This window comes from Rosa rugosa, chromosome 5 (genome assembly GCF_958449725.1).
Source record: "Rosa rugosa chromosome 5, drRosRugo1.1, whole genome shotgun sequence".
In the NCBI taxonomy this organism is placed as follows: Eukaryota; Viridiplantae; Streptophyta; class Magnoliopsida; order Rosales; family Rosaceae; genus Rosa; species Rosa rugosa.
The window spans coordinates 18,849,645-18,921,387 of NC_084824.1; the positions used below are offsets into that span (position 1 = coordinate 18,849,645).

General features: G+C 38.1%; 5 protein-coding genes across 11 annotated transcripts; 2 read left to right on the forward strand and 3 right to left on the reverse strand.

Annotated features, from left to right (window-relative positions):
• Window positions 1-10,219: 10,219 nt before the first annotated feature.
• LOC133707753 (uncharacterized) lies at window positions 10,220-13,535 on the reverse strand. The gene is made up of 9 exons (XM_062133239.1): window positions 13,125-13,535; window positions 12,924-13,027; window positions 12,661-12,833; window positions 12,412-12,505; window positions 12,112-12,223; window positions 11,931-12,019; window positions 11,539-11,624; window positions 11,194-11,258; window positions 10,220-10,737 (listed from the first exon to the last, which is right to left on the reverse strand). The coding sequence occupies exons 1-9, from the start codon at window positions 13,330-13,332 to the stop codon at window positions 10,631-10,633; spliced, it is 1,038 nt and encodes a 345-aa protein (XP_061989223.1). The 5' UTR covers window positions 13,333-13,535; the 3' UTR covers window positions 10,220-10,630.
• A 4,543-nt stretch (window positions 13,536-18,078) lies between these two features.
• Window positions 18,079-22,346, forward strand: LOC133707750 (probable serine/threonine-protein kinase At1g54610). Its single transcript, XM_062133233.1, is given in 8 exon segments — window positions 18,079-18,644; window positions 18,959-19,243; window positions 19,363-19,680; window positions 19,880-20,107; window positions 20,269-20,369; window positions 20,806-20,923; window positions 21,749-22,024; window positions 22,026-22,346. Coding segments are annotated over 8 exon segments (1,719 nt in total). The 5' UTR covers window positions 18,079-18,293; the 3' UTR covers window positions 22,068-22,346.
• A 7,984-nt stretch (window positions 22,347-30,330) lies between these two features.
• LOC133707751 (inactive beta-amylase 9) lies at window positions 30,331-32,943 on the forward strand. The gene is made up of 3 exons (XM_062133235.1): window positions 30,331-30,709; window positions 31,348-31,830; window positions 31,934-32,943. The coding sequence occupies exons 1-3, from the start codon at window positions 30,482-30,484 to the stop codon at window positions 32,816-32,818; spliced, it is 1,596 nt and encodes a 531-aa protein (XP_061989219.1). The 5' UTR covers window positions 30,331-30,481; the 3' UTR covers window positions 32,819-32,943.
• A 1,653-nt stretch (window positions 32,944-34,596) lies between these two features.
• LOC133707752 (tubby-like F-box protein 3) lies at window positions 34,597-37,668 on the reverse strand. Of its 3 annotated transcripts, none has more exons than XM_062133237.1 (6): window positions 37,173-37,668; window positions 36,549-36,636; window positions 36,172-36,301; window positions 35,912-36,091; window positions 35,229-35,732; window positions 34,597-34,943 (listed from the first exon to the last, which is right to left on the reverse strand). In XM_062133237.1, exons 1-5 carry the CDS (start codon window positions 37,476-37,478, stop codon window positions 35,249-35,251), a joined length of 1,188 nt encoding a protein of 395 aa, XP_061989221.1. In that variant the 5' UTR covers window positions 37,479-37,668; the 3' UTR covers window positions 34,597-34,943; window positions 35,229-35,248. The 3 variants fall into 3 exon arrangements, with proteins under 3 accessions (XP_061989221.1, XP_061989222.1, XP_061989220.1); XM_062133238.1 differs by having other exon boundaries at window positions 34,597-34,949; window positions 35,229-35,717; window positions 37,173-37,667; XM_062133236.1 differs by having other exon boundaries at window positions 34,597-34,949; window positions 37,173-37,667.
• A 23,340-nt stretch (window positions 37,669-61,008) lies between these two features.
• On the reverse strand, window positions 61,009-67,348 carry LOC133712480 (uncharacterized). 5 transcript variants are annotated; one of them, XM_062138590.1, is made up of 12 exons: window positions 67,045-67,348; window positions 66,628-66,775; window positions 66,382-66,468; window positions 66,042-66,088; window positions 65,672-65,729; window positions 64,752-64,865; window positions 64,367-64,471; window positions 63,185-63,296; window positions 62,736-62,824; window positions 61,729-61,850; window positions 61,422-61,635; window positions 61,009-61,282 (listed from the first exon to the last, which is right to left on the reverse strand). In XM_062138590.1, the coding sequence occupies exons 2-12, from the start codon at window positions 66,707-66,709 to the stop codon at window positions 61,230-61,232; spliced, it is 1,083 nt and encodes a 360-aa protein (XP_061994574.1). In that variant the 5' UTR covers window positions 66,710-66,775; window positions 67,045-67,348; the 3' UTR covers window positions 61,009-61,229. The 5 variants fall into 5 exon arrangements, with proteins under 5 accessions (XP_061994574.1, XP_061994573.1, XP_061994572.1 ...); XM_062138589.1 differs by having other exon boundaries at window positions 64,352-64,471; window positions 66,628-66,784; window positions 67,045-67,346; XM_062138588.1 differs by having other exon boundaries at window positions 64,352-64,471; window positions 66,628-66,844; window positions 67,045-67,346.
• Between the last annotated feature and the right edge of the window lie 4,395 nt (window positions 67,349-71,743).

The following is a 71,743-nucleotide window of genomic DNA, read 5'->3' on the forward strand; positions in this document are numbered from 1 at the left end:
CTTGGATCCAAGATCAAAATATTCACTCCATCTCTGAGTTTCTTAAGTAAGTACATGAATACATTCCTATATTCTTTTGCCTTTAAGATTTATCAAAGTGCATAACCGATGATAAAATGGAAAAGAATCTGTTTTGCTGCAGTCATATATTTTCGTGTTTGATAAAAGTTAATCTTGTCAAAACTAATTATATTTTCAGTTTCTTCATGAAAAATCCTTTAGTTTAGGCTTTTGAATCACTAAAAAAGGTTAAGAAATGAAGAAGTTATGGCTAATCAAAGTTTTCAACTTTTAAACTCGCTGGAAATCTCATACCGCCATCACAACTTCAAAAATTCATATCTCCCTCATTTCTTATCCATTTTCTACAAACTTTATATCAATTTGAAGCTTAGGACCTCTACTTTTATTCTGGAGAGTTTGAGAAGTAATGGTAAAATACACAGTACGTAAAGACTTAAACATCAAAGGTCAGTTTCAAAAATATCGGTTTCAGCACTGTTATGGTTCTTTTACCATTTCTGAACTATATCACTCTGATCTGGACTACATGACTTATTCCATTGAATTCCTTATGAAAAATCCTATGACTTGGTGTCCTCACTTGACTATTTCGGACATGAATTGAACAAGTTATAAAAACAGAAAGTTGACAGTACTTGGTACTATTATTTTGATTGACGAATGGACACTTCGGACTAAGATTTCTAATACTATGAAAAGAGGACTACTAACTCTTTGACTACTAACTAATATTCTTTTACTACTTCTAATTTACAGTACTTTTATTTTATTGCACATTTACTTTCAAGTTTAATTTGCAGTACCTTTATTGCACAATTACTTTCAAGTTTAATTATAGATATATATATATAATTATGTATATATATTAATTTGTCCACACAATTTCAGTTATATTTACTTATGTAAGCTTGTTTATATGCTTGTACTTTATTATTACATATTTTACTTGATTTCAGTTATGTATAAGCTTATTTTTAATTATGTTGTTTGCTAGTGAATTTACTTATTTGTGTTATATAATTATGCTACATATGTTTTCATATGAGGTTATTCCTAAATATATGTATGTCTCTATATGTGTGTGTACATATACATATATTATGATCTATAATTTATAAAGATTGTATTTTGTGAATTTGATTATGTCTGAGAAGTACAATTGTGAAGCCGGGTGTTATCTACAACCCCGTGCTTAAGTGAATTACTGGTAAATGTGTTTTGGTGTTATGAGACGTTAAGCATGGGCCCTAGTCCCTTCAGATAGTGCACTATTATACTCTTAGGAAGGTTGCTTACTTTGAGTATACATACTTGGGTATAGTACGTTGGACCCTAGTATGCTGCGGCTTACCCATGCTTTAGTATAGTACGTTGGACCCTAGCATGTGGATTTATGAATTGTTACCAGTCAATCTGGCTTACCCGTGCTTTGGTATTATGGACCCTAGCACGTGGATTTATGAGTTGATACCAGTTAATCCGAAAATTCACTAAAATGAAAAGTGTACTTATATTGTTGATCAAATATCTATCTGTGATATATTGTTAATATGTTATGGTGTTAAGTGAAAAGAGAATCGAGCATGCATTGTTTTGAGGTTATTTGCACCTATTATTGCTACAGTATTTGTTGATTCGATAAAGAGATGTGACTATGTGATTTATTACCAGTTTTATAATCGTTTATATATATGTGTCTGTTGTGTGTATACAAATACATATTTAAGATTTGGTGTGAACATATAAATGGTTCTCGGTACATTTTTACTTGGTTGTTCAGTTTTGATTTCTTATAAGACACATTAGTATAAGAATGTAAGTTGTACTTACTGGGTCTGTGTTACTCATGATGCTACACCTTCATGTTTTCAGGTAACGAGTAGATGCATGGGGAAAAAGGGGATGAACCTCCTAAATAAAAGAAAGTTTTTCCTACTACTATTTCAAGAGAATGAGTACTGTAATATATTTTGCTAAACTTTGGTATTGTACAAATAATGATGTCGTTTTCTAATAAAAGTACTATTCAGATATATCTATATATAGTCTATTACTTGCTTTCAATTTATTCAAAAAGGAAGTTTCTTTTTGTTAGCTCACGTCACAAATTCATGAGCCATATTTCAGTACAATATTGGCCTTGAGTTTGGGGGTGTGACAACCAATACGTCTATTTCTACGTGAACCAATTTTTGGTATAGGTTTTGCCATATTTTATCATCTCATAAATATAAGTCAGAGATATATGGATATATCCATTTCATGTCAAAACAGATCCTGGTTTTTTTTACTGATTTTTTGTACATCTGTACATCAGGTCCTTTAGATTTTTGGAGTCCTTTTTTGTTTAAAAAGATTATCCTTGTCTTTGTTTATGTCTCGGGTTGGAACAAATTACTATAATTCGTCCCCGCCTACGGATCAATCGACATTTTTCACAAATTTTACGAACGGAGGCCCTTATTTTCATATTTGTCACTCCTTTTCTTAATTCGGAATCTACTTAATTGGAAGAAAATAAGTTTCTTAAAATTTTTAACTTCGAATTGTATCCCTACGAAAGAATGTTGAAATCAAAAAACCACCTAATTATTTGAGTCTTTACTTTTGAATATACAAATTATATGCCCTTTAGTTGAATCATAAGAACTTACCACAATTTTTAATATATGGTTAATACTTGTATCCGCATTGGATACGTGCGTAGGTCAATACCATGCCTTCAACCAACACTTCAACATACAAAAGGACCTTATTTCCAAAAAACAATCCTCTCCCTCTCATCAGAGTTAAATCCAGAGGTTCCTATTCCTCGAAGATCACAACTCGCGGAAACTAAACTTATTCCAATACGAACCTACAAGACAACTTTAAGGTTCTAAGTACAACCCCTTTGAATATCCATCACCTAAGAAGTATAGTATGCTTGGCTAATACACGTATAACACTTAAAACACAGTATAAGTCAAATACAAGTCCATATTAACCAAGTCAATACTACAGGGAAAATATTCACGTTCCTAAAACGACCTAGCGGCCTAAACAACTCCCAACACTCATGCATACCCAATGACTTAGCCAATACCGAAGAGCACACGATGGGGATCCGCTGCAGACGGGCCATCACTCGGAAAGTATTGACACATCACCAAATATGCACCTTACGCTCTGATACCAAACTGTCACGCCCCGAATTTTGAATAATCAATTCAAGTCCGAAACATGAATAATAACAATTACAAATAACGTCCTGAATTTTTTTCTCACAAACAACCACGCTTCACACCTCTCAATATTACAATAAACCAAATCCTCAAATTATTTATTACAGCACACTCTCACCAAATCAAATTGTAAGGCTCAAATGAGTTTAACTCACCTCACTATTACAATTGCTGTAAATCTATGACAAATACTCTAACCCGTACGATTACCGCCATGATTCTCCTGGCCTGCAGGATTACCCGCTACACAATTTGAATAGTGTACCGGGATTGCAACAACACCAAACCCGGTAAGCTTTTGACAGCTCGTATGAGTAAACAAGAATGAACTGTTGATTTATTAAAATACATTTCCTTTAACTCAAGTACAGAAATGTAGAAACATCACAATCACAACGATCACCACAAAACCACTTCACTTTCTCACTCTCATATACATATATATATATATAGACACTTATGAGTTACTCTCAATTTCCCTCATAAGGTCACTCAACATTTGGCAGACAGACTAAAGCTCTAACTGATCGTAACCACCGGCCCGTCGCGAGAGCGTGGTTCACGATTTAATACTATTAGTAACCACCGGCCCGGTACGAGAGCGTGATTCACTAATAGATGCCATGGTCACCCTGTGACCTATTGATCTCCACAGATCAATATATCTCAACAACTCAACAATTTACTGTTTCTCAAACAATAAAACTCAACACCTCACTATATGGTTTCCTCAACAAAAATCCATCAATACATATATATTTTTTTTTTATAAACAAAATCATTTTCACATAATTACGACCAAAATATAAAGTAATTAAATTTATTCGGTTCGTAATATAAACCACGTGAGGTTTACTCACCTCGATATTCCCGCTGCGTCTTCAATTCAACACAATACACACCGAAATCGTTCACCCAAGGGAGACCGTCAATCACCTAATCACACATGACCTTATCTTAGCCAATAGCTCAAAAACATATTCAAACGACAATCCAACGGTCGGATCGAAATTAAATGATGATCCAACGGTCGGATCCTCACGGATCGCCTTTAGGATCACCCTCCAAAAATCATCACGAAGATCCAACGGTCAGATCTTCCTGAATCGTCCTTACTAACATCTTCACAAATTTATACGAAAATCTGACGGACGGATTCTCACGAATCGCCTCCCTAATCACTGTTTTGCATTTATACGAATATCCAACGGTCGGATCTTCGCCCATGACCACACAAAGCCACTGGGACAGTCATAAGATCATCATATCAAAACTACAAGTCCATCTGACGGTCCTAACTTCACATATCACAAATCTAACGATCGAAATCGATCGAAACTTAAAAATTCATAACTTAATCATACGATATCCAAAAATTGCGTATAATATATCGAAATGATCGTATTGAAATATAGAATCTAAAAATGCATAGAAACTATATTTTTGACCCCCGGAGGCGGCCGGAAAGGGCCGCCGGAGTTAGTGGCAGAGCCGCCGCCGACCACCGCCAATGGTGTCGGGGCCGGGCTGCCCTTCTTCATCTCAACAAACTTAACAATTTTCATAACTAGCATGAAGTCTGAAAGTGAAAGGAGGTGGCCGGAAATTACCTAAACAGTTGGGTTTGGCCGGAAATTTTCCAGAAACCCGCGAAGAATTGCAGAAACCGATGTGCTATGATTTCGACGTGAAAACTTCATCCTCCGGCCTCGATCCCTTCTGAAGAGTTGTTAAAAACATCAAGGTGAACTCACTGGTTCAAGAATCAATCAAAACGATGCACTACAGCTCGAGATATCACGATCGAAAGGTTTTGGTTTTCGATCGAAAACCGGTCGAGCTCCGACGAACGTGAAACCGGTCACTCCAGGTGCGATCCTTCTGGTATGATGATCAGCATGTTGAGGCGAGTTCATAGAGCTAAGGATCGGAAGTTTTGGTGGCCGGAGCTAGGAGAAAACCGACGTTGACTACAATCGAACTCAAATCGGTTCAAGCTCCCCGCCGCCGCTACAGACCGCGCCGCCGTGGAAGGCTGCCACATACGGGTGCGCAAGGACCAGGCGAAGCCAAGAGAAGAAGTTTGGTGAAGATTGGTGGCCGGTGGAGGAAGATATGGCCGGTGGAAGTTTGGAGGCGATTTCCGGCTTCGGGAGGAAATCTGCAGCCGGTTTCCATTTTTGGAAATTCTGAAAATATTTTCGGAAATTTCCGAAAATGGAAGCTTTATACTAAATTGGAAACTTTTCAAAAAAACATAACTAATTCATACGAACTCCGATTTTTGCGTTCCGCATATGCACGTGATTGTATCGACGAGCTCTACAACTTTCGTGAAGGAAGTTTTCCCAATTTCTGTACGTATAAAAAGTCGATTTTCGCGTGCCCCTAATTAACGTACGTTTTCGAAATAAAATCGTTCGAACTAAATCTACACTTCTCCAAGCTTCGTACATTCTCCCATGACCACGAAATCATTCTAAAATGTTCTCGGAAAATAACTTGAATTTTTCGGGTATTACATTAGGACTGTAATTTCTGAGATGTAATTGTGTTTTTCTTGTTTTGGGCATCCATATATCCAAAAAAAGAAAATCTGCTGATTGATTATTCTTTGTACTGAGTCTTGCCAAACCATATCCTGTATGCATAAGTAACTTCGACTTCAAGCTATATGGCTTTTGCATGAAAATGTAAGTGGCTTTGTCTCCAGTAGTTGGGGGCATCTTGACTAAAGGTGCTGAGTTTACTACTGATATGAAACTTATAAAAGGGAAGTGTTTGCAAGCATTTTTAAGAGGAGTCTTGCAAGATTTTGGGGAATCGAGAAGTCTCTCTGCAAGCGTTAGTCTTTTCTTAAATAATTTGGAGATTGAATTGACTGCTCAATATAACATTGCCCTGCAACAGGAAAAGCTTTTATGGTTGCAGAGAAGAATGCCACAGAAATAGTGAAATACAAAGGTTCTTTCACCTTTCAGGTCCCAACCACTGCAAGGAGAATGAGGAATAAGCTTGAAGGCCTTAATGATGAGAATCAGATTTGATGTACTGATAAGAATTATGAAGAACGTTGTTGTCTCTGACCTTTAGCAGCTGATCTCTGGAGGTGTGGGAACTAGCCTATGCGACACTCTCCCTAATCAATAGAGCTTTCTGGAAGAAGTATATTTGGAAATACTTATTGCAAGCATGCATGGCTTCAGTCAAGTACAAAGTTATTCTTAATGGTGAGATGGGCTGAGACTTTTGTTCCTGGTTTTGGTATTCGTCAAGGGGCACCCTCTCTATAGTAATCTGCTTCTCTCAAAGGCATGGAAACTTGTTCGTATTTCTGAAGAGGGGCCTTCTGTGTCACACTTGTTCTTTACAGATGTTCTATTGAGCAAGCTTCTATCATGAGGTCTGCTGTCAGTTTATATTGTCAAGCGCTGAAGGATAATTTCAGTTGTACTTAGCCTCATCCATGTTTTTGGTGAGCAGAATTTTTATAGCATATTCTCTTGCCGGTATAGGATCTAGATTCTACTATATCTGTATGTACTCATTCTCTTCAGGATGTTCATATTCAAGTTCTAAAAACCCAACTGACCATACAGCTGGGAGAGTTTAGTTTCATTCCATCTTAGTATGGTCAGTTGCGTTTCTGGGATTTTAGCCCTCATCTGCATGTACCAAATGAAAGCGAGTTTAGTGATTGATTTTCTTCTATCTTACTCTTCCTTATTTTCTGGTGTTGATACTTGGAAATGGCACTTTTTCAGGCAATTCTCATGATACCTACTTTGGGTAGTCTTCCATGGCAAGATTCCTACTGATGTCGCAGAAGAAGGCTTACAACTGATCCTATATGCCCTCACTGCAAACTTCATATTGAGTGTCCCTTGATCACTTTTTCAGAAGGTGCATGTGCTACTTGCCTACTTGTTTAAAAATATGGAAATCTATGGGGTGTGACTTCACCTTACTCTCAATCTGTCTTAACTTCAAAGACTGGTTAAAGTCCAAGGAACTCTACTGGCTAAATCTTTGCACCCCATGGTTTCTTATTTTCGCTGTCACTCCTTGGTTTATTTGGGAATGGCATTGCAAGGAGGTGTTTTGTTCTCACTTTAACCTTCCCTAGTTTGCATTTGGCATTGGTGGTTTAATGAAAATTCTGCCGCCTTCTTTAAACTGCAATACATAACTCTCTTCTGTTTATATTGGCATTGCATCCTGCTGCGGTTGGTGTTTTTGAGCCCACTATCGAAGGCAGCCTCTGTAATGGTACTATGACTATCTGTGCCGGGGCTGTAATTATAGATTCTACTGGGAACTGATTCAAATGATTTACAGCAATTAGTGGGATAATATTGGTTTTGGATCCTGAGCTATGGGGACCCTTCTAGAATTGGAGTGTTATTCAAATAGATTAGTTGAGTTGATTCTTTTGAGGTTTGTGATAGGCCTCCCTCTTATTGTTTTCTGAATTCTTGCAAGCTTCCGACGGATATATTTTGAAGTTGTAGCATGGACCATGTGTTTTGTGAGCACAATTGCTTAACATACTGATTCTCTTGCTGGCCATATGTATAGAAGCAAGTTTTAGAGATTATGGCTCTCATATTTAAGTTTTAGAAATTATGGCTGCTTATGCTAGTGTAGTCGGTCGGTTTTCTGGACTTTTTATCCTCATCAGTACTAAAAGAAAGCGAGTTCATGGATTGGTATATCCAATTCGAATAGTCCACCATCTCTGGTCTCTGGTGTTCAAGTGGGAACTATTAAGCATGTGGGTTAGTTGGTACTTATTATATTGGTCTAGAAGCAATTTTTCATTCATACTCTCTCTTAATGTTATGTCCTTTATGCAAGGTGTCATTATCATGTAGGAACAATGAAAGACTTATGAGACTAAAGATATGTTGTTCGCTTTTCCTAATAACAAATTGAGCATCCAGACTTGTCATGCTTTTGAAATCCAAGTTTTGCCTGTCAACTAAGAAAATTTCAATACAATTATTAGTTGAAGCAAGTTTTTGAAGACCGAGAAAGTTCAAACTTGAGGGGCAAACTTCTTGGTTCCCACAGGATCAACTGAGATTTAAGATATACTAATCCCATGGAAAGGGCACCCTCAACAGATCTTCTGTCTTTTCCAGCAATTTCCAGAATACATCTCAGATTCATGAAGAACCATTGAAACCACTTATTATGGAGTCATATTATTACTTGTATGTTTTCGGTTTACGATTGGTTCTCCTAGTTTGCCAATCCATTTGTTCACTAAGAAAACCAAAATTTACTGAGATCGGTGGGTTCTCCTAGTTTGCCAATCCATTTGTTCACTAAGAAAACCAAAATTTACTGAGATCGGTGAAGGGTTGGAATGTTGGATAGTAAGGAAAGAAACTTCAGAATGCACTTGAAAACAATTTCTTATAGTCAAAGTATAAGAGTCTCTTATTACATAATTAAGAAAAAAACATCATAACTCCGAGACCTTGTAAATTGAACATATTACATGATTTACATCAAATTCAAACAAGAGTAAAGTATGAAATAATAGGGCAACTACGGTGTTGATGTTTAAAGAAAACTGCCTGGATCAATAGCAGCGATATATAGCAACAACTCCTCCACGTCGCGGCTGAGGGGAAAATACAGTCATAACAACAAGAGCTATGACAATCACCACGAGCACAGCCGTGAGGTTGAGACCGCCTTCACCATCGTCTCCCGAACAGCACAACTTCCCCATAATTAGTATGTCACCAACACAAGCTTGAAGTTGTATATGAAAGTATGAAGTCAAATTGCAGAAGCTGCAAGCTTTGTGCAAGTATGAGATCCAAGCTGGATTCAGAATTGCCTAGTTATATACACTGCAATTACAAAGTCAACTTGACTTCAATTCCAATACTTAATATGTATTAGAGTACGTACACTGACTTGCCTCTGATAGGTATAGGTTCATACCCCTGGTCACTGCTAAAGTAATATAACAACTTGACTATAACAAGTTGACTAGTGCAGACAACTGTCTTTCCTCAACTTTCCCTGTTTTTACCACATAAGAAGACCTAAAGACCATAGTAATTAGGGCATGGAGTCGAATGCTATTTTAGCTTTGGCTTTTTCACCAAGCATCTCCAACCAAACCAATGGGAACTCTTAGTCATTTTGACTTATGAGTCAAAAGTTGATGTTGAGCGCTATAAAATGAAGAACGAAAGCCATTTTGGCTTCAGGCTTCAGGCTTCAGGCTTCAGATGGAAGACATGTGGGCCCCCGCTGCACATGGGCGGTGAGAGGTTGACAAAAAGCAACTTGCATGAAATCAACGGTGGAGATTGAAGCTTGATTGATTCTATTTAAAATGAAAGGCTGAGATTAACTGATTCTAAAAATAAAAATATTTACTGAATATCTAATCTGACGGTTCAAAAAATTCTATGCATTAAAATCAACGGTTAATAATAAAGTAATTGTATTTTAAACCATAAAAAAAAACTTTTTTGAAAAAATCAGAAATTTTTCTAAAAATCAGAAAATTGTTGCTTTATATTAATATAAAATAATTATGTATGATATATAAATTATTAATATTGTAGTTAATTAATTAATTCTCTAAAATGATTAATTTATTAAATGACTTTGACTTTTGACTAAAGATGGTTGGAGATACAAAATATGAATGAATAGCGATGACACTAGGAGAGTCAAATTTTGCAAATGGTTATGGCTTTTGACTCCATTGTTGGAGATGCTCTAAATCAACATTTCTTATAATAAAAACAATCTCTGCTCGTTCATTGTAGTTTTGTCTCGAACTAGTATGTAAGAATGCAGAAGAGACGAAGTGTTTCATCTCCAACTGGATGTAAAATAGCGGAGAAGAGAAGGACCGGTGCTAGGATTTACTGTCTAAACCGACAGCTTTTTCTTGAGCAAAAAATTCATTTTACTGGGAAAAGATTCCCAAAATCTCCGACAAATCACAATCCACTATTATTCTATTAATCATTCTAGAAGATGAAACATAATTTCTGCAGAAGCAGGTGGATACATCTTATGTAACAGCAAAGTAAACACAGAGAGAAAAAAATAGAATCTATATAAGCTGGGGGAGATAGAGAATTTGGGACCAATGATATATAAGCTGCCTGTACAAAGATACATGAAGTTAAATCACTTGAATGTTCAAACCAGCCAATAAGTTTCCATGGAGGCTGGTTGAATAGGTTCAGAATTGTTAGTTCTCTACAGATGTCCAGACCATTGCAGCAAGTATCTCCACAATATGCAAACAAACTTTACATGCTCAGCTCCATCGCAAATATTCCTTGGGCTATCTTAACCAATATTTCCCGCACAATGCAGATAGAGGTAACATTAGTTCAGAGACTCTCAAGGAATTGAGAGAAACTGGGGTATTTTGGTTCCCACCCTATTTCTGCACGAGTTTTTGAGTTGTTTAATCGCTTACCCAATGGATCAGTAGTTCCTGCATAAACAACATCACAATGTATGAGTTTCAAACTATTGCATAGTCTGAAGTCTGAACTCAGAAACAATAAGTACTAAAGAACTTCAAACTTTTGTAGTCTTGACAAAAAGTAGTGGCACTGATCATAAAGCTAAGTTTCGCATATATAAACAAACAATGTGGGTGGGTGGAGAAAAATTGAGGGAAGATAAGAAAATGGAGCTCTAAATTTTCCCCTTTATGGAAGGAAATGGAAAGAAGAGACTTTGGACCCTTATTTTGTCTTCTAAAACACTTTTATTCTATCTCCATTTTGATGACCGTATTAAAATTTGTTCTCTCTCCATGTTAAGTGAAAGTCTAAAATGCTTTCTTTTCGTCCATATCTTTTCTCTTCTGTCCCTCTCAAACTAAGATTGCTTAACAAGCGGGAAAGAATTGAATATCTATATGGGATACTACTAAGAAGCTTACCTGTAAAGCTCTCAAACACTTTGGTAAATTTCCCACTTTTATTAACCAAGTCCATCACTTCTTTCCTGCAGAAACATTGAAAAGGCCACAGATGCTTGCTTTACATTATCGAACAGATAAGTGTAAATAAGAATCACAATGTCAATATTTAGCGAAACATATACACACAGGCACACAACCGAAATGCAGAACAAAATAAAAAGGAAATCCTCTGAAAAGCTTTAAAATCATATCCCTACACATATACACACAGGCACAGAAGCATATGCTTATCCTGTTCACAGTATGCTGAAGTCAACATGACCAACAGTTTTGAAAGGCATCGAACAGTGTAAAGATTAGAACCTGGACAATGGATGATTGTCACAACCCAAGAGAATCCGGTTACGTAATTGCTTCTCTAAGATTGCAACAGATAGGGAAGCTGCATCCTGTCCAAAGAGATTTAGGTTCTTGATCAGCCACATTAATAACACAGATACAGACACTGAAACAATAAATATATTACTGACAATGTAGAGATATAAAGCCATCTAGATCAATGATATGAAACTCAGAGAATAGTAATTCTGAATATTAAGAGAAAGAAAAGCCAAAACTGAACAGATTAATATTCAAGCCTGGAAGATATACTAGAAATGTATTATAAAACAAACATGAGAAAAAATAATACATAGTAGTGGAACTACATTGAATAATTTATCAGTAGCCAAAGTACAACAGGATGATGTTAACACCTCGTAATGTATGAGATTCAGAACGTGATCTGGATTTGCGTCTACAGTCCCCTTCGATAACCAATAAACATGGGCACCTCTATCTGCTTTGTAAACATAGTTAAGGTCACTTTGAAATAGAACAAGTAACTTTCCAGTAATGTATAAATATTCTTTCAGAATTCCACTTCCATAAAGGATATGTAAAGCCCTGCCAATCTAAGAACAACACCACCAAACTCCAGCACTACTTTTTCTGCATTAAGAAGGACGTCGGTCCTGGGGCTCCTTCCTATTGGCACTACTGGAGTGTCCTGCAAAGAAAGAATATGGACATTATGATAAACAAAACAATTCTTAACCGAAGGCAGATAACCATTTTCCATATCACTAGAGCAACTTGGCGACATTACTTTAAAAGATAAAACCCAAAGGACGTGTGCACAAGGAAGGCTCTCTAAGTCATTATAAAGAGTTGGTACCAGCAGAAAAATGTGTCTACCTCATCACATGGACTGTTGTCATTGCAATCATACGGTGCAGAGCTTGATGTAAACAAGAAAGAACCTTCACCATTCCAGTTCAATGCAGCCACTCTACTTATTCAAAAAACCAAAAAAAACCATTACCACCATCACAAGTTAACTACCATACACAGTCCGAATGATTAACTAACAAACAACATTACCAACCATCACCTCCAAGCATACATTTCAATTCAATTAACACGAAAAACAATTCAGAGACTCACCGAACATCACCGGGATAATCGGAGGTTCTAGATGGTGGAGCACAGAAAATGACATTAGGAAACTTATGGTCCGTTTTGGTCCCCTTCAAGCATGGATTGATACCCACCTTGATCAACTCCTCATGGTGATCAACGGTGACTGTTTGCCCATATATTTCACAACCCGGATGCTCCTGTAAAAACTCAATTGCTTAACCACTACAAAATTGAACTACTTAGTCACTTAACAATAATCAAAATGTAGACAAAGATAAGTAGAATACCTCCCGCCATTTCTCTGCAACTAATCGCCCAAGTACTCCCGGCCCAACAATCAACAGGTCATCGGCTCCCACAATCCCGGAAAAGCCTGAACCTTTCTTTTCATCTACCCTTTCACCAACCAACCCATCAAACATTGCGCAATAAAAATGTAAACTTTGTTAACAAAATTAACCAAGGAGCAATAAAGAGAGGAACTTTACCAATGGTGGGCGATGATGATGAAGAAGAAGAAGAAGCAGAGACTTGGATTGGGGTGGTGGCCATGGAGGGAGAGAAGGTGGTTCTGGATTGGGAATATTTGAGGGAGGAGAAAGGGGAAGAGGGATTTGGGAAATGCCCAGAAAGTCCTTGAGTTCTAGTGATGGGAGCGGTGAGACCAATGAAGCTAGCAATAGCAATGGTGGCCATTCTCCTCGAGCTGTGTTGATATGACTTTGATGGTAAAACTTGAGGATTTGGTAAACGAGACGGGTTGTCGGACTGGTTATGGGGGGTTTCTCACAGCCCAATGAGGATGGTTTACGTGGGCAGAGTGTGGATGATCATGGCCCTTGTTTGGGGAGACTTTGAATCTGACGGTTGAGAAGGCCTCTGTTCGTGTCATCTGGGTTGGGGGAATGGATTAGTTGGCCTCATCTGTTCGGAAACGAATACGATGACGTTGGGACTTGGGGGTCGGTGCTTCTTGTTCATTCATGGTGTTTGCCTATTTTGGGTTTGGTTATTTAGTTTGTTCATTTATACCTCAGGACGAGGCTAGTCCTAAGATTTGAAAGTATAAGATGAGTGGCAAAAATGGTGTGAAAATTTGTTGATGCCTCTCTAGTAATTATGGATATTTAGCTGATAGAAACAATCCAAAAGACCATGGAAAAATTCATTGACGAGATGAACGTACATATAAAATGGAGCGGTGGAAATTAATGGCTTCCAAAATTTTGTGGGTGAGACAGTTAGTTCTTTCTCTAGTTTTGACTACAATCAGTGAGAGAGTTGTGATACAATGCTTTGAGAATAGTCTCGTTGGAAACTTTAAATGAACATAAACAATATCAAGACATATTACTACCGGACATTTCAGCAACCAATAATGTTCATAGGCTCAGTAACTAACTAAAAAAATTATGTTCAACCACCTTTGTGATAGTGGAAAGAATTATTATTATTATTATTATTATTATTATTATTATTTAGAAGAAACGAGAACATTTCATTAATCCAGCCAACAAAGTTACAAAGGAACCTCCGCGTGTGTGGCCCCGATAAAAATGAGTACCTAAATGTATCCATGTGCTGACAAACACAGCACGCTCAAACGATAGGGAAGAAAGTAGGAAAATACTTAAAATATGCCTCAGTTGGACCCATCCTAAACTATGGAAATCCCTTTAGGCTTTGGCTATGGTTTGTGGTTCTGATGTCCTCTACTTCCGGAGAGTTCTTAATGGTATGTCTGATAGGGGCCAGTTGTGGGCGGGTAGGCTGACCATGAAGATTGGGGTGCTGGGTTTGTCCTTTGGATGTCGCATCAGGAAGAAGTCGCTAATGCGGTGGACTAGCTGGGTTCGGTCGGTTAGCAGTGTGAGGTCGAACACGTTGGTGGCTTGGTGTGCGGTGGTGGTGATCAGCGTGGGGGTGGCACCTCAGCTGAATTGTTTTATTTTGATGATGCGCTTTTTGGTTACGTCGAAAGAAGTAGAGAGATGACGGTGGTTGGTCTTATGGTGACAACTTTCTACGAGGATGCCAATACTATGGTTTAACTTAGGCTGTGTTTGTTTCCCAGAATCTGGGTATTGGGAAAGGAAAGTGTTTCCTTTCCTGTGTTTGGGACATCCCAGGAAGGGAAACTGGTTCCCAAATGAAAGGAAAAAGAGGAGGAAATTGGTTCCTCCCCTCCCCCCTCAGGAACCACTTTCCCAATGGAAAGGAAAATGATTCATTTCCTTTCCACAAACCAAACACAGCCTTAGGGTTTTAGCTAGTTAAGCCTCTTGGGATTCCAATTAGGAGGCGGACCCCGAGTATGGATGGTGATGGTGGACATGGCTGTTTTGGGTCCAAAAGACTTTTAAGGTTTTACTCTTTATTTTATTTTTATTTTTATTTTGATCATTCTGTCTTCTTTCTTTGAGAGAATGGCTAGCAAAGAAAGCAGAAGCTTCGTTGTCAATTTTTTTAGTCATCTTTGGCGCATTTAGGTTTGTTTGTATGGGTTTAGTCCAAAAAGATGGGTGTGATGTGTAGTGTACCTTATTTATGGGTGTGCTTGGTATTGTACTCTAAATAATGACTTTTTTTATATTATCTCTTAGGAGCGGGTAATTATTATATTGTTTGCTGAATTATATAATGGATGACTTGTTCAACTAAAAAAAAGTAGTCTAGATGGTGTGACTTTACTTAGCCATAACACCTCAAATTCTCAAAACCAACCCTAAATATGCATGTATTCAATCTGTCGTAACCAGTAATGTTTACATGTACAGTAACTGCGTAAGAAAATTTTGCTAAGTCATATTTAGATCTAGCTCTAATGGTGAAAATAATTATTTTTATCGTTAAATCTAAATCTAAAGATGATTGAATATAATTTCTTTATCCAATTACTTTTTTTTTTATCAAAAAATGTCAGCCCATTATATTGATTCAGCAAGCAGTACAAAAACGAAACACCCCTATGGGGTCGACAGAAAGAATCGTTCCTCAGAGCACCCTAAGACTCCTATTCTAAACAAGAACAAGAACCCAGTATACCCCCAGTACACCCACCTTTTAGGAAGTTCACGCGCGATTATTTCAAACAAAAACCTAGAAATTCCGAAGCAGGAATAAAAAACCCTCAGAGCTACTGGTTTCTGCGACCAAGATCAAAAATTAAATAAAATTAGGAGTAGAGGATGACGTATCATCATCCACTCCATCTTCATTCATCAGAGCAGCCCAACTTGAGAATCCCCAGTCAAACATAGTCCAGCAAGAGACCCATACAGCACATAGGAAGTCCACCGTCCAAAAGCAAGCCCAAAGACTCCAACCATGAGCAGAAGTCCACTCCAGGCCCAACAGTCTTACAGCCCAGAAACAAACCCTAGCATAGGTGAATAGCCGGAATAGGACTCAGTACCTACCATAAACAACTTTATATCCTTTGAAATGGAATTTGTTATACTGATCGATAAGGCTACATATCTCTCTCTCTCTCACAATATGCGGGCGACAAATTGATTAGGAATTAAATCCATAATACTGCCTTGTAGCATATACTTGTTCTTTTGTTGCTTAATAACAAATGATGGACATAATAATGACTCATGCAGCACCCACATTCCCATGCAAAAGGGTATCAAGTGTCTGTCAAAGAAGTGAATGTGCAACAGTCCAAACTATAGAAGGTATTGATGTTGATTATAAATACCGATAAGGAAAAATTATTATGTCTATAATTATTTAGTTTAGTAGTATAAGTCGTTTTTTATAAGCAATCAGTTCATTCAGTTGTTATAGTACATAAATAATATAAGTAAATAAAAACTTTACAGTAGTCTATGAGTCTTTTTTTTTTTTGGACAAAAGACATCATTTCAAGCATAAATATTTAATCAACCATTAATATGTTCCTATACAATTTTTCATATTGTAAATTACTAAAATTAGCACCAAAGTTCAAGTAACTATCCATTAAATATAAAAGTGGTCCAAAATCCAAATTGTTGAATCCCAATTGGGTCCTAAAATCAAAGACATAAAATGCACGAGGACAAACTTCACAGATTTACTAGAATCAAGAAGACTAGCGAGCCTTTTGGACCCTTCTTCATCGGCTCCCTCTCCCAAACAATTTAGCACCGGCCGGGTACTCATAATTCTAGTGATTAAATCATCAAAGGCATGCATACTACCACATTATAGTTGTTACTGATACTGTAATTAGTGCTGTCAATTCTGACACGACCTGATAACACGACTCGAAACTCGCACGAAATAAAGCGGGTTGAACCCGCACAATTAAAAAGCGGGTGGGCCGTGGGTCAACTTGCTATGACCCATTTAATAAATGGGTCGGTCACGGGTCAACCCGCCAACACGAAGTGAGCCCGTATAACCCGATTATGCTATATTTCTTCTTAAAATTTTGGATGTTGGGAGTATTTGATCATAGAATTAGACAATTTGAATTAACATTACTGGATTTAATTATTTATGAATATATATAATTATTTATATTTTTCGTTTCCTAGTGAATTTAATCATTTTATACATTTTTTTAATTAAATGGGTCGCATTGTTAACCCTTAAATGAGTCATTTTGTCTAACATGACACGACATATTTGTTAAATGGATTAAGCGGGTTGGAAACGGGTAACCCGTTTAATAAATAAGTTGGGTTTGGGTTTAAATTTTTGACACGATTATTAAATGGGTTGAGTTTGAGTTTGTATCTTGCGACACGATAAATACATTGACCCGACACGAACCCAACCCGACACGACCCATTGACAACCCTAACTGTAATCTTGCTGATGTATGAGCATCTCCCAACGCCTCCGAATGTAATGGTATTTGCTACGATTATGTCCCGCAAGTGTCAATTCAATTCAATTTAATTTCTTTACTTTTTAAACACTATTATTTTAGTTTTAATTTAGCCTGCAATTCAATTTCGTTGGTAAAATTTATTGGTTTTCAATTTCAAAGAGAGCACTCTTACCTCGTAAAACTGTTTGACCAATGCAAAAAAGAACAACATCCATTTATATGTTCTCACGAAGAAGAAAATAGTTGACACAAATGGAAAGACATGGTTTCTCCCCCCACCACATCCAATCCGAACACCACCGCTGCTTCACATGACATTCTCCGACGTGGCCGCCGCCCATTCGCCAAAACCCAACTCCAGTCCCTGCCAAACACACAGCCAAGCCCAATCATCCAGTAGTCACAGTCACAGTCACAGTCAGAGACACACACAGAGAAGAAAGAGAAAAAGAGTCAAAATTTACAGAAAGAAAAAGAAACACCCCCAAAATTTTCTATCATTCTCTTTGAAACTCAGAAGAAAAAGGGAAGGAAAAAAAAAAAAAAACACCCATTATTTTTAACTGTAGTGATAGTAGCAGCAGTAGTAGCAAAAGCTCAAGTCTTTTTTTTTTTTTTTTTGGAGTGATGCCCACAAATTGTGGCTTCAGAAATCATTGCTGTTGTTCACTTTTGTCTCCAAAAAGCCAAGCCCCTCTTCTTCCTCTTCATCAAAAGCCCCATTCTTTGAGCTTCATTCTTACTTACTAGGGTTTTGGTTTTCTTCTCCTCCTCCTGCTCTGCTACGCTGACAATGCAGCCACAAATGGAGAAGACTCGTCGATGACTGATGGGCTGCGTTTTCGGCAAAGACGCTTCGGCGGCGGCGGCGGCGGCGGAGAAGGAGGTCGGGGAGGGTAGGGTTTCGAAGAAGGCGGCGGCCGCGGCGGAGGTGAGCGGCAGCAGCGGCGGAGAGGTGAGTGAGGAGGTGAGGAATGGGGAGGAGGGGGAGAGGAGGACGAGGCCGAAAGGCGAACGGCGGCGATCTTCGAGGCCGAATCCGAGGAACAGTAATCCGCCGAAGCATTTGCAGGGGGAGCAGGTCGCCGCCGGGTGGCCGTCGTGGCTCTCCGCCGTCGCCGGCGAGGCTATTAATGGCTGGACGCCGCGCCGCGCCGACACGTTCGAGAAGCTCGATAAGGTGATTGTGATGATGATGATGCTTTTGCTATGCTTTGTTTTTGTGTAGAAATGTAATGCTTTTCGTGATTTTTTCTTCTTGACTTGGTTGAGAGAATGTGAGGGAGGCATAAATGGAATGTGTGAGGTTAGAATAGGGATGCAAAAGTTGGAGTCTTTTTCTGTGTTTAAGCTTTGGTTTTCTAACTATAGCAATGTAGTCAAATTGGGTAAGATTCAGATATGAAAATGCATTGCTTCGACTTTTGAGTAGAGATTCTTCAGTTATTTCTTTTATCAAGTTTAGTTCTGATTGTGCTTGTGAATCCTGATCAGATTGGGCAAGGTACATACAGTAATGTGTACAAAGCTAGGGATACTTTGACGGGGAAGATTGTTGCGCTAAAGAAGGTTCGGTTTGATAATTTGGAGCCTGAGAGTGTAAAGTTCATGGCCAGAGAGATTCTCATCCTACGACGTTTGGATCATCCGAATGTTATAAAGTTGGAAGGTTTAGTCACGTCAAGGATGTCATGTAGTTTGTACCTTGTATTTGAATATATGGAGCATGATTTGGCAGGACTTGCTGCAAGCCCTGCAATCAAGTTCACAGAGCCTCAGGTACGGCAAACCTCACTTTTCTTGGTTTTGTTGTGTTCATATGACATAGTTATCTAAAAAATTTACCTTTCGCCAGAAAAGTGAGCCAGTTTTCATTATTTGTTATGGAAATATGGCAGGTTAAATGCTATATGCACCAGTTATTATCCGGGCTTGAACACTGTCACAACCGCAATGTGCTTCATCGTGACATTAAAGGGTCCAATCTTCTCATTGACAATGGTGGAATCTTAAAGATTGCTGATTTTGGATTGGCTTCGTTCTTTGATCCTAATCACAAGCAACCAATGACTAGTAGAGTAGTTACTCTATGGTATCGACCCCCAGAGCTTCTCCTTGGTGCCACTGATTATGGTGTAGGTGTGGACCTCTGGAGTGCTGGCTGCATTTTAGCTGAGTTGTTGGCTGGGAAGCCAATCATGCCTGGTCGCACAGAAGTGAGTTCTTAACACTTCTGCTTATTCACTCAGTTTCCTTTTCTGCAGTGTGTTCAATTTGTCACTCGCAAATTCTTTGGTCAGGCAATGCTAAATGCTTCTAGATTTATGGATCTATAATTCTTGGTGTTTCTGAGTAGGTTTATGTTTACAGAATAGATATTTCCAGTCCTGTTAATCAGTGTCTTGCTTGAAATAGGTGGAGCAGTTACACAAGATATTCAAGTTATGCGGCTCCCCTTCGGAAGAATATTGGAAAAAGTCAAAGTTGCCACATGCAACCATTTTTAAACCTCAGCAATCATACAAAAGATGCATTGCAGAAACCTTTAAAGACTTTCCACCATCATCATTGCCACTGATTGACACCCTCCTTTCAATTGATCCAGCTCAACGTCAGACTGCCACTGCTGCATTGAGGAATGAAGTGAGATTTTATTTCCACTATATTGTTCCTGTTATGACAGTTTCTGATGTTAATATAATACTTTATCATACAAACTCTTCTTTCTACTTTATTTTTATTTTTTATATTTTTCCAATTTGTGTATTTTGAATAATGTTATGTAATGGCAATGTCTTTTGCAGTTTTTCACAACCAAACCTTATGCTTGTGATCCTTCTAGCCTCCCAAAATATCCACCCAGCAAAGAAATGGATGCTAAACTACGGGATGAAGAAGCTAGAAGGTTGATGACTGCCTTTAATCACTTGATTGTTCATTTGATTAAAGTTAGATTCACACGTCACACCTTCCATGAATATGAACCATTACTGTTTATTTAGCTTCCATTGCATAAGCTTAATATGTAGAGAATCATCTGCACTAAAATTGCAGTAAATGCAGTGCCTTCAATTTCCGCATATGACTAAATATTGTTGTTTTAAAGTCGTCCCTTTGGACTCTTGGTTTGCATATTTTATATGGGTAAAGTTTTGAGATTTATCATCTCAGTGATGTTATTGTTTTAACCTTTTTTTTGCTATCAGGTAGTTAATCTTTTATAAGTTTTCACTTTTCAGTCATTTCCATTTCCTCTTGTTTTGATTGACCTCCCTCCAAATAAATAGAATGAAATAGATTGAGAGCTGAAATCCAACCTAAAATGAGTTTCTTAATTGCAGATTGAGAGCTGCTGGCAAATCTAATGCAGATGGTGTAAGGAGATCTCGGCCACGTGATCGAGCTGTTAGGGGAATTCCTGTTCCGGAAGCCAATGCTGAGCTTCAAGCCAATCTTGATGTATGTCATTTGAGCTGCAGCCTTAATCAACTGATTGTTTTATTAGGTTTAAGAGTTCACATAAATGGTAGCCATGTTAGTCTTTATAATCGAATTAAGTTCATGAGCAGTAATTCTTTTCAGCAGTAGCTCATCTGTTTTATCAACAAGTGAAAAATGTCAATCTTAAAATGGCTGGAAGGAACTATTTCCCTTGCCATTATTATTGACTAGGTAAAATTAGGAGTTCAGCCAAAGAGTACATGGATATCCATGTACAGCACTGCTGTATTCATATCCACTTGTGGTGCTAACCTACATGGGGAGATAAGCTTTTATTTGCCTCCCCTCACGGGAAAACACTATGCACAGACACAAAGGCTCTGTTTGGGGTTGCGTTTGGATCAAGACTTAGAAGTGCTTTTCGAGTTGCAGAAGCACTATGAAAAAATCTGCTTTTAACAAAACTGCTTCCAGTGGAAATGTTATGCAACAACAGAGCTTCTAGTGAAGCAATCCAAAATGGAGCCAAAATACTTCCAAATGCGCACAAACACACATGCACACATCTCTTAGCTGTATCATCTCATTGATGGTTTTGGGTTGCAAATAAGATTAGGCTTCTGATCTCAGTAAGGGATGGCATGCAGGGTTTATTGACTTGCATAAATCATAGAACACTTTTGGTTGAGTCACAGAATGCAGGGCTAACATTGACTTCGTTCTTATGCCATATATGAGCCTTGCAATGCATGCTTTCTACTTTCATACTTGAAAACTAAAATCATTAGTTATTAACCAGCTCTTGGTGGATTTTCTTAATCTGAGTGTTTTCTTTTATTACAGAGGCGGCGTCTAATAACACATGCAAATGCAAAGAGCAAGAGCGAGAAGTTTCCTCCTCCACACCAAGATGGAACACTTGGCTATACTTTAGGTTCTTCAAATCACATTGATCCTGTTTTTGATCCCCCTGATGTTCCATTCAGTTCCACAAACTTCTCATATTCAAAAGAATCCATTCAAACTTGGTCTGGCCCCTTAATAGACCCTGCCGGAGTAGGGGCTCCAAGGAGAAAGAAACACTCATCAGGACAAATTCATTCACAGTCAAAGACCTCAAAAAGAGACTCAAGGAGATAAGGATTCTGCTCGGATCACGTAGAGAAATGGCATTCAGAACAACTTTCAGTGATGTCGTGAAACAATCTATGAGGCTGCAAATGCTGCCAATTGATTCCGAACCGGGAAAGCTATTCAAATTGCATGGAGAGGTGATACATCTTTATATATCTTGTATTCAGTTTTCTTGTTTCTTTTCTAATATTTTTGTATAAGAGGCTTCTTTATATTGTATATTTTGTTTTTCATATTTATCTCTCTGCCTTTAAACACACTATATTTAGTTCATTGTAATACTAATAAATTGTTTTGGGAACTCCAATCTTGGTTTCAGTTCATTCTCCAATTTTGTTATGCCGCAAGATCCGAGCTACATATTCCAGACTTGGCAAAGAACTATTAAATTCGTCTGTCAGAGATTCTGGTTTTGGTTCTTATATTAGATAAAGTGTTTCCTAGTTCTTAAGGTGAAACATACAGTGACTGATCCATCCATCCCTTTACAGTGTTCTACAGCATATTCCTTATGTTTACCTAATTGCATTCCTTATGTTCAGCTAACTGCAGTTCTACAGCATATTCCTTGTGTTCACCTAACTGCATATTCCTTGAGTTCAGCTAACTGCAGTTCTACAGCATATTCCTTGAGTTCACCTAACTGCAGTGGCATTGAAAGTGAATGTAGTTGAGACTTGAGAGAGGACATGTTTTTCTCAAGGGGCATTTATGTTGAACAAAGCAATAACAAGATGTCAAGCATTTTGACAAAGAAAATATTAAAGGTATGAATGGCATGATTGTCTAAGATTCTAAGAATATGACCATTTTGGACAGCACATTTTTCGTTCTTTTTTATCTTAAAAAAAGTTGCATATGCCCTTCTATTTCCCTTTTACCTTTTTACCTTGACCATTTCCATGAGTAGTTGGTCTGCTCCTCTTAGGTGGTCTGGAGACATCCATTTCAACCATCACTACCTTAATTGCATAAATACCCAGCTGTGTCTGCAAAATGATTACTCTCCCTCATTTAATTTTTCCAAAATGATTTTTATTAGTCCATAGAATGCCTATGCTTAGCCGGAGGCTGAAAGTTTTGTAGTGCTCAAGATTATTGGAACATCGAAGTTAGGAGCCATTAGAATAGTTAAAGTAGTATGCTCCGCTCGTTAATCACTTGGTTATAACGGTTTCCGACTTCAGAGTTTAATCCAGGTTGTTTGACAGTAAAAAACAGCATAACTATGTCACCTGGTCATTGGCTTTCCTTACTATACTTATTTATAATGATTCTTAGGGAAAAGACTTATATCTCAACGACTATGGCAGGACTAAATCCCCCCGCCTTCGTAATGCATGTTAACTACTGCCCTGATCTGATCCATATTACAAGAGAACAATGGAAATGCAAAAGGCAAAACTGACGATATGACAAATGTTGGGACACAATTATTTTCAATAGTAGGAACTGTATTCTTGTCTCATCTCCAAAAAGTCTTGCAACACCCGCCCTTTGAAAGTTTGAAGAGAAGGAAATATGAATTATGAATCAAGAAGCTAAACCAATGGAGATGATTTTACCCAAAAAAAAAAAAACCAATGGAGATGATTCCTCGACATAATGCACCCACCCGCTCTAGAAGGAAAAAGACGGTGACAATGGGGCCATAATATAATATAATTCATGCAGATCATAATTCAAAGCATGAAAGCATCCCCCTCCTCCCTCCCTAATGCGAATCCTCTTGTTTGATGCTGTTTCAGATCCCCCTTAGTTTCTTTGTTTCTTTTTCTTCTGTTGTTTGTTGTTGCCTTTTTGGCTGTGCAATGGAAGTCCTTATTACCAAAAAAAAAAAAAAAAACATGAAAGCATCCTAACATGTGCCCATAACAATTATAATGGATGAGGTTTCATTTTGGAAATTGATTGCCTTGAATGTTGGTGGGCGTAGTTTTCTGAATGAGATGTCCAACTTAAAATCATGCCAACCAAGCATTATTTCTTCACCAAGCTTATTTCGTTCTCTCTTTTTTTTCCTGAATTGTGGCCATGATTCTAAGCAGTAAGTATTCAGGGTATACATGTATGCTGATTGCTAATTTACGGCGGTATTGTAGACTGTAGTAGAAAGTATTTACCTCATGCTTAGGGTTAGAGTTCAAATTTCTACTACAATACTTTATAGTTGAGGAGGATAACTAAAAGCCGAATGAAGTTTACCGAACATTGAATATGGTCTGGTTCACATCCTCGTCATATTAATTAGTTCTGTTTTCCTTGTAGAATAAGATCTTAGTTATTCACGTTTTCAGTTAATAATTAACCTGAAATGTTGTATGAACGTAATCAAAACCAATAATGTGATTTAGGGTTCTATTTTTCTTCTAGCATTAGAGCAAGAATTTAGTCATTCACGTTTTCAGTTAATAGCTAAACGTAATCATAACTAAGATAAATACTAATAAGACATGATTTCGGATCAGCATGAAATGTATGGACGTAATCAAAAGTTCAAAACCAAAGTGAGTTCTAGAATTAGAGCAAGAATTTAGTCATTCACGTTTTCAGTTAATAGCTAAACAAGACATGATTTCGGATCAGCATGAAATGTATGGACGTAATCAAAACCAAAGTGAATCACATTAGTTCTATTTTCCTTCTAGAATTAAATTAGTCATTCACGTTTTCAGTTAATAGCTAAACATTTTCATAACTTGGATTAATACTAATGAGACATGATTTCGGATCAGCATGAAATGTATGGACGTAATCAAAACCAAAGTGAAGCACATTAGTTCTATTTTCCTCCTAAAATTAGAGCAAGAATTTAGTCATTCACGTTTTCAGTTAATAGCTAAACATAATCATAACTTGGATAAATACTAATGAGACATGATTTCGGATCAGTATGAAAGTGTCAAATCTTTCTTCCCTGAAAGAATTACTTGATTGTGTAAGCTTAAGCTTAAGGTTTTGGGAAGTTTGAGTTGAACAAGACTCAAGCAAGTGGTTCAATCAGATTTCCAAGTTGGCATCTATAGAGATGCTTGCCGACCTCCCCCCCTCCGATAATTGCTTCCTATTCTATTTGTACACGTAAAGAAAAAAGAAATTTGAGAAAAACCAATACATTTATTGGCACCTTTTGATTTCCATTATTTTAGAGCTAATACTATTTTGAAGTCTTTTCTATAAAACCTAATATCTGTAAGAGTGTTTGGATGAGGGAAAAAATGATGGAATTTATTTGAAATGGAGGATTTTATAATTCCTAAAAGTCAATTCCCCCGTTTGGCATTATCATATTGGAAAATTTAAATTTCTCTGCCGAAGAAAACGAAGGAATTCATTATTTAAATTCCCCACTTCAATTTCCACCAAAATAGGTGTCATTTACAAATTCCTTTGCATTATTCAATTTTGATTTCCAAAACAAGGCTTTTTCTATTTTATTTTTTATTTGTTTTAAACTTTCTTAATTTATTACGCATTTCAAATCTTAAATAGATACAACCAAACAATAGAAATTGCAATTAATGGAATTTTAGATTGATGAAGTTATAGATTTCGTCATTTATAAATTCTTACTAATTTCATAATTTTCTCATCCAAACACACCCTAAAGAAGTTCTCAGAAACAGCTCTTGAATTATTGTCTATAAGATATTGATATCTCAAGTTTCCAAACGATCAAAATACACATCATTATGGCAGCTTCAGCATTTCGATCGGTTTGTAAACTATTCAAACACTACTTCAACTATGTAATTTGCTAGATACTTTACCAAAGTTTGTGTAATATTGATCGGGGCCATAGCTATTGACCTTATCCCGTCAGTGCTGGAAGCCTGGAACCACCCTCAATCAAGGCTATCAAGGTTCATATGCCCGCCACTTCAGAGTGAACTTAGCTATATACTTAATGTTTCTATTGGTGTCTCCGGGACTTGTCCAACATAATGCTATACCCGCTAGCAGGTACCAAGATAACTCCGTGATCCTGTCAAAGGAAATACACAACGTTAAGGGCAGAGGCGGAACCAAATGGTGGGCTATCTAGGCTACAGCCTAGACAAGAATTTGGCCCAAAAACCCCCCAAGTATATGTATATTTCCTTTCAGCCCATACCCAAAGGAAAAAAAAAAAAAAAACTATCTGGATACTGGAGCTACTCGACTTGAACGCCCACAAACCCCCAAACCCTTTGTGATAAACCACACTCCCCAAATTTCCAAAATTTCAAACCGCCGGCCATCTTCATAGATCATCATCATCATCGTCCTCCTCACCTCTCTCTCTCACCATTTTCAATTTCTGTTTTTTTTTTTCAATTAATTTTGAAATTCCATCAGAACCAGCCAACGTGGAATTTCAATCTAGGAGAGTGGAGGTGCCGAGGTGGTGGGTTTCCGTTTTTGATTCTTTGGGTTTTTGTGGGGGGGTGTAATGCGATGAACGCCCAAAAGTTCCAAATCTTCGACTCTATTCCTGCCTAGCTAGAGTGGAGGTGCAATTAGAGTTGCTTTTGTTTGTTTAATTGTTTCATTGTTTGTTTGTTAGATTCTGGGCAGTGACGGATTTTGATTACAGGACTTGATCTTTTGTGTTCTGGGTCTTCGTTGTTCTTGCTGCTTTATACATTCCCATATCCGGGTTTCAACTTTCAAGGTTAGCACAACTTTTGGAATTATTCTGTTTAGGTTCATATCTTTCATGATATATCGCATTGGCTTGAAGCTGTGAGTATATACCCATGCACTTCTATACATTCAATTTTGTACAGAAAGCTGTGAGCTGTCGTCATTGTACCCAAAAAAAAAAAATCTATAGAGAAATTAGTCTAATTTAACTGATTGTTTAATTAGCCTAAACAGGTTTTGGTTAAGGGTATAACCGTACCGGACGGTTTATGCCTCTCTGATACTTAAGTAATTAAGATTATGTGTATAATTTGACAGAGTAATAGTATAGAGAAAGAAGTTATTACCCACATGAAGGTAGTTGAGTGTGGCTTATATACTCGAACATGGGAAAGAGCTAGATTTCCCATTTCTTCGACGTGGGACGCAGGTCCACAGGTTGCAGGCTAATATAGGCTTCTGGTGTGTACTTTGACTAGCCCTACTGGGCGGAGTAGAGACCTGTATCACCCGAGGTGCCAACCATGATGAGCACCGTCCTGCTGGGTGTCCTTCCCGACCCATGGTCTGGCCTCTTAGGTGATCTTGCGGGGTCCTGGTAATAATATAAAACTTTGTGGCAGTGAAGTATTTACTGGTATGTACACTTAATACCCTAGTTGAGATCAACGAACTCTTAACAAGACAGGTTCAGTAAACCTATGAACTCTTACCTGCTTATTATTGAAAGATGCAAAAGATATAATTAACCCCATAAATAAAGTAGTCGTTAATTGTTTAGGTAGTTTTATAGTTTGCTTTTTCCTTCTTAATTACGAAAACAAAGGCTTCGTCACAACTTTTTTAAATCTTGAAACAACTAGCTAGATCGATCAACATGAAGCAATAATATTACTCAGCCAAAAAGAGGTCGGTTGCCTAAATATGCCATGCTCACCCTTGATTGGTGAGCGCCGTATGGATATCTAGACAAATGGCCGACATAAATTACTCAGCCAAAAAGACGATGATGATTCCAGATTCCTATTCCTCTCGAAATTTTCCTATCTACAAATCAGGTTTGAGCACTGTGGGTCATGTGGACCAGCAGTGGCCCATCGATCGAGCTATCCAATTCCAAAGGCAGAGAAAAAACACTGATTTTTCGGATCGGAAAATACAACCAAAAACTGAGGCCTCAAACAGTTTCTCCTAACCTGGACATGACTCAGCACACAGACATCGCTTTCGGATTATTTACCACGTCAGAGTTCAGACCCATCCAAAGCTCCATTCTTGTATCCAATCATTGTGTTTCTGAGTCAAAACAATATTGTGGTATGTGGTCTGTGGAAGTTGAGAAATTCTTGCATCGGGGCTGCCGCACCACTTGGCGGTGCGGCCCTCCAATCAGAAGAAAGAAATTTTTTCCCTTTTTTTTCTGAAACTGCCCTTGATTTTAATGTGAAATACCTAAAATACCCCTCTACTTGGACACTAATTGAGCCGCCGCACTGCCACGTGGTACGGGTGACGTACATAAGTCTCTCTCGTGGAAGTTGGCATGAGGTGGCTTCTTATAATTCCACACTGACTCCACGTCCTCCAATCTCCAATCTCCAATCTCAAATCTCCATGTCCACAAATATATAAAAGATGTCACTGTTAAACAGCCGCCACAATTATTAAATTCCTAATTAGTAAGGTATTGGAGTCGGATTAGGCAAAAAACCTGAGTGCTTAGTTTTGATTTTATCACTTTATGGATAAATAGTCTCCGTTATCCAATGTTGACTAGTATCCAACTCCAAATCACATATCCCAAAGTCAAGTTTAATCACCTCAAAAATTATTTGGTATACAAATGATATAATAATTACGAAATTACAACCAACGGAATTACGATCTTAAATTCATTTAACCAACATTCAACAATGCATTTGAAGATATTTGAATTGGGAAGTTATGTTTATCTTTAAACAAGTTTCTTCAAAAGTATAAGCAAATTGTACTATAGTATGAAACTTCTAATCCTCATTTGGGTGCTTCAAATTGATATTTTTCTGCTGTTTCTATAAAGTTTAAACTAGAGGCATTGTTTGTGCACTTCGCCATAAAGATTTGTAATGCCTGTTTGTAAATAGGCGGGGTGTCAATTTCAATTATGTTTTCAATGTGACTAATATAACACTCAATAAATGTGACCTACATGAGATCGAGTATAATTACTCTCATTACTTGTAAAGCAAATCGAGTTAATCACAAAATTATCCAAATAGTGAGGGATGCTGTTAGGCAACATTATAAATTGAGTTTTTCTATTGGAACCTCTAAATTTACTCACTTGACCTCTATGCTTTTTACACCTCCTATCAAATTTTTAAATACTAAATTTATTCACTAAACCTCACTAAAGTTCCTCAAATAACCTCACTCATAAACAAATTATTATCTTTAAAATAAAAAATTTAGTCATTTGAATGATTTAATTACTCTATAAATCTTAACTACATATACAAACCTTAATCAAACAACATGCATAAATCGCTTTTCCAATAAAATAAAATAAATCAAACACAAGGTATTGATTTTCAAAATTAATTTCTAATCAATAAGGAAATAACATGAACTATTTTGTGGTTTTTTTTAATTTTTTTTTCTATTTTACCTGTTAAAGACAATGAAGAAATCATTTTTTCTTAATGTTTATTTATTTTCTCTACTTTTTGTACCTCATGATTAATTATTAAAAAAAAAAAATATATATATATATATATATATATATATATATTTATAACTGCTACTCTTTTTTTTTTTTTTTTGCAAATATAATGGATAGACTTAGATTCAGGTCATAAATTATAATAGGATTTATTTTGTTTTCCCTCACCAATATGTGTTCAACATATATATCAATATATCATACATTTTTATGTCACATTATCTTAATCATATTTTTAATTCTTATTAAATATATATGAATGCTTTAATGAGTATGTAGTGAATTGGAAAATGAAAATAGATAAGGGAAATAATAAAGAATACAATCTAATATTATTGAATTGGAAAGTCTACATAAAATAAATATAGTATTTTTTTTGTATAATTATTGTCCTTAATAGTCATTTTATAGTAGGTTATATATGTCATTTAATAATTCATAATAGAGTGAGGTCAAGTGAGCAGATTTTGAGGTCCAAATCTTATAAATTCTAACATGAAATAACACCATTCATACAACGGATATAACAAAAAAAAAAAACCACCGCCCAACTGTTTATTCTAATACGAATGGTAAGATTTTGACTCGAGACCTCACAATAAGAATCTTTTCTGAGTGAATTATTGTAATTATAGATAAGAGGCAGGTCTAAATCTAAATGACACAACACAAAATCTAGTTATAAACACCACCATGATATCAGACCCCAATCAAACCACATGGCTGTCCTCCTATTAACAATCAATCAAGTCAGCAAAGATACCTTTTTTTGTTGAGAATGAGTCATCAAAAATACCAAAATTAAATTTGGATTATGAATTTCCAAATCACAAAACCCACTGTTTGGTCATTTAGGAAAATCAAAATTGTCAGTCGACACGTGGCGGGTTCTTTTTGGCCATTCGCGCGTAAAAGCGCGTCTGCGGCCCTCAATCGTTTTCTATATAAACCCTTCCTCTCCTCCCCCATTTTATCTCAACTCTTCAAAACTCATCTTCTCCTCTACTCACAAAGCTCTCAAATTTTCGTTGAAAAAAACAAGAATCAAATTCTGGGTTTGGGTTTTCTTGCTTAATTGGGTTTTGGGTTGTGTAAAGTTTCGAGCTTTTTCGGAAATGGAGGTTTCTGTGGTTCGAAGCTCTCAGGTGAAGATCGGAAGGGCTGAATTGGGGCGCAGGGAATTGGGGTTTTGTAAATTGAGTGGTAATTTGAGGACCCAGATAAGCTTTGGTCAAAAGTACACGAGCTGGAAAAATGGCCGGCTTCAGTTTACTCTCAGGGCCGTTCAGTCTGAATCGGTTCGACCCGTTAAAGCTTCGGGTCCATCCAAAAGATCCAAATCGGTAAGGACTTCTTCTTTTGTTCTAGTTATATTTAGAGATAGTAGTAGCAACTTGCAAGTAGAAAACTGAAGGAAATGAAAAGCATGCGACTTGTGACCGTTTAGTTTATGTTTGAATTTGTTTTCTGTGAGATTTTGATGAATCTGATTGTCATAAAAATATAACCCAATTGATACATGAAAGAATTATAAGGGGTTTTGAAAAACAAGAAGATTTTGATGTTTGGTAAGTTGTTAATTCTTGAGTTGAGTGCCAGAAGCTTTTTTAGAATCTGTGTTTTTTTTTTTAGGGGCCAATTTCATGCTTTGAGTTTGTAAACACCTTATCTATAAAAATAAAACCCAATTGATACATGAAAGAATTAAAAGGGGTTTTGAAAAACAAGAAGATTTTGATGTTTGGTAAGTTGTTAATTCTTGAGTTGAGTGCCAGAAGCTATTTTAGAATCTGTATTTTTTTTTTTAGGGGCCAATTTCATGCTTTGAGTTTGTAAACACCTTATCTATAGAATTCATCCTCTGTATTTTGTTAAATATGTACAGCTGCAAAGTACTTGGTTAAATTTAGCCAGTTTGTTTCTAGGCTTAGTTACTTGTCTTGACTGAGACTGACTCGGTTTTCTTGCTTGGTCGTTTCAGAATGACGGGTTAAGACTATTTGTTGGGTTGCCCCTGGATGCAGTTTCAGACTGCAATTCAGTGAAGCATGCCCGAGCAATTGCGGTTGGACTAATGGCTCTGAAGCTATTGGGAGTGACAGGCGTGGAGCTTCCTGTCTGGTGGGGAATTGTTGAGAAAGAAGCCATGGGGAAGTATGAGTGGTCAGCCTACCATTCTCTAGCAGAGATGGTTCAGAAAGCCGGTCTTGAGCTTCATGTGTCACTCTGCTTCCACGCTTCTAAACAACCGAAGATCTCACTCCCCGATTGGGTGTCTTGCTTAGGGGAGTCCCAACCTGGTATGTTTTTCAAAGACAGGTCAGGGCAGCAATACAAGGAGTGTTTATCACTGGCTGTTGATGAGCTTCCTGTTCTTAATGGAAAGACTCCGATTCAAGTTTACCATGATTTCTGCGAAAGTTTTAAAGCTTCGTTCTCGCCTTTCCTTGGTTCCACAATCACGGTAAGCAGTCCTGAGTTTTTGAATTCTAAAAATGAAACAATAGTCATCTTAGGTTTAGCATGCGTACTGAACGTTCAGTAATTCCTGTTTTGCTAAATTTCAGGGCGTCTCAGTGAGCCTAGGACCAGATGGTGAGCTTCGGTATCCTTCTCATCACCAGTCAGTCAAACGTAGCAAAATTCCCGGGGTTGGCGAATTCCAATGTTTTGATGAAAACATGCTCAATGTTCTTAAACAACATGCTGAGGCAACCGGAAATCCTTTATGGGGTCTTGGCGGTCCCCATGATGCTCCGAGCTATGACCAGTCACCGGACTCAAACACTTTCTTCAAGGACCATGGGGGATCATGGGAGTCACCATATGGTGATTTCTTCCTGTCCTGGTACTCAAACCAGCTAATCTCTCATGGAGATCGGATCCTTTCCCTTGCTTCTTCAACTTTTGGTGACACAGAAGTCACAGCATATGGCAAAGTCCCTCTAATGCACTCTTGGTACAAAACAAGGTCTCACCCATCTGAGTTGACATCTGGGTTTTATAATACATCCTCTCGAGATGGTTATGAAGCAGTTGCAGATATGTTTGCAAGAAACTCCTGCAAAATGATATTGCCGGGACTGGACTTATCAGACGTACATCAACCACACGAATCCCGTTCTAGTCCCGAGTCATTACTATCACAAATTAGAACAGCGTGCAGAAAGCACGGAGTTGAAATTTCTGGTCAAAACTCATCAATTTCAGGAGCTCCAGGAGGCTTTCAACAGATAAAGAAGAACTTGTTAGGAGAGAATGAAATAAACTTGTTCACTTATCAGAGAATGGGAGCTTATTTCTTCTCACCTGAGCATTTTCCTTCATTTTCTGGATTCGTCCGAAGCCTTAATCAAGTGGAATTGCAGTCGGATGATCTAGCTTCTGACGAAGAAGCTACTGAATCTATTCATGTCAACTCAGAACAGGGAATCCACATGCAAGCCGCTTAGTATGAATTATAATTGTACTCGTGTAAATATAAACTTGTGTTCTATTCTTGTATCTGAAAAGTGTGGCAAAATTGTATAAGCCTTGGCTTTGGTCATTCGAGAATCGAGAAACAAATTTGCCCCCATTTTCTCAAGTGATTGATCAATATTCTTAACCAGCAATCTTGTGATCATACGCTGAACCAAGAGACTGGTCATATGAGATATTTAAGCTTACCCTTTCTCAAGTGCTTGAAGCCTTGCACTACTTTGTATGCTTTATTCAGAAAGAGTTTTTCTTCTCTGGATATTATTTCAAGTACATAAACAACTGTCAAAAAGAAGGAACTAAATCTGACCCTGGGGTTATCAAAACTCGTAAAGTAGTAGCATACCGGTCAAAGAGCATGCAAAATGTGCCCTTGGGTTAGCTGAAAGTGCGTGAGGAAGGCCAGGAAACTAGTTTAACACCTTCAAATGAAACCCAAGATTAAGTTTTGAAGAAAAATCATGTGGGGAAGCAACCTAGTTAAAAGCCAAGTACTCGTCCAGAAAGCTTGTAATATATTATATGCCTTTGGGTTTTGCATATATAATGTACTGTGTACATCAGCATCTCATAACCCAGCACTCCAAACAAGTTCATGGAGGCGAGCTGCGCATCATATGACAAAATGTGAAGCAAGGAGGAAGGCGGGTTTCAACAGTCTTGTTGCTTTGTCTGCTGGACCAAGTCCACCCAATTAATATGGCGGAAATATACTGTGAACCATTGGTGCTACTGCTCAGTCCACCGAAGAGTGGCGTTTTGATAGATCGATGTAATCAGATGATTTGAGTTGGATACCATTACAAAAGACTGCCGTGAATGGCTAATGCTTCTGCTGCGGTAGAAGAGTTGGCATGCAGAACTTTGCAGAACCAGCTAGGAGATGGCAAGAAGAGTCACGAGCCAAAGCAGCAATAAGGTTACCACATCCAAGGGAGGAGGTACACCAAGCTGTGTCAGTATTAATCTTGATCGAGCCTACCAGAGGAGGAATCAAATCGGAAGGGAGGAAGTTCAGCGTTTAAGACACTGAACAGTGCAGGATTTAGACTGAAGATGGAAATAAAATCCTTGAGCAGCAAGGAATGCTTTGGAAGCTACCAGAGAGGGATTAGGCTCTGGATGGTCGAACACCCGAAGACAACGTTTTTCCAGAAGTGTCAAAAACATAAATTTCACTTGACAAAGCATCCATCGGGATCAGTCCCAGACTCGGTTACAACCTTTCAAATATCCAAACAAGCCAACTACTCGAGAGGATAGAGTGAACTAAGCAGAACCAGTCCGGAGCAAGTAAAGAAGATATGCTCGGGATGTTGAGAGCAGAGAGGGCAGATATCACATCAGGTCTTCGCACCATGAGAAATACCTGAACAATTCAAGGTTCAGTGGAGTGGGGGGTTGGTACTACAAGTGGAAGCTTTGCTATATAGCAGCAAGCTCCTTGGCTTTTTTTCTTCGCTATTTGGTTTCTTGTTAGCATTTGCTTTTCCTTGGTTAACTGAAGTTGAAGAGCAGAATTTCTCTGTTGTTGTGCTTTGATGTAGCTCCTGGTATTTGTAACGGTAAACTGGCGTCTTTGGAAGATTGACTAAAAGACAGTAATGCATCATCTAGCTCTTATATATATCGATGTGCTATTTACCAAAAGGAAAAGAAGAAAAATACAAGCCAGAGAATAGGACTATAGAAATATTTTGGAAAATTTCATCAACTGTAGTTAGGGCGAAGTCAGATTGAGCCATCATCCTCATTGAGAAAATGAACAAGTAGGAATTCATTTGATGATTAGACAACCTATAATAGTCTGACTAAAACCAACTGAAATTCGATATGGCATCAAATAGCAAAACAATAGCATGCTTTTATAGGAACACTTGCTATATACATTAACAAATGAAATATACATATGGGGATGACAGAGAACCAAAGCTCTCCAACATTCGGTTCCAGTGGTCTTTCCATGACTTGAACAAAGTCATGATCCCAGAAGGTTTGAAGCCTCTGACCATGCCCTCTGCATAGGAAGTCCAGTAGCAATCACCTTCGGAAAACAGTCTCATTGACTTCAATCTCCTAAATGATTTTCAAACCTTGCTGCTCCTAGACCAGTAGGAAAATATAGGATTCATCATAATCATGTAAAGAGATATTGACGTGTACACCACCATCACCAAGTAAATTTACTACAGAACTTATACATCAAAGCAGAAATATCAACCTACAGATTCTTAACTGTTCATGACATTTAGCAATAATAGTGCTCATTTATGTCAACGCAACAATTTCTTCTGTTCACTACTTCTGATTACTTTTTTTTTTTTTTTGGTCTGATTACTTAGATTCAGGAATAATTAACTTCCAAAGGACTAAATATCATACCTGTTGAGATGTATTATTCTTTATTCACAAGCGATCTTGGTGTCAAAGCTGCTGAGGCAGATTGAAAATGCCTGGAATGCTGATATTGGGTACCTGTAATCCATGGTAAACAAATCCTTGCCCACTTTCCCAAATTGGAGGACAATCTTCTCGTGCTCTGGCCCAGCTGGTCCATTTTCAGGAGAAGCCACCAACTGAAAGTTTTTCACTGAAGCAACTGTTACTCGTCCATGAAAGTTCAAACACCAACACTGGAGTTGTTCATGCCACCTTGGAGCTTTGTTTCTCAACACGATCACCCCATCTTTTGGTTTGGCCGAAGGCCCTAGGAAACTTTCCATGCGAGTTGATTTCGAACGGAAAAATGGAAGGGACGGAAAGAACTCGGCAGTACTACTTGAAAACTCTGCCTGTGTGGGTGCTACACCTCCAGGTTGAATCGCAGAGGCAGGAATGCCATCCATGGTGCATTGCATTCTCCTTGGACCCCTGCTTGTACGAACTCTGAATTTTTTAATTTCTTCAGTTAAATTGTAAAAGCAAATGCACCCCATCTACTATACCGAAAAGAATATTTGTTGTGACGATTGTGAAAAAGCAACCGTCCATGCAGATAGAATTAAAAATATTACTCTTATAAGTTCATTTCTGAAGGTAACTTTTCGTGCAAAGAGAAGTGTTACCTGGAACCCAACATATTTAGCTCATATGAAATGTGAGCCACTGGATAGTTGCCAGCAGGGACCCTAGGTGAAACTTGTTTCAAATTCACTAGCCTAGTGGATCGACTTTTTGTAAACTTGGCTCCCACATCAGTTGGCTGCCCATCAAAGATGGTGAACTTGGTTCCTAAAAAATTTGACCTTGAGGAAGAAAAAGGGAAAATGAGTTAAACTGGAGCTCATAGGGCAAAAAAAAAAAAAAAGCATATACAATGGTATACCTCAGTTTTCCAATATAGTTGCTGCTGCCCTTTGACATTTCATCACCATTTAGTGAGATAATATAGTCTGTGCAGGTGGGGCGTTTATACTTGCGAGCAGCAAGTAGGAACTTTCCCTCATCAGTTAATGCTGCCATGGACACAAGACAGATAATAAGTTAAAATCATTACAGCTCAAAAGAAAGCAAGAGAGTAGGACCACTATATACAGAAAGTGACAGCATTATCTTGATAGCACAATCAATACCTAAATGACCTAACAAAATAAACCTCCACTGGAGAAGGAAAGGCCAGATCTTTGAAAAACAACCAAAAAGCTACCTATTATTCACAATGCACTACAATGATGCTTTTGTTTTCGATTAGCAAATGCTCACCATGGGTCAAACCGAGGTAAAGATAATATGTCTGGGTTGAGCGGTTCCTTTTTATAAAGCACCGTAGCAGTTCATCCCTTGGACCAGGCTGCAACCACCAACATCAAAATTCATAAACAACTCAAAAACTTGAAAATAACCAGAGATTTTCCAGTCAGAGATTATCACTCAAAAACGTAGTTTCGAGCTCAGAACAAGATTCCGAATTCCCTTCTCTGTACTATTAATCCAATTCACACTACTACCCATATGGAACCTGATAACTTGGCTAAGAAACACTATCTTGAATTCTTGATCATAGAAGGCGAAAACCAAATGGGAATTATCAAAGATAAAAGCTGTCTATTGAAATGGGCAAGCAAGTTCCTTAGTAAAGATTACAAATTTACACTAAAAGCATCCCAACCAAGCAAGAACCACTACAACCCCATCATTTTGTGTAAATTGCAATGCAGTGAGATCAAAACACACACTTGTACTACTTCCAAACAGATTCACAAGGCACCCAAATACAACGAAATCAATACCAAATCGAATTTATAATGACCTCAATCAACTATTAAAAAAAATTAAAAATTAAAAAACTTTTTGGCGATTGAAACCAAACAAAGAGAAAACCAGGACCTGCTTAACGGAGATGGGAAAGGTGAGCTTTCCGGAGAGCTCAGGCGATTTAACGATCTCTTTCGTCAGCAGCCTCCAGCTCCGGCAAACTCCGGCGCAGGCGACGACGCTCTTCCGCGGCGGCCAGGCGGCCTCAGAAGCCTCAATTCTCATCAAAACCTCCCTGAGAAGCTCCTGAGGCATCTGTGCCCAGCAGCTCTGCTTCACCGAGTCGCCCACCTCCGGCGCCGCCACCGCCGACCGGTCCTGAACCACCCGCTGCGACCGGGAAAACCTCATGTCCTGGATTAAGCTCCGTATTGACATCTCTCTCTCTCTCTCTCTCTCTCTCTTCAATTCAATCAAAAATAAAAAAAAAGTTTGAAAATTTAAGAAGAAGTTTATCCGTTTGGGATTTTTGGGGTTTTGGGAAATTTAAGAAGATGAAGAAGAAGAAGAAGGAAGGATCGAGTGAGGAAGTAGTAGAAAGAATATATTGTCTCTTTCTCATTGCAATTTTGTTTTGGTTCTTATAGCCTCTTTTCTTTCCCTTCACAACAAACAAAAGCATGTTACTTTATTTACTGTTTTGGTAAAGTGGTGGGTGAAAAGTGAAAACAGTGCTAAATACATGAAAAAGAAATATTATTATAAAAGACAATTTGCTTTAAAGCAGCCAGAATCAAATCTGCAGAATTAAAAAACGTGATTTTATTTTGATTTTTTTTCTTTATCTGAATACAATAATGTTCATCGGATCAGTTAGTGACTAATAATTATTTTTAAATTGAGATATTTTATTTTTCACCGTTAAATTTACGTTTAATGGTGATTGAACATAATTTTCATGTTCAATTACTGATTAGGTGAATGCCATTGGACCTGAATAAGCTGATTTAGTCGACTTTTTCATCTTTTTTCATTGAACATATTACCATACAAGTGGCTTAGGGTGATAATTGAAGCAAATGGCCATGTATATTCTATAATGTGAGATTTATTTTTTTTAGCTTAAAAAAATGGACCATTTGACATGAAAATATGGTATAGAACTCCTTGTATTGGAGTTTAGTGGTAGGTATGGGTTTCACAATCTAATAACAATTCCTGAATATCGAATATGGTTGGTTAATGCATGGGATTGATCTTTTTTTTTTTTTTTTTGGGTTACAGACGGGGTCTAAAAGACCCAAACAAAAGCAAAGGAACAACTAAGTGTGAGAGCACATGCCAGATCTTCTGGCTCTAGACACAGCAGCAATATCCTCTAAGTATGCCTGAGCAGCATGGATAGGGGGGCTTTCAAAAGTGATGATGCCCAGATCATGATTGATGCTATTCTTTGCTAATGCATCAGCAAGCATGTTGCATTCCCGGAACACATGGGTGAGCTGAGCATTGTTCATATTAGACATAAGCAACTTACATCCATTGAGTAAGGATCCCAGAGGATGGAGGGAGAGATCAGGCATTTGCATGAACTGGACCAATATGGCAGAATCAGATTCAACCACCAAGCTAAGTTAATAGAATGATGTTCAGTAGCCAATTTGAGACCATAATAGAGGCCCCAGGCTTTAGCCTCCAGAATTTCACCAGAACCAAGATTAATCTGAAAGCCAGTAATCCATAAACCAAGGTGATTCCTAATGACCCCACCAGCACCAATCTTACCAGAAGGAGAAACTCTGGTACCATCAATATTCAGCTTGTAGAAATTCTCCAAAGGCTTTAACCAACAGAGCATAGAGTAGCTATACATATCTGTAACTTTGGCCTTAATTTGGACCTGAATAAGCTGATTTAGTCGACTTTTTCATCTTTTTTCATTGAACATGTTACCATACAAGTGGCTTAGGGTGATAATTGAAGCAAATGGCCATGTATATTCTATAATGTGAGATTTATTTTTTTTAGCTTAAAAAAATGGACCATTTGACATGAAAATATGGTATAGAACTCCTTGTATTGGAGTTTAGTGGTAGGTATGGGTTTCACAATCTAATAACAATTCCTGAATATCGAATATGGTTGGTTAATGCATGGGATTGATCTTTTTTTTTTTTTTTTTTTTTTTCTTGTTACAGACGGGGGTCTAAAAGACCCAAACAAAAGCAAAGGAACAACTAAGTGTGAGAGCACATGCCAGATCTTCTGGCTCTAGACACAGCAGCAATATCCACTAAGTATGCCTGAGCAGCATGGATAGGGGGGCTTTCAAAAGTGATGATGCCCAGATCATGATTGATGCTATTCTTTGCTAATGCATCAGCAAGCATGTTGCATTCCCGGAACACATGGGTGAGCTGAGCATTGTTCATATTAGACATAAGCAACTTACATCCATTGAGTAAGGATCCCAGAGGATGGAGGGAGAGATCAGGCATTTGCATGAACTAGACCAATATGGCAGAATCAGATTTAACCGCCACGTTAATAAAATGATGTTCAGTAGCCAATTTGAGACCATAATAGAGGCCCCAGGCTTCAGCCTCCAGAATTTCACCAGAACCAAGATTAATCTGAAAGCCAGTAATCCATAAACCAAGGTGATTCCTAATGACCCCACCAGCACCAATCTTACCAGAAGGAGAAACTCTGGTACCATCAATATTCAGCTTGTAGAAATTCTCCAAAGGCTTTAACCAACAGAGCATAGAGTAGCTATACATATCTGTAACTTTGGCCTTAATTTGGACCTGAATAAGCTGATTTAGTCGACTTTTTCATCTTTTTTCATTGAACATGTTACCATACAAGTGGCTTAGGGTGATAATTGAAGCAAATGGCCATGTATATTCTATAATGTGAGATTTATTTTTTTAGCTTAAAAAAATGGACCATTTGACATGAAAATATGGTATAGAACTCCTTGTATTGGAGTTTAGTGGTAGGTATGGGTTTCACAATCTAATAACAATTCCTGAATATCGAATATGGTTGGTTAATGCATGGGATTGATCTTCTTTTTTTTTTTTGGGTTACAGACGGGTCTAAAAGACCCAAACAAAAGCAAAGGAACAACTAAGTGTGAGAGCACATGCCAGATCTTCTGGCTCTAGACACAGCAGCAATATCCTCTAAGTATGCCTGAGCAGCATGGATAGGGGGGCTTTCAAAAGTGATGATGCCCAGATCATGATTGATGCTATTCTTTGCTAATGCATCAGCAAGCATGTTGTATTCCCGGAACACATGGGTGAGTTGAGCATTGTTCATATTAGACATAAGCAACTTACATCCATTGAGTAAGGATCCCAGAGGATGGAGGGAGAGATCAGGCATTTGCATGAACTGGACCAATATGGCAGAATCAGATTTAACCGCCACGTTAATAGAATGATGTTCAGTAGCCAATTTGAGACCATAATAGAGGCCCCAGGCTTCAACCTCCAGAATTTCACCAGAACCAAGATTAATCTGAAAGCCAGTAATCCATAAACCAAGGTGATTCCTAATGACCCCACCAGCACCAATCTTACCAGAAGGAGAAACTCTGGTACCATCAATATTCAGCTTGTAGAAATTCTCCAAAGGCTTTAACCAACAGAGCATAGAGTAGCTATACATATCTGTAACTTTGGCCTTAATTTGGACCTGAATAAGCTGATTTAGTCGACTTTTTCATCTTTTTTCATTGAACATGTTACCATACAAGTGGCTTAGGGTGATAATTGAAGCAAATGGCCATGTATATTCTATAATGTGAGATTTATTTTTTTAGCTTAAAAAAATGGACCATTTGACATGAAAATATGGTATAGAACTCCTTGTATTGGAGTTTAGTGGTAGGTATGGGTTTCACAATCTAATAACAATTCCTGAATATCGAATATGGTTGGTTAATGCATGGGATTGATCTTCTTTTTTTTTTTTTGGGTTACAGACGGGTCTAAAAGACCCAAACAAAAGCAAAGGAACAACTAAGTGTGAGAGCACATGCCAGATCTTCTGGCTCTAGACACAGCAGCAATATCCTCTAAGTATGCCTGAGCAGCATGGATAGGGGGGGCTTTCAAAAGTGATGATGCCCAGATCATGATTGATGCTATTCTTTGCTAATGCATCAGCAAGCATGTTGCATTCCCGGAACACATGGGTGAGTTGAGCATTGTTCATATTAGACATAAGCAACTTACATCCATTGAGTAAGGATCCCAGAGGATGGAGGGAGAGATCAGGCATTTGCATGAACTAGACCAATATGGCAGAATCAGATTCAACCCCCAAGTTAATAGAATGATGTTCAGCAGCCAATTTGAGACCATAATAGAGGCCCCAGGCTTCAGCCTCCAGAATTTCACCAGAACCAAGATTAATCTGAAAGCCAGTAATCCATAAACCAAGGTGATTCCTAATGACCCCACCAGCACCAATCTTACCAGAAGGAGAAACTCTGGTACCATCAATATTCAGCTTGTAGAAATTCTCCAAAGGCTTTAACCAACAGAGCATAGAGTAGCTATACATATCTGTAACTTTGGCCTTAATTTGGACCTGAATAAGCTGATTTAGTCGACTTTTTCATCTTTTTTCATTGAACATGTTACCATACAAGTGGCTTAGGGTGATAATTGAAGCAAATGGCCATGTATATTCTATAATGTGAGATTTATTTTTTTTAGCTTAAAAAAATGGACCATTTGACATGAAAATATGGTATAGAACTCCTTGTATTGGAGTTTAGTGGTAGGTATGGGTTTCACAATCTAATAACAATTCCTGAATATTGAATATGGTTGGTTAATGCATGGGATTGATCTTTTAATTAGCATGTTTATATTAGTTCGCAATCTTTTAATGGAAAGCTAATCCAACACGAATCTCAGTTCATGGTATATTATTTTTGTCTTAATTAAAAAAATCTATAGATGAGATCATTCGTATAGACATTTAATAGTAAGTAAATTGTTATTACGAATAATGCTCTCGACTTTGTTCTCTCTGTTTCTCTCAAGCTACTGCTAGTAAATTCCTTAAGTTTTGGCTAGTAGCAATTTCTTCTTTAATTCTCCGGGCAAGTACTTGAGGTAGTGACCTACTTTGGTGGGTGCACTACATAACACATCGTCTGGGATAAGAAAAGAGATGAAGTCCTTATATGAGCAGAGACCTATATCCTCATAGTAAGACGTGTTTTGGAGGGAAGTGTTAGCATTTCATAAATGGTTCAACTTGACATCTATCCACAGACTTGGAGATATTTAATCCTACTAAGAAGAGCTTGTGGATGAAGTAATGCTCGTACAATTCGGGCTTGTATTTGGATATTTCATTTGAAAATGCCAAGTACCATGAATGGCAAAAAAGATTGCAAGGTTGATCGATTTCTCATCTCATAAGATTTTAGACTAAAAGAAATCAACCCTTCAAAAAGAATAGGAATTACTCGTTTGATGCAAAACAACAAACACAATTTCTGGCTAAAATAATGCCCCAAGTTTGAGAACCAAAACCAATACAAGAGAGAGTACCTAAGCAATAGGACAACTATTCACCAAGTGACAGTACGTAAAGCATGAAGGTTCTTTTTTTAATCCTAAGTCTAAATTTGCCACTTTTGACCAATATCTTATGATCCTAATCCTATATCAATTATTAATGATGCCGCTGGTGTTTTCTGAAAATCCAATCCAATCCAAAATGCAAGAAATTATAAAAAAACAACATCAAATCAAATTAGTGTCATTTAATACATGTTGTTAGTAAGGTCGCTTCACATATGGGCAAATAGTCTTCCTAGTCTCAATCGATGGCCCGACGGAGCCACGGAGGAGGAGAAAATTTGCCGTCTAATTAAGGGCATCTTAAAAAGTTGTTGAGCTTCACTTACCTCCGTAACGGCAATGCGAAATTACGAAAAGAGGCCTTCCTGTCCGTCTGTTTATGTCGTATACGAAGGCGTATATTCCCTTATCTTCTCCATTCTTGTCTCCACTGCAGAGTTTATATGAAGCTCCATGTTCATTGTTCAATACGATGATAAGTATGACGATCTTTGTTTTTATGACGATCTTTGTTTTTAGTAGAAAATGATTATCTGCTTCATCGGCTCTTTGGTGTAGCTCTAGTAGACAAGAAAGGTTTCTAGTTCTAGTTGTTCCAAAAAGATGGAGCAGCTGCACGTTCCCTTGAGATTCCAGATTCGAATTCCTCATTCTACAATATGAGGAATTCATGAGTTAAGTTTTGTGTTTATGATAATTGCTATTTGAGAGATGAGGCAAAAAAAAAAAAAAAAAAGAGTCATCTTTTAGGGTTTAGGATAGTTTTAGGGTGTAGTTAGACAAAAGTGTAGGATGACTATATTTTCGATATATAAAAAATAAAATTCAAACTCACTAGGTGTGAGGATATAAAATAAAAGATAAGTAAACGAAAGTCTAGGACAACTATATTTTCGATACAAGCAGTAGATCAATACCAACAAAAGTACGAACGAATCCAGACTTACTTGGTGCGAGTACCCCAAGTGAAAATTCTGTCTAGAATCTACATAAGGCAGTGAGTGTCCCACTCCAATAATCATGTTCTATCTGTTCTTTTCCTCTCTCGCATACTTAGACGGCAAGCATGCTTACAAAGACAAGAGGATGATGCCAAAGCCCAAATGAAAGCAAGTTTAGCACAAAACACATGATTTAACTTGGTGTAAGTAACAAGGTAGAGGAAAGCTTTCTCCTGTGTGACTCATCAATTGCCACCTATAAAATGGTTTAAGATAAGTCGTACGTTTTGGCCTGACGGCAAAACCTGATCAAGAACAGAATTGACCTGGCTCACTCAGTGCCTCCGGAACTTTGAAAAGGGATGAGGTTTTAGTATTTTGTTCTGTTCCCAAAAGCAACATGAAAGCCACAACCAACAATGATTATTATTGCTGCAACAACTCAAAACCTTCCAGCTTTTCCATTCATTTGCTTCACAAAAAGTGAAAGCACATACTCAATTGGTAAGGATTAGGAAAGTGATGCTTTGAAATATTTATAATGGCACTGTTTCTAAAGGAAGATGAGTGCCAGCCTTACTAATCACATGAACAATATGATATTCCCAGGCATCCCACACCTACACCAGCCTTGACTCATCTTTAACTCCCATTGAGATTTCTAAGGAAAATAAAATGCATAAAAGCTGTACCTATAAAGTTATAATCTATAAAGACTACTCAATGAAGATTTGTAACTCTAGTTTTAAAAAAAAAAAAATTCAAAAAAAAAAAGAAAAAAAAAAGGAAATACGGAAAGATAGAAGAGACCCAAGAATAAGATATCAATAACAGTTCCTAGGACATTCCCTACTTCATGATATGCAGACAAGCTTTCACACCTAGAGTGACTCTATTATGTGTATAGCGTTTAGGGTTCAGGAGTGCATAGTACTTATCACAATGCAATGCACAGTTTTGCTATTCCTTTCTCTCCAGCAATACCAGACATGACAAATATTTTAGTTGAAAAGAGAGAGCAAATTGTTCATTGAAAATAAAAGACTAGGATATATAGGCATTCCTAGCACACTAACAAGAAGCTGTCCAAGTCTATTGCTTTCAAATGCCAAAAAAAAAAAAAAAAAAAAAGTCTATTGCTTTCAAACATTAGTTTTGTGCGGCTTACTGTCACACATTAGTCTCGTGCCATTGTCTCATTGCATGAATGCTAATGGAAAGTTGGAAACTTACCAGGTCCTACAGAACTCCCACTTAATTTCACATTGAATTGGAGCAATATGTCCCCATCTATACCAACTTTGGATAGCCACAAGAGAAAATGATGTAGTTTCTAGCAGATACTTGCATACTGGAGGAGTTGCTAGTGACCCATGACATCAAATAACATACATGATTGACATCACATATTTGTCTAAATAAGAAATCAATCTATCTCAAATCCTAATTGATTGTTTATTGGTATTGTTGCCAATGCAATCACTAGTTCACTACTACTATTTATATTATCATTACCATTTCTACTACTACCACCAATTAGTAATAATACATAATCAGAAAAGCAAAAGCAATATTGCTACCCATGAGTATTAGACTTATTAAGTTGTTATTGTTATTACTTCCACCCTCTTGAGGTGTTACACAACCTAACAGATACTCATAACAAAACCCTTATCATAATCTAAAAACCAGGTATAAACCTGGGGAAAGAGGCAACGTGAATGTTGCTGTATTGAACTCTTCTCTCTTTTCTCCATGTATGAAATCTAGTATCACAGATAGGAATTATAGCAAAATGAAAAATGTAAACGAAAAACATGCACGGAACAAAATAAGTCATATTTACAATAAGCCGGAGTTACATATCTTCTGACAGAATGCAATCAATGCATATCTAAACTATGGATTGACAATAATGCAGAAGCCTAGAATGGATCTTGAATGATTTATGGGAATAAGTTTACCACAATGTTCCAAAGTATGAGAACTTGGAATAATTAGTTTTTGTCTCTATTTAGTATTTACACAAATCCAAACAGTTTTTGATCTCCACCCTCTCCCAACCAACTGAAATTCAAACAGCTTTTGTTAGTTATCAGGATATGGATTATGTCATTGGTTTTGCAGGACAATCTCTGGGGACCATATATGCAACAGCGAATGGGCAGATTTTTTGTTGTATGAGAGTCATGCAGGAATTTTAGGTCAAGAAAGGTCTTACCATATACGTGACATCAGGATTCTGCATTATAGGATTTTGAATTGGCATGCAAAAGTTATCTATGTAAATCCCCTGTAATTTTATTACCTTGGCTGAACTGAGGTTATTTGATGCCAGATATTATGTTACTTATTCAATATCAAGAATAAGATTTTTTAGACATATTTCCACAAGCCTAAGTCTACCAAGGAATATTCTACTTAGGAATGAGAGCTTGTATTTTCGTTAAGGGATAAAACCTAAAGCAGAAACGTCTTCTCTCTTTGAGAAAACCCTAAGGAGGCGGCTTCAAGACCTGTGAGCATTCTCGTCCGGCGGCGGCTCTGGCCTAGGCTGGCCTCTTGGCTTCGCCGAAGCCACATGGCTTTGCTGCCAGGCGGGATTTGAATGATTGCCTATGTAGCTGTTGGGATGGAGTGGTTTGAATCAAGGTTTTTGCAGGGTTTGTTCTTGGGATTCCGCGCCGGTGGTCGTCTTGCTACTCCAGTAGCCGTGTTGCCAGGGACCGGAGGAACTTGTTTTGACAGCGTCGGCTTGTGGTTTCGATGGAGGCAGAGGCCGTGTGTTGTTGGGTCGAGCAATCTGGTGTGGAGGCATCATGGAGGCGTGAGGGATGGATCGTGGCGGCGTGCGATGTTGGTCGTGACGGCGTCAAGGTGGTGGTGCATCAAAGCTTCTGGTACAGCGGTGGTTGTCGGGTCAAGTCAAGGCTGCCTTGATGGGCCTTCGTTGGGTCACTCCCCTCTGGGCTGCGTTTTTGGGCTTCTATGGTGGGCTGGGGTTTTGCCCTAGGCTCATCCTTATGTTTTTAGTTTGTCTAATTACAATAAGGGTCCTTGACTCAAAGCACCAAAATGTGCAAAAATTATCCCACTTACCCCAGCAACAGATTTTTATTCTCACTTACCCATTTTAACAGAAAATGACCATTTTACCCTCAATCCAATTAAAATATTACAAGCATGCCATTGCGTCCTCTCTCTCTCTCTCTCTCTCTCTCTCTCTCTCTCTCTCTCTCTCTCTCTCTCTCTCTCTCTCTCTCTCTCTCTCTCTCTCTCTCTCTTTCTCGGTCCTTGTTCACGCCGGCGTCGATGCCGCACCGGATCTCATCGGCGCTAAGTCGCCGGGGCTGGGTCGATTTTGCCTGCACAGTTCGGATCCTCGTCGGCTCGTCGGCGGCAAGGAGGCGATCTGAAGCTACGTGGTAGCCGGAGTCGAACGAAGAGAAACGCCGAAGTCGGAGATCTGGTAGGTTCGCGGCGGCCGGAGTCGAGGAGCGACGACGAAGCTGCGTGAAGACGACCTAGTAAGCGATCTCGGAGTCACAAATCCGAAGCACCGGCACTGTTGATTCTTTGTTTGAGACGAAGACCGGATCCCTCTGCAATTTTTTTTTTCCGTCTGAGATCGACCGCTTCTTCCTTTTCTTTTCTTTTTTGGACGACGTCCTTTTTTTTTTTAATAGATAACATGGGGCAGAAGGCCTATAATCAAAGAAAAAAGAAAAAAAAATGTTTTATTTGGGGGCAATAGACGTCTATTGGGGGGTAATAGACGTTTTGAATTGATGTAATTTTTTTTTTTTCTTTAATCAAAGTTTTGTCTGTCTAAATTTAGGAAGATTAGTTCTCATTCCAGTGACCGAAAGTTCTATTGGGGGGGGGGGGGGGGCAATAGACGTCTATTGGGGGCAACAAACCTTTTCAGTGAGGTTTTCATAAAAGTCCGGTGGGCGGCGGCCAGTGACCGGAATCCGATCGCTGGATTCTGGCGAAAGTTGGCCGGATTCTGGCGAAAGTTGGCCGGATTCCAAGTCCCCTATGGTTTTTTTCTCTCTCTCTCTCTAAGTAACAAAGGTGAGGGTAAAATGGTATTAAAAAAAATAAAAACAAAAAAAAATCTTAATGGGGTATTAGGGAAGACCTCCTTAGAGTGTTTTGGGTAAGAGGGAATTAAAAAAACTTAATGGGGTAAGTGGGAAAAAAATCTCTAGAAATGAGGTAAATGGACAAAACCCTTACAATAAATTCCTTATTTTTAGGAAGCAAAGCATCGATGTGCACTTTATGTATCTCTAGCGCCTTTGGAGTAGTACCAAATGAGGGTATTCACTACCTCTACGTATTTGATTGTATAATGAGTATGACTATATGTATGTACCACTTGTGGGTACTACCACTAGCTTCTTGTCTGTCTATGCCCTTAAATGACAGCAGAAAGGTATGTAACGGCCTATACATTTTTTCCTGATTCAAAAAAGAAAAAAAAGGAATATTCTACTTAGTGAACTAAGTCAAAGTTAACTTCACATGGGCATGCTTCCTGAGTACTTCTGAGTTCTGATACAATAGATGTTACTAGTAAATTGACCAGCGTGATGTTGCGGATTTGTTTTTTTTTTCAAGCTTCATATGTAATAGATAAATACTCGCAATCTAAAAAATATAGGCGCTACTTAGAATATGATTTGTTTTGTTGTTAATAATAGATCAACAATAAATGGGATACAACAACAATAACAAACTTTTTCCATGATTTATAGAAATTTACAAATACAAAACTGTTGTAAATGATATGGCTATTCATGCAATAGGTATTGCTTGATGCATGCCATTACTATTGATTGGCGATTGATATGCTTCTAATTAGTGATTGACACATTCGTAATTGTATGAGTGATTGATGTTTTACCTTTTGTACACAAGATGTAGCCCTATATAAGACTCCTCATAGTGAGATGAATATGACACACTCTCCATTCTCTGCGTCTAAACTCTGTCTCTCTCAAATTATTTTATGTTTCTTTTACAACACGTTATCAGCACGAATAGTTCTACCATTGAGGCAAGATTGAGGATCATCAACCAAAGCCCTAGCCAGGAAAAAACCTCCCTGCCGCAGCCTCCCTGCAGTCCCTACTGCCCCTGCAGCATCGTCGCACGCCTGCTGCCCCTGCAGCACAGCAGCACGCCAGTTCCTGTGCAGATCAGCCTGTTTGCACGCCCCGAAACCTCTTGATCGGGACCTCAGATCAAAATCTTTCCTTCATCAAATTTGTTCGTCTCTGCCTCTTCTATCTGACCTCCAAATTTCAGCCCTATTGAAGTCGTTTTGAGACCTGTACACCATTCGAAGTGGGAGCTGTTCAGAAGAGGCGAATAGCTCTTGGATTGGCTGAGAAGACAACCTTCTCAGTTCTGCACACATAAGCTGAAGATTCTTCCGTTCTTCATCAAGTAATGTTTTCCAAAATCTAATTTTATATTCATGCTTCTTGCTTATTGAGCCTATTGATTGAATATGAAAAATCACCATAATGCATGAACCCTAGCAAATCCTACATGATTTATTTACTTGGTATACGTATTTGTATATATTTGTTCATGTGTTTGGGATTGTTTGATTGGAAAAGAAAAGAGAAAAATATATGGACTGCAACTATATATCTATAGTACTTGGTCCAGTAGTACCAAATCAATATCAGTAACATCAATTCAACAAGAAAGAAAAAAAAACATATTGTGCAGTTTCTGGGATTCGAACCCAGCCACAGTGTGTACCAGCCTAGCATGTTGTCCACTGTGCCATTATGACCAATTGGTAATTATCACCACCATTTAATATTAATACTGCCAGAAGCAGATTCAACTCCATTTAATTGGTGATTGATCAACCCGTGATTTGATTTTGATTGATTTTATCCGAAGCAATTACCATAGTAATTTATGCTCATTACCACAATCACTTCATTATCACATTGAGACAATTCTGAATTATTGCATGAATTATGATAGAAGAATTATGGGCTTAAATTTCGATTACACAAATTTGAATTATACCATTATAATTCATTATGCTAGAAGCATTATAAGCTTTTATTACGCGATTATTATATAAACATTATGCCAGAAGCATTTATCCAATTTATTACCTATACGAAATGCCAGAAGCATTAATGGGATTTGAATCCAATTCCTTAGGTACATAATCGCTGCATTAATTTATTTACGTTATGATTTAATAACATATATTGAATTTAATTATGTTATAATTGTGAATATTAAATGAGGCTGAGTCAGAAGCTTAAATCAAGCCCAAAGTCACAATAACAAATTCGAGCCAGAAGCTCAGGCCCAAGTTGCAAGGCCAGAATAGAAGCTCACTAAATGTTACCATGACAAAAGTTATGAATCTTCTCAAACTAGGCTCATCCAGTTGGATGCGATGTCTAGGAAAGGTTCAGATGAGGCCGTGTACTTAAGCGAGCCTCGCTCCACCTAAACCTCATCTTTCCTTACCTGGTCGTATTCAATTGGAGTTACCGAAAGGGTTGAGTAATAACTTTTCATTCCTTGGCAGACTAGCCTGAGCCCAGCAGGCCCACTCTCCCTCAGCCGGACCTAGCAGCCCAGCAGGTCTCACACACCATTTGACTTACGCATGAAAGCCCGGGTCACAAGCCCGCAGACTAAGCCCGATAGGCTTCACTATCAAGCCCACTCCTTCTTTGGTCCAGCAGAATCAAAATAAAAGGAAAAATGATTTGATATTGTAAATAGATTCACCATATCTAATGTGTAATTAATTGCCAGAAGCATTTATTCACATAATTGTGTGATAGTTAATATGTTAAATTAGTAGCATGCAATTAATATCTCAATTGATTTGTGACTGTTATTTATCCAAATTTGTGAGATTATTTCAATTTGCTTTATTCAATATTATTGAGTTCCTTGTCTAAATTTTCGCACTAGAATATATGTGTAGAAAATGCAGGTACCTAATGAACTAAAAGTTCTAAATGAACCAGTAGTTCATACATATATCGAACTTGTAGTTTCGATAATGACGTTTAAGAAACTTGAAGTTTTCTTCATAAATTCACCACACACGATAAAACCAGTAGATTTTACATGTCTAATCCGATTTTTCATACCATGTTATAGAACTTGAAGTTCTCATTACTTGCTTATCGATGATATTACCCAAAGCACTAATATTATTTGTTCCTTTCCTGTAAGAAATGTCAAATCTCAACATGTTTGACTTTGTTGCTTTGGAGGTCTCCAGAAGAAACTATCTAAAGTGAACTCAAGATGTGAAAATTCATCTGATTGCAAAGAAGATGAGATCAACAATCAATGCTAACAATGTCGTCATTGAGGCTTTTAATATGAGTGCCATAATTTTCAAAGGAAACATATGGAGAAAACACTCCAAGTTGAGTATCCGATGAAGAGGATACACAGACTCTTTGGGTCGCTCTAGAAGAGCACTTTCACCATCAAATGACCATTTTCTTGCTTGAAGCAAGACATGATTGGCAGAACGAAATTAGCCCATATGACCGTCTGCCACTTGGCCAAAGCCCAAGAGGCCATATAATCAGGCTCCACGTGGCCAAGGCCCACGTGGTAGGAACCATGATGCCATAACTCAACAAGCCCGAGTTGAAAGGAACACTGGTCCGGCCCGCTGCCACCAGAATCAGCATGATCTTTGTTATCAATGTGGAGGAATTGACTGCTGGTCCCGCACCTGTTGTGCGATAGCCTACGCAGTAGATGAGTATTACGCCAGTCGCGGAACTCAAAATATCAACTTTATTGAAGGGTCATTTTCTATTGATTCCACACTAGAGATCATGGATTTTCAGGCAGTTACTGAACATACCGAGGATTAGAACTCGAAGACATGGGTATAATTGGCCCCTTGTGCCATATCTATTTCATCTTAATGAATGAAACATCTTCGGATTTTGGTGATTTATGTTTTCAATTATTTTGGATTATAGAAATGTGGTTATGTTCGAATATATTTAATTCAATAAACTTATTCATACATGTGATCCATTGAATTAAATAAATGAATAGGCATATTTTGTGGGGAAGTTTGTTGTCTGGTTAAAAGTGCTATTACGCACACCATACTCCCAGATCGGAGATATTTTTCAAACTTATTGTCTATTCATACCTCTGTGACAACCGTATTAGGTCAATCCAACCTGATAGAGGGTTATGGCAAAACCCACTATATGTTGTCCAATGGTACTGAACCTAACATTAATGAGGCCTTATATTCTCCACGTTCCAGAAGAGCGTTATTGAGTATTAAGGATATTCGAACCAACGGTTATCACGCTGAAACCACTGAGAAAAATGAGTGTAATATCTTTGCATAACCTCCAAAGTGTGTGGCCAGAAGCATACATTGGAGAAATTGGAATCTGTTAGCTAGAAGCTAACTAATTCAAGCAACTACTTGCTCTGGCATGACCGTTTGAGACACCCAGGTCAAAGTATGATGCACCGTATCCTCAATTCATCGCAGGTGCATCCCCTTCTGAATAAGGGTCTTGTATATAATGACACGCTATGCCATACTAGACCATCATATGCAAAGACTAGTACATACACCACCATTTTTCTGCACAGAATGCAAGGGAAATTTGTGGACATATATATCCAACCACCATGTGGACCAGTTAAATATTAATAGTTTTGGTTGATGTATCGACAAAGTGATCACATATTACACTATTGTCCACAAGAAAACGCTGTTTTTGCTAAACTCTCACCCAGATCATGAAATTGAGGGTTCACCACTCGGATTATCTCATAAAGTCTATAAGACTTGATAATACCGGAGAGTTTACATCGAAGTCTTTCGATGATTATTGCATATCCCTTGGGATTGATGCGGAACATATAGTTCCCTATGTTCACACCCAAGATGGTCTCGCAAATAGAATCTTGGTAATGCGCACCAAACTTCTAGTTTTTGCGTGGGGCTATGCAATCTTGCATGCAGCTATATTGGTCCCGTTGAGGCCCACTGCTACCAACCTTACTCCGCGTTACAGCTGGTGACTGGGTACGAAGCTGATGTTTCGCACTTACGCGCATTTGAGTATGCAGTCCGCGTGCCAATTGTGCCGTCACAACGTACAAAATTGGGTCCTCAACAAAGGATGGGCATGTATGTCGATTATGAATCCCATCCATTATGTGCTCTTTAGAGCCCTTGACAGGCGATCTCTTTACCGCTAAATTTGCGGATTGTCACTTTGATGAGACAGTCTTCCCGCCGTTAGGGGGAGATAAGAACGTTACCGTTCCTGATGAACGACGTGAATTGACGTGGAATGTCCCCACTATGTCTCATCTTGATACCCGAACCGCACAATGTGATAATGAAGTGCGGAGAATTCTAGATCTACAGAGTGTAGCCCAAAATATGCCAGACACTTTCTCTGATCTAGCTAAAGTGACGAGATCACATATACCTGCTGCAAATGTGCCTGCAAGGATAGATGTCCCTGTAGGACGCGTCGCCCCAGATGGACGAGGTACGACCATGGCGGCTAACCAGTCACATGTCCCTGCCCAGAAGCGAGGTAGACCACTAGGTTCAAAGGATTCTTATCCCCGGAAGAGGGTAAAACTGGCACCAACGAATCCACTAGACATCGCGATCTCAACTGATCCATCTCACGAGACAATTCCGGATTATGGGTCCGTCCTAGAAGAGACGACGTTGGGGGACTCTCCAACGTCTGAACCCACTCCCGAGAATAGAGAAATCTCGGTAAATTATGCATGCTTAAGTGAGATCTGGAATCGGAATGAGATTATCATCGATGATATACTTGTATTCGCAGTAGCTACCGAAATTATAAATAGCGATGACATCGAACCTCGCTCCGTTGATGAATGTCAACGTAGAGACGACTGGCCAAAAAGGAAATAAGCAATCCAGGTCAAATTAGATTCCTTGACAAAGAGAAAGCTAGGTGTTTGGACCTGTTGTTCCTACACCTCCCCGTGTTAAACCCGTAGAATTTAAATGGGTATTTGTAAGGAAGCATAATGAGAAAAACGAGATTGTGATACACAAGGCTCGTCTAGTGGCGCAAGAATTTTCTCAACTCCCTGTGATTGATTACGAGGAGGCGTATTCTCCCGTAATGGACGTCATAACGTTCCGCTACCTTATCAGTTTGGTAGTTTCCGAAAAACTGAATATGCAGCTTATGAATGTGGTCATAACTTATCTCTATGGGGATCACGATACAGAGATATACATGAAAGTTCCTGAATGACTTAATATACCCGATGCAAATAGTTCTAGACCACGGAACACGCTCTTCATTAGTTTTGAGGCGTTCACTTTATGGATTGAAACAATCCAGACGGAGGTGGTATAACCGTCTAAGTGAATATTTAATCGGGATGGGATATGTGAATAATAAACTATGCCCATGCGTGTTTATTAAGGAAGCAAGTTCCTAGTTTGGAATTGTGGCAGTCTATGTCAATGACATAAATTTGACTGATACTCCTGAAGAGATCAAGGAAACCGCAAAACACCTGAAGTCGGAATTTGAGATGAAAGGCCTTGGGAAACAAATTATTGTCTCGACCTGAAGTCTGAGGACAGTGCAGATGAAATTTTGGTCCATCAACCAAATTACATCTAGAAGATGTTAAGATGCTTTAATGAGGATAAAAGCAAGCACACCCATGGTCGTCTGAAGTCTAGAAAGAACCGTATCGTCCTGCAGATGATAACGAAGAGATATTGGTGCCAGAAGTCTCATATCTAAGTGCAATAGGCGTATTATTGTACTTGGCTCAATGCCCTAGATAGGACATCTCATTTGAAGTGAACTTGTTAGCTAGATATAGCTCTGCGCCAACACACCGCCACTGGAATGGCATAAAAGACATTTTTCGCTACCTTAGAGGTACGGCGGATATGGGCTTATCCTATCCCTATGCATCAAGGAATGGATCACCCCCTTGATCCTCAGAATGATGCTTGCCTTGTTGGATATGCTGATATAGACTATCTATCAGACCCGCACAAGGCACGTTCCCAAACTGGTTATGTCTTTACTATTGAGAATACTGCAATTTCTTGGAGGTCTACGAAATAGACACTTGTTGCTACCTCTTCGAATCATGCTGAGATACTAGCTCTTCACGAAGCAGTATGTGAATGTACATGGCTAAAAGCCTTTACAAAGCATGTTCGAAGCACATGTGGACTGCATTCCACCACTGATGAACCAACCATTATCTACGAGGATAATGCTGCTTACATAGAGCAGATAAAGATGAGTTTCATCAAAGGAGACAACACCAAACATATTGCACCGAAGTTCTTCTTCAATCAGCAACAAGAAGCATCAAAAGATTGAAGTTAAGCAGACTCGATCTGAAGACAATCGTGCAGACCTCTTCACCAAGTCAGTACCAAAGTCTACATTCCAGAAGCATGTCCAAGGTATTGGTCTACATAAACTATCTGAATTACCTGAAATGTAATTTTCAGGGGGGAGTCGAAATCAGGGGGAGTATCCTGAAGCATACCCACTTGACCATCGTGCACTCTTTTCGTCCTTCGTCCAGGGTTATTTTTGTCCCACTGGGTTTTGTTACCTGGCAAGGTTTTGACGAGGCACATCTTTGGCATGGTCACCCCACTTACTGCATCCGGAAGATGCTTTGATTTGACATATATGCATTTGCTCATCTTTTCCCTTCGACCACGGGTTTCTCCCACTGGGTTTACCGGGCAAGGTTTTGGTGTAGCAACTCTAATGCATACCTCTCGTAGACATACTATCTACTTACGATGCTGATAAGAAGACTTCACCTATCTCTGTTGTGATACGACTACTCCACATTCACGCGCGTTGTGCTCTTTTTCTCCTTTGACCAAGGTTGTTTTTCTCCCACAGGGTTTTTATTACTTGACAAGGTTTTTGACGAGGCAACTTAGAAGTGCATAGCAGAACCAACACTATTGACATAGAATATCCAAGGGGGAGTGTTGTAAATGATATGGCTATTCATGCAATAGGTATTGCTTGATGCATGCCATTACTATTGATTGTCGATTGATATGCTTCTAATTAGTGATTGACACATTCGTAATTGTATGAGTGATTGATGTTTTACCTTTTGTACACAAGATGTAGCCCTATATAAGACTCCTCATAGTGAGATGAATATGACACACTCTCCATTCTCTGCGTCTAAACTCTCTCTCTCTCAAATTATTTTATGTTTGTTTTACAACAAAAACAGAATTGTTCTCCCTAAAACAAAAAACAAAAAAAGTTATGGCAGAATTGTAATTTGAGTCAAAAGACAGGGTAAAACCGTCACTTCATTTTGTGAACAGTGATGAACAGTGCTAGAAACTTTAGTATATTTAGAATTCCTAGATCATATAGTGGTAGCAGCTCAACTGATATCCTACAAGAGCATGAGAAGTCAAAGGAGGCATAGATTCAGTACACAAATGTAAAAAGTTCACTGGCAATGTCAAAAAGTTCAACTAATGGACACACAAATGTTAAAAAAAAATCTTTGATATTAACCTATGTAAGAGACCCAACCAAATGGACATCCCGAGCTAGCTAGTCAGAGTGAAAAGTAAGATGAAAAAAACAAACTTACAACGGAATCTAAAAATTGTCTTTCATTACTTCCTCTTTAAAAATAATTAAGCAGCCAAGAATTAAGCCTTTTATACAATCTTTTTTACAGAAAAGCAACCGAGCTACTAATAGGACAGTAACAATAAAATTATAATAATAATAACAATAGAACTGTAAACTGCAGCATAGGTATTACAAATTGCAATGCAAAAACACGATCGATCAAAATACACAAGAATGTAGAGATGTAATATTTCAAATGAATCCCAAATATTTAAAACAAATAAGCTGGAGAAGAAGAGTTGTGAGAATTGAACACTACTATAATCTAAAATAGCGAGATTACAAACTTGGTATGATTTACTTATAGCACAAAGCAACCAAGCAGTTGGGCATTAAGCAGGTGACATCACCAGACTCTTGTTCAGGGTCGTCCAGTAACTCAAAGATGTGGCTGGAATCCTCACTGTAGTCCAGGCGTCCAGCAGTGATTTGACGGAGAAGGATCTTGAACCATCATCTGTAAGACTAAAATGGACATTATCATTTAGTTCAATAAGGCATACTTGTCATTTACTTGCAGAGTAGGCGATGGGAAATCTAGTGACTTAAAGATTACTTACTCATTATGTATCAAAATGCTTAAGGCAGGGAATCTGAAATAACTTGGTTATCAAACTAAATGTTAATGACATACACCTAAGAATATGTGATTCTGTACTGAATAGCTTCCTTTATGGGAGGAGGCTAAACCCTAGACTGAATCATATATAAACCTTGTCCCTGCAATCTCACCAACACCAGAGATTCATATACTCGCCCCATAGAGAGATTAGATAGTGAGAAGTGCAGAAGACAAGTGTTGGAGATCAATGGCCTCTTCAGGTTTGCTGACTCTTCAAGAACACTTTACTCATTCATGTTGCTGCAAATATGTTCTATGTACTTTGTGCTTATACAATTGTATCTCTGTACCTTGTGTGTTGATTCTTTGTAATAACAGTATTACAGATTAATTACATCATCACCATCAAAAAGTAACTCAAATGTTCAAACAAAAAGACGCATCATCCCAATCCATGCTTCTGAGTTTCATGTGATACGAAACAGCCCTTGGCGAAGCAGACTCGTCGACCCCTAGATGACCAAAACTATACATGAGTGGTGCATCATAACGCATGTCCCAGCCCCTAGTTGAAATGGTAGGTAGAAAGCTCGGATTTGCTCAATTGAAGAATCATCTGGTTGCCAACATGGTTGCAGCGGGTTTCGTGGGTAAACATTATCCTATGACCATCACCATCCACCACCAAAGCCTCCCACGTCGGAAAGGGAGAGGACCACCTGAGCACATGGAAGGGATTGCCTTCCAATTGCGAAACTCAGCGTCAAAACAATATACTTAGTTTTTGGGGCTGAGACCAAGAACTTGGTGCCCCCCACAACTGCACAAGAAAGTAATTGGGATCGTACTCGCCCCTTAAATCCTCTTTTTCAAAAGGAGGAGGCTGAATAGGGAGTCAACGTTTGTCTTTCTTCTTGAGTACCTTAAAAGTGGTATAGTTAGGAAACTCTTCATCCTAGCTGAGAGCATAGAGATCCCCGGCCAGCTCAACCAGTAGGAGTCAGAGTCGTTGTTGTCCTCATCTGATGAGGACGACGACTCCCTATCCTCAGAGTGTGACGAGTCCTGTACGCCGGTGAAGATAATTTGGGAACGTAGACGATGCAATCCATATGTAAGGGAAGATGAGGCCCCTTCAATTTGACCACTTCGTGCAGACTTTGTTGTAGCTTAATACTGCGTTTTAATAGTAAACCGTTCAAAGTGATGGGAGTGGATGCGATAAGTGATAACCTGGACGGATAGGGACCTCTAGTTCCTCCACTGTACATATATAAAGACCTCTCATCGATCATCACCCTTCACCTTCTCTGATGGTTTTTCACCGTACGTGACTTCTAATCTTCTATATGATGCGACTGCCGAAGGTGCAGTTATTGTTATACAGCCCTAGATAATGTACAGCATGGTGAGCCCTAGACCGCTCTACGAGGATTTATGTACTGAGGCTAGAGGTCAAGGTTTTATGTCCCCCTCTATGCACTCTTCTGATCTTGATATAATAACTAATAAGTCAGGCGTGGGGATGAGCCTCCCATCTACAAATTCCAAACAGAAGCACCTTAGGGCATTTGAAACCTAGCAGATCTAGGAGTAAAGCATTAGAAGAAGGCATAAGCAGGGAACGCTCCCAAATTTGAATTCCTACATCATAATTAATGCAGATCATGATGGAACTGCAGGCTGAAATTGAGACCTACATTCAAAAGTAGGGGTTATTTTCTGACACTGAATGAGTTGAATCATCCGGAAGTAATTCTTGAAACCTATAATCTGTGTAAAGGTTTCTTGGAGAGCAGAAAAGACTTCAAGCCAATGAAATGTGGTGCAGAGAAAGGTTTCTGCTGGGAGCTACCATTTGGAGAAATTTGCTTCCACAATGTGTACATATGGACTATATTAAGCAAAGAATTTGTCTTGAATTTATAGATCTTAATTTGGTTTTCAGCTGTTCGTGCTCCTGGTGAGTATGATACTCTCTTTGAAGAGTTAAACCACAAATATCCCTACGTACCCTACGCTGGAAGCCCAGCTTACCACCTGGTTTGCCAGGTTTGATACTTTGAATATGTCAGTGGCGACTGAAGTAGGGAAGCCACACATTCCACAAAGATATGATTGAAGAGATAGTCTCTCGACCCCCTGCCAAGTCTCTGTGTCGATTCAGGTGCGTATCAAAGTCCATGGCTCCATCTCACTACCAAAGCACACTTCATTGAAACTCACCTCAACCACTAACCTTTGTTATATTCAACCTCTGCACAGGAGAGAGTCCTTGAGAGTATCCCATTTCCCTGTCTCAAGCCTTCCCCATGATTCAAATATATATTTTCTCAAAGCACACTTTCGGCTATATGTATCAAGGAATACAAGTTCCTCACAATTAATTGACGCGTTGTGTTTGCCTTTTCATTTGAAAGCCAATCCATGGAAAAGGGTTCAAGCTTTGCCTTGTATCTATTTAATAGAGATCCAGGACGCCTCTGAACGCAGCTATCCACTGGTTATGTAAGGACCCTGGAGGTCACCCTGTCATTGCCTGCTCTTGATTTAGCAGAGAAGTTCTCGGAATTTCCCTCACCTGAACCTATCAGAGATTTCCAGGAATATAAAACTGGCGTTTAAACTTTAAAGAGGGTGTCTTTGTTTCGAGGACAAAGGTTATTGGCAGTGCTCGTTTTGGGTTATGGAAGATTATGGTGTGAAGGAATCTTGGAGTAGGATTTTAATAACTACTGATCCGCAAGGAAGTAATAGTGGCCTGGCCACTATGGTACTGGACCGATACCAAGGTATTACTCTTAAAAAATCAATTGGAAACACTTGTAGGCAACCTGAAGAATGGAAGTTGTAAAGATTTCTTGGCAAGTGGTGGCCTTCCCATGGTTTTCGATTCTGATTTGTATGTGGAGAGCGTAGTCTCTCACTCCACATTTTTTGAAGAATAATGCCCGTGTAATCATGTTAAATCAAGTTTACAGCACTGTATAGGGTTTTCTACTACTAGTGCTTGACTTCTGAACTTTTTTGTAATGAACTTGGCAATTGAATCTGTTCCCTTCTGTGAGGTGTAGACCTTCACTTCTAAAAGCATAAAATTGGTCATGTTATTCAAAAAAGTTAATGCCATATAGACAAGCTTTTTGAAAATTGAAATCCTATTTTACCAGTGTGAGTGAGCCTCTAATGTGCTATCAAGCAAAGTGACATTATATGAACGGAATCCTTACTAACGCGGAAAACTTTTTGTTAAAAAAAGGCAGAGCTCGGTTTACCATAATGAATTGCAGAGTGGATTTACTATCCCCTTCTGTTCAGCAACACCAGACATAGTAGATATTTCAGTGAAAAATAGAGCAACCTGCTCAATTAAAGTAGAAGACCAAGATATTTAGACATTCCTAGCAGGCTAGCACACTAGCAAGAGGCTGTCCAAGTCTAATGATGTCACACATTAGTCTTGTGCCACTCTCATTGCATGAATGCTAATGGAAACTTACCTACAGAACTCCCACTTATCATTGAATTGGAGCAACATGTCCCCATATAACATTATAACCAACTTTGGATAGCCACATGACAATATGACGACTTACCATTGAATTGGAGCAACATGTCCCCATATACCCAACTTTGGATAGCCACATGACAATTTGATGCAGTTTCGAGGATATACTTGCATACTTGAGGAGTTGCTAATGACCCATGACATCAAAGCAACAAACAAGATTGACACCATTTGTTTATCTAATCAAGAAATCAATCTAAACCTCACATACTAATCAATTATTTATTGGAATTGTTGCTAATGCAATCACTACCACTTTATATTATTTCTAGTTTTCTTCTACTACTACTACCAATAGTAATAATAAATAATAAGAAAAGTGAAAACAATATTGCTACGTGACTATTATCATTATTGCCATTACTTGGGTCTTGAGATGTTGCACAACCTAACAGGTACTCATAACAAAACCCTTATCGTAACTGGAAAACTAGTTATAAACATGGGGGAAAGGCAATGTGCATGTTGCTGCTCTTAAGCATAGAAAAGTTTTCTCCATGTAATAGATCCAGTATCACATATAGGAATTATAGCAAAATGAAAAATGTAAACAAAAAATGCAAGGAACAAATAAAAGTCGTATTTACAAAAAATCAGATTTACATATCTTCTGACAGCAATTCGTATCTAAACATAGGTATGGATTGACAATAATGCCTAGGATTTCAACGATTTTCTCAGTCAATATCAAAAAAGAATCCTACCTTCTAAACTCACGTATTTGGTTAAGTAACACCTTCCCAAAGCTAAAAATTTCCTACTACTCCTATACAACAGGAACTCTGCCATTTCGCTGTTGCATGGTTCCCAGCGATTGTCCTGCAAAATCAATGACATGATCCATAACACGATTTGACTAACAAGTTACAAAATCATCAGGAAAAATTCTAATCTACACTGACAAATGAAATACTGAAAAATGAAACATTACAAATTTAACAAAGAAATAGTGAAATACCTGAGCTACCCGCAAAAGAATAAGGTTTTGAAAGAAGTTTGCTTCTTGTCAAACCAACACCTGCAGCCTGAGGCCTCGGAACATTATCAATGGGAAACTGGTTTGATAGGTCACCAGCAGGCAGGGAGCCTATTGATTTCTCCAAGCAAGCTTCTGAATTTTGTGCGAGAATTTGATCAGGTGTTCGTATAGAAGGCAAAGACTGTTCGTCCCTCTGTTATCATAAAAGTAATGACAGCAACAAAAATTAGCTGTTCCTCAATAAAAGTTTACAGTTCAATCAACATCTTGATATGTTCAAGCTCACCATGACAGTGCAAAGCTCATTATTTGATGTCACTGCCTCAGAGTACAGATGACAAAGTGCTGTACGGAGCCGATTACTTCTTTGCGAGTAATATACTTTAGTAGCAAGGGGAACAGGACAGTCTGATTAATACAAAATCATTTGTCAGCTACCGCTGAACAGAGAACGGACAGTAGGTAGATAATAGGAAAAGAAGGATCATGAGAATAATCTTTTCCAAGCAGTTCACTTAAATTCAAAACATTTATTAGATAGTTCATACAAGATCTCTTTTTTTTTATTTTTTTTTTATTATTATTTTTTTTTATCAGACGGAAGATCTCATTTTTAATATTGGTATGCTGAAGTAGAAACATGGAGAAAGTTGCACATTGATGAATACAAGTTTAATTGGCACTCTTGCCCATACTTCTTATATGTAAAAGCAGAACCATTAGGTGTTTCACTTCCAGAAATGGTTCCTTTTGGAGTATCCCTATCTGCACACATGTAATATATGTATCTACACCTGAAAACACCTTCAATTTTACAGCTCCAGAATCTATCGAGTTCTATACTAAAGGCAACAATCATCAACATTTAAGAACATCTTTGCAAATTAGATTAGTGATAGCAAGTCAAAATAGAAAGTAAAAAGAAAGAAAAAAAATCCACCTATTGTTCCTTCTAATTTTTTTCATTTTTGTTTTCCCACTATTCAGCTGGGTGTGGAAATCAAAGCTGTTCAAATTTGTGTAAATAGAGCCCTAAACCAACTATTCCAAGTTCTCATACTTTGAAAACTGTGGTAAACTCATTCCCAATTAATGAGGGTAGCTTTGCATGCAAAGTTATCTTTGTAAATCCCCTATAATTTCACCTTAGCTGGACTGGCAACAACTAAGATATTGATACACGATATTTGTTATTTCATTAATAAGAATCAATAATTTTCAGACATATTTCCATAAGCCTAATTCTACAAAGAAATATTCTACTTAGGAAACTAAGTCAGAATTTAGCCTCACATTGACATGCTTCCTGAGTACTTTTGAGTTCTGATACAATAGATGTTGTTCCCAGATCATCTGACAGTGGTGGCTGCTCACCTGCTATCCTATAAGAAGGTGAAAAAAGGATTTCAAGTCTACCAGTCATAAAAGCATGGGAAGCCAAAGGAGGCATAGATTCACACATAAATGAAAACTATCACATTATCCAGCACCCATTATCTGACCATTCTTTCTACCTCACTAAAGGATAAATGCATGAATCCACTAGGAGTACATTTTTCAAAATTACCCACAAACACAGAGTTCAAGTACTCTCTCCCTTGAAAGAGAAAGTGAAAATTGACAGTACAGTATTTAGCTGTGCATAATATCAGAGCAGTTAAGAGAACCAAAGAATCAACTAAATGACAGAGCCAGGGCAGTAGTATGCAATATATTGCTCAACATAAGATTAAAAATCTTACATTTTAAATCGTTTGGTTGGAGGATGCAGCAGACTTGTTGAGTAACTGGTATTTTCAGGGGTAACTCCTGAACCATCCATCATATAGGTCGTTTCTACAGATACTGAGTTCCCTATATCAAATGGTAGATGAATGAAGAAAGTTCAATACAGATTGAGCAGTATACAAAATCTATTCGCTTACTGCAGGTCTTTTCCAAATAAAATTTCTTTGAAAAAAAAAAATAGAGAGAGTATAAACCTGTACCCAGAACTAAAAAAGAAAAGAAAAAAACATTGTTACCCGAGGATGTAGGAGACTGAAAATTAGGTAAAGAGAAAAGAAACCAACTTAAAAGTGCACTTTGCTAATGATATCAAGAAGACCTAAACTGCAAGGAGAATCTTTCGATTCACACAATCTTCTATATGTCACTGTTTCGCATAGAAGAGATAGTTTCGTTTTGAAAACAACTCAGATTGAACTTTGACATTGAACGTGACTCACATTATCCAGCTCATATCACTGATCAATTCAGATCAAATGTCCCTAATCTTGTGTAATGAAGCACAACATGTAGGCACCCGCTACATGTTTCCTTTAAGAAATAATATAATCCTTTTCATCAATTGCTTGTTAAACAGGACTAAGTATGAGCTAGAACCAAGAAAACTGACAATCCAGAAGACTTGCAAGAGCGACAGGCCATCCAGATAACACAAACAGGAACAACGAACCAAAAAGAAGTTGCACTATGATAAGATAATTGAAAAACTAAACCATCATCCATTACATTTTTTGGTTTCATTTTTAAATAAAAGGGAAAGATGAATAAAGGAGGGAGAAAAAGAGAAATGAGAAAGATGAAAAGAATAGAGGAGAAAAAATAAAACATACAACTAAAAACTAATTAAAATTAAGGAGTTTTAAATTTAAATTTATAAACCATCTATACATTTTGTTTCCTATATCACTGATCTCTACCATTTCTCTATCCAATTTCTTCATTTTCTTTTTCCTGTAATCAGAACCAATAATAAAACCAGCCCCTAGTTGCAACTTGCAGACAAATTGGAGTAGCTTATTAAAACAAAACAGCTATTTAACACAAACAGAAATTTACATCAGGTAAGGAAACATATAAAATTGATGTATAACAGTAAGATTGTATGAGTGAGAAAGAGTTACCCTTTGCGCCCATACCACAAGAAGAATTCATTCCTATTTTCCCATCCAACTGAGGTTGAGACACAGCAACATCATCTGCAGATTCAGACCTTTGTAGCTCTCTAACTGACATTGACTGGTCTAAGAAATGTTAAGAACTATCAAATTGTCATATCAAGTAAACAAACCTATTGTCTGGCATATAACTCAGAACAAACTACCTTTAAGATGATACCGACAAAACACTCACAAAATTGTTCAAAAATAATGAGTATCTTAAACTCTCTCAAACCACTTGGAGAACCTAACCAACTTGGCTCAAATAGAAAAAGCATTGTGAAAATGAAGGTGTGAGATCAGTAGAAATGCATGAAGTGCCAGGAAAACATTAAATTTACTGTTGAAGTTACTATAAGGATACGAGCATATGCAGTTAATAACTTTTTCTTCTCCTTCCTTGAAGGCTTCCTTTGCCCAATACTTCCATCAAGCTCCAAATTAGTTTCCTGCGTAGAATTTAATGACCTGCAAAGTACTGAAATTCACTTGATCTCAGCATACAACCAGAACAAAGTGCATATAAAAATCTGTAGGAAGCAACCTATCAGAAGAAAGAAAAAAAACTATATGCTGGCAAACAAACATGGTTAAGGACATTGCTGTGATTAAAATATCCTGATTAGAATTGCTTGCAACTAATCATATACAAGACATATGATCAATGAATGCCAAAAGAGAACCCATAATATAGACCATTAATTCATATCAATTAGGTTGCTAGTGGAACAAATTGGATGTTTTCCTAAAAGAAGCAGCTGTGAAATCTCAGATAAAACCTAAAATGATACGGGCAGCTATCATAGTTGGAAAATCTCTTGGAACCGTACCAGGGGGCATGGGATCAAACCCAGCTACTCACTAGGTTAGTAGGTTATGAGGGGATTTATAGGACCGGGGGGGAGGTACTTTTTGTTTTATAGCCCATATGTTCAATGAGCGACTAAGAGATGAATGACTGAAAAAATCAATAAATCATAAACACAAGATTGATCTTTGATAATATTTACGAACTCGAGTATCAACAGCAAAATAAGGCCAAATTTTTCTAACTTATTGTGTGTTCCCGATGAGTGCGGCATTTGAAATTTTTTATCTTCAATTTTCCTTGGGGTGCACGCTTGCATGACCGTCTATGGCTGCTTAAAAGTATCATATGCAAGAACAATGGGCCAACACAGGTACACACACAGGAAATGGGGAAATAAAAGGAAGTGTATATACATACAAATAAAAAGAGTTAAGTACCACAATAAAAAATGGACGATGGAGAAACCTACAAACCTGAATGGGCTGCATATTGGCTAGCCTTCACTGGTTTTTTACAAGCATTGCAACAAACCTTCACAGTGACAATTGAAAAAAAAAAAGAGTAAGTTACAGTGTACAAGCAGATCAGAGAACATGGAGACTCTAAGTCTCAATTAGATAAACAAAGCAGTGGGTTCATGCAGGCACCAGTTATCTTCTTGCTCAAACATAGATAAACCATTCAACATTGAAGAAGACAAATTATCAGATCTAACATGCAGACGTCCTTATAAATCACCACAAATCACATGCAAAGTTTCTTGAAGATTCAACTATGCAAATTCAATGCATAAAAGAGCACAGACAGAGAAAGAAGCAACAACTTAAGAAATTTTGTGCTTACCAAAAGCAAAGTATCAGCCATCGGCTCCAAATCAAACACATGCATATCTGCAGACCCAAATGGAAGTCATCAAGAGTGTATGAAACTACGAGCTCTGAAAAGCTTCAGTGAAACTATAAAATGTTACAAAGGAGTCATGAACACCAAGATGCAAAATTTTCAGTTTTCTAGACATTCCTACTTCAGTCAAGGCAGCACATGCATATACACTACCATATCATTAATTGGTAGTATTTGCACAATACTCGTGCTACCGCCCACAACATCCATTGAATTTAGTACCATACATGTGAATACTGAATAGTAGGTTTTTATGCATAATGAAGGAAGTTAGAATTACCTTCTTCGTCAAGCAAATTTGCATCATTTGCCTCAATTAACTGTCTACAAATCAAATGAGCCGCGAATTTCTGATGAGGAGCTTCCTCTGTCCGGAGGAGTAAATAACAAATAAAAACAATCAAAAGAAAGCCAGTCAGATAAAGCAATGGTCTAACAACGTATAGACAGAGCTCAAGTTAGGAAACAAAAATAAACCGACACAATGCACAACACTACAAGATGCCTCGGAAAATTGTCACTGTACCTGCAAGGCTATGTGACACACTCCCACCTGCAAGAACCCTTGCCATCACCGCCATCCTCCCACTTCCAACCGAGCAAACCATCGAGACTTGTTGCACCACTCAACGGTACTAACTTCCAGTGCCGCCGAACTAGTCCATGCACAAATCCTACAAGCACTACCATATTATAGCAAACAACAGCTCTGCCTCGAGAGTTTACAGCAAGCATATCTACATCTATGTAACAGTAAAAGAATGTCAACATATTTAGCTGCAATTCAAACACATAATCCGAACCCGATTTCAATCTAAGAAAAACCTCACGAAATTCATAATCATGTGGAAAACGCAATAACCCTAACCAAAAATGCAGAAGCTAAGCTACAGTACACGCCTGATCAACCGCTCCAAATAATTCAAATTCAAATGAAGCTCACCTAAGTCCGCTCCCGAATTACCAAACCCGCGACGAAGCCGGAGCATCCAAATCAAGCAAGAATCGCAGAGCCCGGAGCAATGTCCCTGGAGTACCGAAGCGGCTGTCTGAATGTGCTTCGGCAACGGCGAATTGGGCCGAATTGGGAAACCCTAGAATGGAGAAGGAGAGGGAATTTTTTTATTTTTTTATTTTTTTATTTTTGGTTTGGTAGGAAAATAGGAATGGGGGATTTTGGTGTATCTGAATTTGTGTGTGTTTCTCTCCTCCGGGAGGAGTTCTTGAGGTAGCGTGGCAAAGCTACAAGGGGGCAAAAGGCCTTTCTCAATTGGCTTTCGCGCGTATCAATCCTTGTTAATACACCAGCGCGTGCTTTACACCGCAATGCATTCAAAACATTTCTAACCGGGTAGATTTTTCTTTTACAGTCACCCATGGACTGAAAAGTGAAAACTTACTCAAAAAAGCAACAGGGTTAAAAAAAGTAGATGCCACAAACATTTTTTGAAGTTTAGGTCATTCGACACATTTAAAGCTATTACATTTGTTCCTCAAGATTAATTCTCGACATACTTTTAGTAGTCTCCGTTAATAACACGGGTGGACCTCCATCTTTTTTCAATTATTATTAGATTTTGCCAACTCATATGAAAAGACAAATAAAGACAAAGAGATTAAAAAAAAAACTCTTTTTACCTCCCGCATTAATATAAGATACCTCATAAGAATATATGAAAATTGGGTACAAATGTGAAATATGTTGAAAAATGAAGATTTACACTGTTTTGAAAATAATACTTTTAGGAAAACAGATTTTGTCTTTGACTATAGTGGAGGGAGATTGCCTCGGGTGCGAAAGAAACAACAAAGTTAATTAGGAAAAGATTAGAATTTTACGAAGGGGAGAAAAATCGCTCGAGTAATGAGAGCTGAAGAAAGCTTTTCTGAAAGTGGAGGTAATTGGAGACAAAAATCTTTATCTTTGATTGACTTGCTGGTAGTGGTGGGTGAAAAAGTCTACAACATTGTGTACAAATATTACCATCATTATTAGTTTGACACTTTTAATAGGAGTTGCTTCTTTATGGGAATGAAGAAGCAACTCAGTCATTCTCAAATCATCAACGGACTCTAAACTACTTTAAAATGTTACGTTTAGTGTAATTTTAAAGAATATATACAATAAAGCTTTCACAAAATATTGATTGAACTAGAATAAAGCAGAGATATCCTTACGGCAAAAACTTCGTCTAACATGAGTTTTAATTTGTAAACAGGCTAATTCTCGGGTTTGAAGAACGGATTGGACTCCAATTGATGGGCAAGATACTATTAAGATCGATACTATTAAGATTTTAAGATGCTTTTTTATACACTCAAATCAAGTGCTCAACTTAACCCTGCAAGATGTAGTCGTCAGTAGTAAATAATAAGCAAGGATCACTCGATGCCAGAGATTGAGGGTAACAAATTTCACATAGAAAGAAAACAACACAAAACAAATAACATAATCTAATTCTAAACTAAATAAAAATGTCAAAGAAGTAGAAAAGGAAAAGAAAGATGGCGAGACAGAAAAGGGAATAGAAGAGTACGTTGCAATCCTAGAATGAAACTAATTTGGGGTTTTGAAGATTCAAACGTAAAAATGAAGAAAATAGATTTTAATAATGTTTTGAAATCAGATGGAGAAAGGTTAGAGACTCAGAAATTAAGACAAGTTTATTATCCTAGTCTCAATTACTAAGTCGTGAAAAATGTTTCAATCAAGAACAAACCATGACCACATGCATAAGTTCTTATTACTTCCCTAAATTACTTAAGCAAGAAGAACTAGGCCTGGGCACGGTCCCAGCCCGGCATGGGTTTTACAGGAACCGGGACCGAGCCCGAAATTTTCGGGTCGGGCTCAAAACATGTTTTCCATTTTCAGGGACCGGGAAAGCCCGGACCGTTAATAAACCGGCCGGTCCTTCGGGCTTTCCGGGCTTTTCGGTAGCCAGAGAGAGGAAGCAAGGACTAGAAGCTCCAAATCGAAGAAGAGGCCGATTAAGGTGGTTCATATATCAAACATTCAAACCCGATGAGCGCCTCCGAATTTAGAACCTTGGTTTAGCAACTCACCGGCCAAGATGCCGACTTCAGCACACCTCACCAACTTTCGGCTGCTTTTGAAATCATCCACCTAGAACTATACAAAAACTTCAATCTTTCACTAATCCAATCCAGAAGCCATTGAATCTATGAGAAATAGTTTCAATTAATCATATGATTATGAGGCCATGAGTTGCAGAAGAGGGAAAGGAAGAAGCAGAAGAAAGAGAAGTCGCCTCACCGCCATCAGTCGCGGCTCCTCCACCAGTAGCCGATCCGCCATTAGTCGCCGCACCGCCCTTAGTCGCCCCACTGCCCTCAGTGGATGGATTCGCCAGCACGATCTCATTCCCAGAAGTGGTCATTTCGAACAAGCAATGGATTTAACAGGCTGATGAAAGTTATACACGAACTGATTGAAGCTTGATTGGGCGTAATAGGCTGGGATTGGAAATCTGAAATTTGGGGTTTTAGGGTTCGAAGAACAGAGAGGCAGAGAGCTGAGGTCGTGCTAAACGAGTGGCGGATAAGGGTTTTCCAAAACGAGTCGTCTAGGTAAGTAGGATCAGATAAAAAAAAAAGTCTAGGTAAGTAGGGTTCGGTGATCACCTGTGGTCAATTTCACACTATACTTAAATAACTAGCCTATCACAGAGGGACATATGACACTATGGGTTATGCGGGCTGTTATTCGGGCTTTTATGCTGTTGAGATATCAGGCCCGGGACCGGCCCGTTTTATTCATAAACGGTCCGGGCCTCAAATTTTCATGTTTTTTTTTTTCAAAGCCCGGCCCGAACCCGGCGGTCCGGGCCAATTCGGGCCGGGTTTTCGGGTTTCCGGTTCAAAACGCCCAGCCCTAAGAAGAACGCACCATTACTAAGTCTTTAGAACAAACAATCAAGTTACAGAACGCTATCTTATCAACAATTTATTCTAAGCATTAATCACATGTGAAAGTTTGATCGAAACGAGAATCCAACTAGTGTGGAACTCCTACCTAGCATGCAACTCTCATTATTTGATTTGGTCTATTGTCCTATAGAGTTTGCTAACAATGAAATAAGCATTATTAACCATTTAGGAGATTAAAATACATATTTCTAGCGCCACTCACATGCTCATAATATTCTATGTGTACATCATAAAATATAAACATGCAAGAGTTATCCATCAAACGAAATCAAATCATCAATTTTCAGAACAATGTTTAAGGAAACGAAATTGCAGAGAGAGAGTGAAGAGAGAAATTGTTGTGTCTTTCATTGATAATAGGAGCCTATATATATCAAGGTTCTAAAGAACGCTAGGCACTATTGAAAATGCCGTAGGCAAGTTGACAAAGGTAGAGTCCTGGAGGGATCATATAGTAAGGCTATATGTTGGATCGTAATTCATATACATATTTATGCCCTAAAACATGAAAATTACTTGTTCTAAAGTCCAATTTAATGTTGACTGATCAAATTTCATTATTTCCCTAATCTTGTACTTTTGCTTAACCTTTGTGTTTATTTATATATATTTATTATGTTTTCCTTATCATGCTAGGAAATGATGGAGAAGTATGGAAATGAACTAAAAAGTCAACCTTAGCACATTTTCTTACTCCGGCTAGGAGAAAGCGAGCTAGACAAGGAAGGATGATCGGCAGCCTAATCAAACGAACTCCAAATGAGTTGAAACTTTTCAGATCCATTCTAGACATCCTAAGGGCAACTCTAACAATAGGTTCTATTTGGGGGTGCTATTCTCATTTTAGCAACCCCCTTATTGCACTATTCATATATGACTTAATTCTCATCTCCAACAATGAGGTGCTATATGGAGGTGCTATTTCACTATTCTTGATTAAAATATAATATGAGTATAATGTTGATGAATATTATATTAAAAGCATGTTAATATAGTTAAATAAGATTAAAAAATTAATTTTAATTTTATCATAATATTTAAAAATTATTCTTTTCATTTAATTAATTTTTTATTAAATGAATGGATGATATTTGGTAGTAAGATGGGTGAATGAATGAAAAATTGTGAAGGAGATGGAGGATATTTGGTGTGAGGAAATAGAAAAGAATGGGTTGGTATTTATAGAATTTCCCATAATTTACTGTTCCAACGGGTATATTTTTTTTCCCTCAATTTTCTGGTAATTTTTAAAAAAAATTTGGAACAAAATAGAAATAATAACCCTTGATTTAATAAGAGCCATTGATCATATTTTTTTCCTCAAATCTGAGCCGTCAGATTAAATAGGGCTAATTTGAGTAAAAGCAAATAATAACCCATTTGCTGGGCCCCATGAACAGTATCAGAGTCTTGGTCTTGGAAAAGTCTCAAATATGAGACTTGGGATGAACCCAAGTCCTATAATTTTAGGACCAACTCCCCCTAAAAAACATTGTTGGAGATGAAAAGTCCTATAATTCAACAAAATCTGATTTTGAACCCTATTGTTGGAGTTGCTCTAAGGATCATTTATTATGAAGAGTTCAAGAGTTAGTTCGGAGTGGAAGGCCTTCAAAAGATTGGTCCAAGTTTCTGACTAAAAGATGAAAAAGGCAAAACCGGACCTGTACGGATTCCGGCAGAATTTCCGG

Bases quoted from the DNA above. Each gene is read 5' to 3' on its own strand.
- LOC133707753 (XM_062133239.1), bottom strand. From the start codon at position 13,332: ATGGCCACCATTGCTATTGCTAGCTTCATTGGTCTCACCGCTCCCATC. The intron at 12,020-12,111 runs TATCCTTTATGG...ACTATGTTTACA, and splicing joins TAGATTGGCAGGGCTTTACA to AAGCAGATAGAGGTGCCCAT. The intron at 10,738-11,193 runs GTAAGCTTCTTA...TTGTTTATGCAG, and splicing joins AGTGTTTGAGAGCTTTACAG to GAACTACTGATCCATTGGGT.
- LOC133707751 (XM_062133235.1), top strand. From the start codon at position 30,482: ATGGAGGTTTCTGTGGTTCGAAGCTCTCAGGTGAAGATCGGAAGGGCT. The intron at 30,710-31,347 runs GTAAGGACTTCT...TGGTCGTTTCAG, and splicing joins CATCCAAAAGATCCAAATCG to AATGACGGGTTAAGACTATT. The intron at 31,831-31,933 runs GTAAGCAGTCCT...GCTAAATTTCAG, and splicing joins TCCTTGGTTCCACAATCACG to GGCGTCTCAGTGAGCCTAGG.
- LOC133707752 (XM_062133237.1), bottom strand. From the start codon at position 37,478: ATGTCAATACGGAGCTTAATCCAGGACATGAGGTTTTCCCGGTCGCAG. The intron at 36,637-37,172 runs GTCCTGGTTTTC...TGGTGGTTGCAG, and splicing joins TTCCCATCTCCGTTAAGCAG to CCTGGTCCAAGGGATGAACT. The intron at 35,733-35,911 runs GTAACACTTCTC...TAAAAAATTCAG, and splicing joins CTAAATATGTTGGGTTCCAG to AGTTCGTACAAGCAGGGGTC.
- LOC133712480 (XM_062138589.1), bottom strand. From the start codon at position 66,709: ATGGTTTGCTCGGTTGGAAGTGGGAGGATGGCGGTGATGGCAAGGGTT. The intron at 66,089-66,381 runs GTAATTCTAACT...TTGGGTCTGCAG, and splicing joins AAATTTGCTTGACGAAGAAG to ATATGCATGTGTTTGATTTG. The intron at 64,866-65,671 runs GTTTGTAGGTTT...AGTGAATTTCAG, and splicing joins CCAATATGCAGCCCATTCAG to TACTTTGCAGGTCATTAAAT.